Genomic DNA, 66,930 nt, shown 5'->3' with positions numbered 1-66,930 from the left:
TATTATCGTTATCTCTGTCGCCGTTATCGCCGTTTGTCATTCGTTATCTCCGATCCGAGCCCCGACTTCCGTTCCCCGACTTCCGACTCCCCCAAATTCAAGTTCTCGTTGCCGCCTTTGTGTTGTTGATGTGATAGAGTGTTGATGTGGACCCCACCATGCTCAGACGCGCTTCCCACCATGGAACGTCGACCTCCTATTTGGATTGAGCGACCCATGTTGGAGCTGCTTTTCAGGCAGCTGTTGCTCTTGATGCAGGTGGTTATGTTATTAGGAGGAAAATCACCAAAAACATCAGAAAACATGAAAACTCCAAACAAATCAGATGTGACTGTGACTGTGACCACTACCATTTTGGGTTTTGGTGTTGGTTTTGGTTTTTGGTTAGGTTTCACTTGGGTTAGTTGTTGGAGAGTGCAGGTCACACTGCAAGAGACATGTTCAAGATGTCACACCTGCTCTCATGTTCAGCTCAACCTCTACCTGGCCCTCTCACATCATCACCTTCTCTTTCTCTTTCTCCTTTGCCTTTCACCCTTCACTCTTGTCAGTACTTGCTTCTTATGGATTGCAGCATGCATATACTTTGCATGGAGCCCCGACCTCACCCGCCTTGATTTAGTTGTTGGTGGTGTTAGTGGAGTTTTCACTTGCACCATTGCACCTATTGCATGCGTTTCAGTGGTTAGCCGGGCGGCGTCCAAAGAAGTGTGGACCCCCAGCAAGTGGGAACCACACACATATAGAGCTCCGCGGCCGTCGCGGGCCCGGCTGGTGGTGTCCAACCCAGGCTCCGCCGGTTGACAGGCTCCAACTGAGCCGGCCGCCCTCGATAGCGATGTCCGCGCCACGTGTTATTGTCCAACGGCGGCTTCCCGCTGCACAGTGCCCTGGATTGTGGACACTGGATAGGCCGGGAGTCACAACCCGCGGGATTGGGGGGTAACTTGAACGCACATGCTGTCGAGTGCGTCGATCGGATTTGCCAGGCCCAGCAGCCAGGGGCCGCCTACCGGCGCCTACCTGCCGCCCACCGCCCCGTCGTCTACCCTTATCGCCGCCCATGGCGTGGGCAGTGTCCGAAAAGTAGCGTGGACCTGCACCAAGTGGGAAGCACACGCAGATAGAGCTCCACAGGCCCGGCCGGCGGTCCGCCGCGCGGCCCGCGCCGAGTCCAACTGGGCCACCCCCGATATTGCAGAATCCAGGGCATAACCCTGAACAAGGCCCGCGCGCGATTCACCTCAGCACGCCACGGCCCTGGTATTAGAAACCGCCACTCACACTGTGGCCGGCGCTCCGGAGGCGCCGCCCGGGGCATCGGACTCCGAGTGCACGAGTGCAAGTACCTTGTGACTCTCGCGCGCGCGCGCTGTGGCGCTGCTGTATGACACAAGGTGTCCCAGAATGGCTTCTGAGACGCTCTATGTCATCAGAGTGTGTACGGGGAAGCGTATGGTGGCCTCGCCGGTGGACGCCGGAGGGGCCGGAGTGTACCGGTGGACGACCCCGAAATTGTAGTAAGTCACTCTGTGGGGAGTGCTCACAGCCAGTGGATTGCACGGTGTAATCTACTCCATGTCGACCGACAATGGGGAGAATCCTCCGCCAGTGTCCCACGCCATCCCACGCCACGCCACGGCCATCAATGGCGTGCACGCCGGGCGTTTGGCAGGCGCACGCCATTCGGCCACGCCACTATGCGAGCTCTGGCAGAGAAACTGTCCAGTCATCCAAATCCAGCGCGACATTCTTCCACCGACCCGAGTGCTCCACCACGAGTTCTAGCATGCGAGAAATACTTCCATCTTTACTGTATGCCACTTGCAGCCCAAAGGCAAGCATATCCCTGAACTGCAGTACAAGCGGATACTGGCCACCTCTGGCCAAAGCTGTCTTGGTCAAATGGAAGACCTTTTGGGATACTGGGAACTGAGGCAAGAACGATCCTGTCAGTATAAGCTGGCTCCAAAGACTTTGCGTCGACAATGCTACCTCCCGCCAGTGCGCGCAAACCTCAAGGGCAGTCAACATTACTGTGAGTGCTGCTCGTGAACTTGAGCTCACCTGCATGAGAGAATGAAGGTTGGGATTGACCAGGTTCCTCAACACTGCATCAGAATTTCGAATTTCCTGCACAGTGCGGTACATATGGGCACGCGATGTCAGCACAGACAATTCGAAGATGGAGGCCAGAATCTCGGTTGGGAGCCGGCGGATGTGCGACGAGAGGAGACTCTTGCACTGAGATGCATAGAGGACAGCCCGCGCTCGTTCTTCGGTGACTGTGCGGACCAGTTCCTCCAACTGGGACAGATGGGCGTCATAAGCGGCAATAGTCGCAGACACGGCATCGAGTGTTTTGGCGGAAATTTCCATGGGAGTAGGAAGGTTTGAACGAGTGATATAGTGGAGGTGTTCGATTTGAGAGGCAGAAGGCAAGCTGAGAGCCTCCGGGCGGAACGAACAGAGGAAACAGTTTGTCATAAGTAATGGTTATTGGCGAAAGTGTGCCGATCACATGACACCACCCATTCTTCTTTGACACTTCCACCACACATGGCCATTTCGCTCTTCAAGAATCCGTCGCTCTCAACCATACCCATACCTACTCTAGGCCCACGAACAGCCATGTCTGTTTTACAGTTCGCTGCGCGAGGACCTACTAACTTCCCTAAGCTTCGCCTCATGATCAGCGGACACTGTTTCTGCCCAATGCTCCGTGGCACAACTGCTGCCACAACTGATATGTGCAAGCTCTTAGAGGGCAAGAGCTCAGTGGGATGTTACTGGGGAGCGAACTGCTGGTCTTCTTGGTGCGCAAAGCGCGGCCTCCCTCGCATTTTTGCTCACATTTTTTATCTCCACAGATGCTCTCTGAATCCCTGCTTGACAACGAAAAAAGGGAAAAGGCACCCACTTACGACCTTGCGCTGTTTGAAACGCTTGCGTGTCCCCCGAGAACGATCTGGAAACAAGCCACAAGCGGTTAGGGCGGAGAGAAACTCAGAATGAAGCGGTTCAAATATGCGCGTTGTATCGTTCTCTCGAAGCCAGTCATATACTTACTTTGCTTCTAGGCAGGCTGGAAAGGCCAAGGCCATAGCCGCCCGGTAGCATCATCGACGCAACGCGCAGGGAGCCAGATCAACATGTCCACCCACCCAGGCGTATACGGGGTTTTTTTTAAAAACATCTCTTGTAATTAGAATATTAACATTTTTAAAAAACATCAGTGATTTACAAGTCTTCCCCTCATTTTAATAAAATCCACGCTGTCAAACTCTGTATCTTTCTTGGCACCTTGGCATCAACAATTTTTCTCCTCTTTTTTAGCCTTTCCCCTACTCAGTATTTTCCCCATACTTAAGGAATTTTCCACACGTCAGGTCTGGGGCCTTATAGCTACCACACTGCCCACCCTGACAAGGCTTTTCAACCTTTTAAACCTTTTTTTGATCTCTCATTTCCCTATGTAAAACCCGCCTTTTGGCAGGGGCATAAATTAGAGGCATTTTTTAAAAACATTAACACTGGTAATGAGAAGGCTTTTTTAAAAAAAACCCCGTGTACAGGTGACCCACCCACATATCATCTTATGCCCTCCCCTACTCTGAAAAGCTTGCGTCTCTTCTCATCGACACACGGTGGGCCAGAAGCATTGTATTCCTCAGAAGTGAGACCTATTCTCGCCAATGACCACCCACCCTGCCAAATATGCATTCCCCTTCCACGACAGCCTCTCGCTCCTCTACACAAGCGCCACCTCTTTCTACTCCCGCCACTTGCGGAGTAGACACCCTCTTCTATGACAATCTTTTCGCTGCCTCCTTTGCAAGTCACATCCGTCACCGTCACGCTGCCTACATCCGACTTTGCGGCTGTCCTCTTGCTACCCACGCCTATCTCGAGTGTATCTCATGGTGCATCACACATTCGTCAAGTCACCCAATTCTTGCCAGGCGCCAAAAATGGTCCTTGTCGATGCCATTTTTGACAACAACCACATTTGCACTTAAATCAACTTTGCACTCGTACGACAAGCCACAGCGTCTTGGAAATGTGCATCTTTACGTGTCCTCGCATATGCCTTGAGGATCGTCAAGGTTTTTGGACGCGCTTTGGCACCGCCTTTGACCTCTGCGGGTGTTTTTGGCCCCTTGTCACTATTTCTCCACCCTTTACTCATTCCCCCCACTATATCTTCCATACGCTCTTGACGTACTTCTTGCTTTCAATCTCGATATCAATTGTGCTTGCTCTCGTTATGACGGTCGTTACTCTTACTCTGCATACATCACCGACTTAACTTTTGCCTCCAAGTGGCTGCCTCTACTGATTATGCTTCATCTGAGCCTTTCCCTTACGAGTCCGTCAACAAGTCCTTTCATGGAGATGACTTGATGAGGTGCTCGAGGCGACTTATTTACGACGAAGATGACGATGAAGGACTGGCGCCTGGATTTGTGCTTGCAAACATTCCGTGGTCGAGGCTTTAGCGCCGTCATACTTGAAGCACTGGTAAGCGCTTTCGCAAGCATTCCCTTACGGCCAGCCAAAGACTGTCACGAAGAATTCAAAGGCATATTGGGAGGACCAAACCAGCAACGTCAGCATGTATCGAAGGGCCAGGCAGAGGAACGGGAGCAGCAGGGAGCAGTTGCAGAAGTGCGGAGTCGTTGCAGGATGTATATGTAGCAAGAGATGAGGAATTTAATGAGAGAAAAGCGGAACACTTCCATAGATTGTCCAAGTGCTTCCCCGTACTCGTAGTCCTTTGCCAGCGGCCAGCTACACCTCCGCAACTCGAGCGCACCATTTGCCAGTTGTCCTCCATCCATTCACTTGCGACCCTTTTTGTGTCCCTTGTTGCCATCGAGCCAGAACCGTGATGGTGCTCTCCATCGATGTTCTTCCTCCTTTTCAGCCCTGGGCCAAACACTGGAGTGTGCGAAAGATCGTGGCCTGACCGGTCGCTGACCGGTCAGCCCGCGAAACTTTCAAACGTTAGCAAGAGACAGACTCTCTCCAGGGACGACACACCATCTGAATCCACCGGTACCATCGCCGCTAGCAAGTGGGCTACTTCAAGTTGACGCTCCCGCAGAGCAGCAACCACAGTGGAGGAGCCAAGACGTCGTTGGGTAGTAGCTCTGGACAAGATGAAGAAGTCATCTCGAGGAAGCAAGCGGGAGGAAACGTACCAGCGACCATAGGTCCATTGACAGAGCAGCCCGCATTTTCGAGTTCTCCTCCGCTATCACATCACGGCTTGGTCCCATTGTGCTACAGACAGATGTCCGCCACCTTTACACTTGAAGGCTGGAGGACCAATGTGCTGACTGCCGCGCCGAGCATCTTTGAGTGAAGGTAAGAGGAGAGTGCTGTCACCGCGTGACCGTCCATCGCTTTGACCACAATGAATGCAGCAACGTCAACCCAGTATCCTACTTGTATCTGCACCTTCAAGCCGCCTCCCGCCCCATCTGCCGCCGAAAGAGAGCGAATCGTGGCCCTTCTTCGCTCAAGCCAACCGGTTCCCCAATCCACTCATTTAGAAATCCTCGCTCAAATCGATGACGCTCAGAAGGAGGTTGCCAACTACGATACACACATTGCAAACCTGGAAGGCCTGGTGCGACAAGCAACTGCAGAGCGAGACAAGCTCTCCGCGCATATCGAGCTCTGTCGCGGGGTCGTTGACTCGCCGATCCGCCAATTGCCCGCTGAGATCTTGGGTCAAATTTTCGAGCTCTGCGTCCTGACGCAGGAGCATGGGAAGGATATGCTGTCAGGAATAAATTCTTTCACGATTGCGATGGAGCGCCTGGCAAAGCCAAGCCTTTTCTCCTTGTCGTTGGTGAGTTTGCCAACCATTCCACACTGGATCTACTTACAAGGGCATAGGTCTGTTTGCGATGGAGAGACGTGACGTGGAGCACAAGCAGCCTTTGGAATCAGCTCGTCGTTCACGCAGACATCTTATCCTGGAAATACGCCTCGCTTGCCTTGCTGGAGCGTGTATTAGCTCGAGGGTGTGGGCAGCCTCTGGACTTTCAAGCTTCCTGCCGTGGTCAAATAGAACCACAGGGACACATTATTCGAGCCCTCATGCGGCATTCACACCGCTGGCGACGTGTCGCGTTGCATGTCACTGAGCACACAGCTCTTCCGTTGCTGGAACGCACTCTGAATCGACTGGACGCGTTGGAGGTATTGGATCTGGACATAGGCTCACTTAATGCCTTGGAGAAGTTATCTGCCCCAATTCGTGCGTTTTCTGCGGCCTTTCATCTGAAAAAGCTCTCCTTTTCCGGTCACATTGGAAATCTGCCTATTCTGCCTCCGAGCCAATGGCGTCAACTTACTTTTCTTTCATGCCGAGTGAACCTGAATAGTGCAGACCTTGCAGACTACGCGACAGAATTGCTCGCCTCGCCGCTGGACCAACTTCCAGAAAACGCTAGCGTGGTGTTCAAGTTCTGCTACGATCCTCTGCGCGGCAACTGGGAACTGCCGATAGCACAGAACGTTCCCCCAAGTAACCCAACAACAATCCTTCGAGTCCACAGCTTTACACTTTGGATGTGGGCATCGGCCCGTGGCACGATCGATGATCATCTCCCCACCAGAAGCATACTGTCTTGTCTCTCCCTTCCGCAATTGACAAGTTTGACGGTGCGCATCCCACCCCACGACCACCGTAACCCGCCAACTGCAAACTGGAACCATGCAGCGTTCTGTGCCCTTGCGGAGCGTTCCGGCTGGGCCACCAGCCTTACCACTCTCAAAATAACAGCTGTCATGAGTGACAGAGAGCTCAATGAAGCCCTTGCCCACCTCCACAGTCTGGAGTATCTTCTTGTGGACACGTCAAACACTCACTTTCCCGCACTCTTTACAACGACTGTTCTGCAAAGGCTTACTGTGCCAGACCGCTCCGTGGACGCCGATTCTCAGATCTTGATTCCCCGCCTCACGCACTTAAGCATCGGAGGCGATCTCTGGATAATAGAGCGGGTTTTGAGTGACTTCGTGGAGAGCAGGATCCAGTACTTGATTGCGCAGGAGCCGCCGCTTGTATTCACTCTGGAGCTGTTCCCACCGAAAGACGCCCGCGAAAACTGAAGTAACGATGGACTGTAAACAATACAGAGACAATTCTGGGCCAAGAAGAAAGATACAAGATATGCGTAGCAGGGAGCTAATGAAGTGGATCGATAGAAGAGATAGGAAGAGAAAAAGAGAAGTAAACCTCACGAGTAGTCGTAGTACCAAGGCATCGGCATTGTTGTCCGTCGCGGTCTTCATCGTGCTTTCCCATCCAGACCCACCGCACCGAAGGGCTCCAAGTCTGACTCCACCCTCTTCCCTTCTATCCACAACAGCTCGAACGATTTCGACCCCAATTGTGCAAAATTCCAGGGATGCCGTCGACGATTCGGTTCTCGTCGTAGTCCATCCCAAAGCCGCAATGCCAGATGAGCATTGACCCAGGAAGAGCGAGGCGGGGCTCGTAGAATCACGAACGACAGGCACAATAAGCTGCAAAATCTCCTCCTCGACACGTAACAATGACGATGACGTCTCCAGCAGAACAGAGGGTGGGCTGGATGGAATGGATGCGAGTGTGGTGGATGATATGAGAGAGGTCGAAAACCCATAGATGTGGACGATATGATAACTGGTGCGTGTTTTCGATGAATTGTGGGGGGGTATTAGGTGGGTGGCAACTATCTGTCGATGCGTGGGTCGGTATCGCAGGTTGGGCCTCAGACGTAAAGCGGTGGAGTTGGTGTTAAAGAGAAGAATAAGAAGAGCTAAACGCGCTCGTTAGCAACAAACCCTAAAAAAGGACAGAGAATGACAAACCATTGATTCGCACACACCAGAGGCATCTCCCCAACAGGCTCTGCCATTCGTTTGGAAAGGTGCGCGCGTTTTTGACGGCGTTGTTCATGGCGGTACAGATAGCGTGTCTCAGAATGGGGATGCTACTTTCGGTAGGAGTGGGAGCAAGAATAAGACAGTGCCACAAGAGGGTTTGTGGGGCTCATAAGCATCTTCAGCGACTTTGGAAGCGAATGTGGTTGCAAAGACGCACCTATCGCGAAACTACTTGCTAACCCGTCTTCAAGCTCCATGAGTACATCGTTATTTTCTTCGACCAGCGTCCAGACTTATGACCACAAACACTGCGACGGAAGGCAGTAGCCTCCTTATGCGTTTCCGACTACTTCTGAGAGCATATTTTCGATGAGTTGTGGGAGGTATTAGAATTGGCGGGAACCATCTGCCAGCGTGTGGTCGGGTATTGACGGTTGGGCCTCTTAGACGTAAAGCGGTGGGGCTGGTACAACCGAGAAGAAGAAAAGCTGAAGGCTCGTCAGCAAGAGCGCCGAAAAATGACAGAGAACGACCCACCATCGATTCACACACACTCCTGAGGGATGTTCTCAACAGACTCTGTCGTTCGCTCGCAAAGCTGCGTCGACAGCAGTGTTTGGGGCGGTATAAGTAGTAGTGCGTCTTGGAATAGAGATGTTCGCGGGGGGAGTGGGGGCGAGAATATGACGGAACCACAAGAAGATGGGTGAGACTTATGAACATTTTCAGCTACTTTGGAAGCAAATGTAGGCGGAGACACGCACCTGTCGCGAACTACTTGCTGACTCGTCTTCAAGCTTCATATTGATAATTTGACATGGTGTTTTTCTTCGACCAGTGTCTAGACTTTTGACCATGAGCACGGCAATGGAGGGCAGCGCCTCCCCGTGCGCTTCCGACAACTGCGTCTGAGTGCCATTGAAAACGGTGGGCGGTGTCGTAGATGGAGCATAGAGTGGAGAGGAAAAGTGAAAGCAGTGCTGTCACTTTCCTGTCACACATCCTGTTTCTCGTCTTGGGCAGTCAACCCCGGCATAGCGGGACGCCGACAATACCGGTACTGCCTCAACATCTGCCATGACTTGGTTCGAAATGACTATCTGTGCTCTTTGGTGCCTCTCGTAACAGCCTAATGCCCAAGAACTGCAGCGCAATGGCCCATCTTAGCCATATTACCATCGTGGCGCCGCCCACATGCGGGTCAGCATCATCTGGAAGTCGACAGATAGCTCGGAACCTAGCTGCAACCGGTGGGCCGCTGCAATTATAGCTACAGGAAGTCATTAACTCGCACACTTCATACACATCTCATGCTTCTTCCCTTCATCTTCATCTGGGCGGCTGTAGTGGTAGGGGTGGTCGCGCAGTCTCCAGGCTCTTCATAGCGCGTTCGTAGCTCATTCTCCCGTCGAGATAGTCGTTGCTTACTCACAACACAGAAACCAAGCCTCACTACCTCTCGCGAGAACAGGATTGCTCTCGCTCAAGGAGCGTTGTCGACCTCGCAAAGCAAAATGGTGGGGACATCTATGGCGGAGACAGGCACGGGCCTGCAGGCGTCACGTTTGACATATCGTCCCAAATCAATGCAATCCAAGCTTTACTCAGCTCTGTTGCGCTCGATGAACCTGTTCCATCCTCGTCTCAAAGTAAGAGCAACTTCTCCTTCTCGTCTTCACCAACGGCCACCACCTCCGCCCCTCCCAGCCCATCTCCCAAGGCCAAGATGTCCCTTCGTGGTCTAGTCGGCGCAATTATTGCTGCAGTTGCTGTACTCGGATTGTTGGTCGTTCTGCTTCTCTGCTGGCGGCGGAAACGGCGACAAGATCAGTTCCAGACAGCCGCTCTCATCTCCCCACATCCTGCCCTCGGTATGGTAGACGTGTTTACAAGCTATCATCCTTCGAGCCACTCAGCCAGCCAACCAGTGTCTTCACGCTCTGCTTCCGAGCCCCGCAACCCTAAACGACCAGACAACCTCGGTACACCTATTCGCAGAGCTCCATTGCACTCTCTGAACTCTTCGGAGTCCTGGGCGGTACCACCACCGACCCTTATCGCCGAGACGACACGCTCAAGCTCAGGCTTGGCGCCGTTACCTCGCAAGCGACATGTACTGGATGACAGCGATGAGCAGCAAACGATGGAGGAAGTGCACGAGGAATTGCCAGAATATCGTGGAGCCTAGAAGGAATTTGTGCGTTGAGTTCTTGGTCTGCGCTTTCTCCCCTCAGGGCCATAGTCGTAGATGCTTGTCTGAGTGAATACTAATATGTACCATCAACACATTTGTTGAAATGTGGAGCGTATCGCGTTGTTCGCTGGTCACTGCCCAGCCATAGCCCCTATGTAGGGTATATATAACCTGTGTATAGCCTCCTATGAACCAGATTCTTCCCGTCATCTCCTGCCCCAACTTGGCTGTCCCGAGCGAGTCTCCCCGAGCTGTCCTGTTCCAACAGGTTATGGGCCCCGAAAGCCTCGACAGCCCTGCCTGCGCCGCTCCTGTAACCCCCGCCGCTAGTCACCGGCCATCGTACCCCGCCGCAAGTCCCCGTCTTGGAATTGTTTCCCCCTTAACCCATCGACCCGCCGAGGGATTGCGATGGGCCCCGTACCCGAACTGACCACTGCGGATGCGCCGAGCATGCCGTACGTCCCGACCGACTCGAAAGCGACTGGAGTTCGCATATGGCACCAGATATGATAAATCTCTCGATGGACTGGAATCGAACCCTCGCTTTGCTCCCGGCCCCGCCGTCAACTTGGTATACTGCAGTCCTGGGTGGTGGAGCTTTGCATCAGTGGGAGCTGAGTATGCATGTGGAATATGAGGAGCTCACAGCGCGTCGCGCTCAGTGGGAGTGTTGAAATGTGGACCGCGTCGCATTGTTCGCTGGTCACTGCCCAGCCATAGCCCCTATGTAGGGTATATATAACCTGTGTATAGCCTCCTATGAACCCAGATTCTTCCCGTCATCTCCTGCCCCAACTTGGCTGTCCCGAGCGAGTCTCCCCGAGCTGTCCTGTTCCAACAACGTTTACTTACATTCAAGTTACTCGGGGCTGTCTGCAAGGATACGGCAGATGTGTAGTGGCTCATCGTTCAAGTAGAATGCTGGTGTGAATAAAAGCAGGCCGGCGATTAGCACTTGAGGGTGGGCGGCAAGACGGATCGACATGTGATAAGAATCCACTCTTCTTCTTCCGCTCCTCCACCACCACAGATGTCCACTTCGCCCTCCCCGCCCCAAGCACCTGTCTCTCCCTTCTCCCTTACACCCATAGTTGTCATCCGTCTGGCCCACGAGCAGCCAGGTGTGTGTTACGGCCCACCACACAAAGTAGTTCTGACTTGGCTTCGCCTCAGCCTGAGCGGACTCTATTTCTGCACGATGTTACGTGGTACTACCGCCTCGATCCAACATCCCTCACCTTCCAAAGGAGAAAGACCTATGGCGACATGGTGGTGTAGCTCTCTTTGGTGCGCAAAGCACGATTTGTCTTGCTCTCTTTTTTTCTCTCCGCAGATGCTTGCCGACTCCCCATTTAATCGTGACGATGGGAGCAGGACATTTGTCTCATCAACTTGCGCAAGCCTTATCCTGCTCGGAAGCGCTTGCAGGTCCCACGAAAACGACTCGCAAACACGCGTCAGGCGGATGCGATAACCTTGCTTGCCAGGGTTGGGTTGCTGCTGCCACTGGGTGGCTATGGCGTTGGCGATTTCCAGACTGCGCGAAAGCAGAATGAGTCTGCTACCGGTTGCGATAACCAGACACACAAGTCCAAGCCGCTTCAGACGGAGTTCCTCCCCGCCCTGTCCGCCCGCGCGCCACCTTATACCCTTCTCCACCCTATCGACACTCTCGCGCCTATGTCCATTAGCAAGCGGTGTATTTCTGGGAAAGAGGCCTATTCCCGCCGATGACCACTCGCAACCCTCACAAATCCTATATATTCCTTCCACGACACTCTTTCGTCTCTCCACATTTTTGCAAGCGCTACTCCTTGCTACTTCGGCCATTGGCAGAGTCAGCCCTTGCTGGGTACGACACTTTTCCGTCGCCTCCTTTGAAGGTCACATACGTCACCGTCACGCTGCCCACATTCGAGCTTGCAGCTCTGCGCCTGCATTACCGACGCTCCTACCGACTGTATCCCGGGGTGCATTACACACCATTTGTTCCACCGAATTCTTCTTGGGCGCTGCGATGAACGAGAAGGCTCTCTTTGACGCTGTTTTCGACAACGCCGACATTTACATTCGAAGCGACTTTGCATCCCTACTACAAGTCACGACCAATCGAAACTCTGTGTTTCCGCATTCCTGTCCATATATTCTGGTGCTTTGGGACGTTTTCGCACACGCTTGGGCCCTGCGTTAGTCGTCCGCGGTCGTTTTAGGCACATTTTCGCTGCAAAAGTGATTCACAGACTCTATGGACAAGTTTGCTCGCGAAATTGAAGGCTCTTCAATCTGGGTACGCAAGTTCTCGACGGCGGAGAAGCATATCGACCACTGGTGCCTATGCCTGCGGACATCTTCATGTCCTCAATCGTGCCATACCTACGCGCAGACTTACACCTACTTACACCCATCTTCGATACCTATAATTCGCTTCTCCCCACACTTACTCCACTCTCAGACACTCTTCACAGCTATTTTTTTCTTGCATTTTCAGGCTCAGAATCTGTCTCTTACTCAGGTAGGCAGTACGACCTCGAGGCCGTGAATACTTTTATGTAGTATACCTCGTTTTGAGCTCGTTCACGTTCAACACACACCGCAAACACGCACATGAAGCAAATACAGACGTCTTAGGGAGGATAAGTATTGGTGCTCGAGTTCAAGCGCTCAATAATCTAAACTGGTGATCAGACATCTTTTCCTCCCAACACTCATCTGGCCTCAAATGTTCTCGGACAGGCTCTTCCCTCCCCATATCGCCGCTTCCATTGGTCGTCAACCATCCACTCAATAATAAGCCCCCTCGTCGCCACAGAGAAACGAGCCATGGTCGACTCTTTATCTCGTACCCAGCAACCACGCGCCGCTCAAAGTCATAGGCAGAAGCTGCTGGGCTCGAAGGTATGATAAATTTACCTCGCTATCGATACCGCTCTCTGACCTTATGAAGCTCTTCCCTCTCATCCTCGCCGCATCGGCAACGGCGCTCGGACCAAGCGCAACCAGTCTTGCTCCGACTCGGACTGGGTCGACAGGACCCATGGGTCACTCGCATCTCCATCAACCCCAACGGCGGCGGCACTTATCCTCGCCTCGCACAGCTGGCCGATGGTCGCGTTTTAGGCGCGCTCATGGCCTTCCGAAGAGCGGGTCTACTAGTACACATCCTTACGATTACCCCGCTCTCCCGACGGGGCAAGGACATTCGCGGCGTGGGGCACAGATGGGGGGACAACATGCATTTGAAGGAGCTGCTCAACGGCGATGTGCTTGCGACGTCCAGAAACCACAACAAGAACACGGAGGGGGCTTATACTTTCTATCGCGTGAGTTTTGCTTGTTTTTTCTCGAGGATTGGGCTTATTTAATATTTTTTGCTAGATAACCGCATGTGCCTCGCACGACAATGGCAAGATGTGGACACTTCGACCAGAGGACGCCGACAGTAGCTAATGGCCGGGCTTTGGGTGCGTGGCATTTGCTCCAGAAACCTACTCTAAACTGTTTTGTAGGAGCCTTTCATCCGCGTTGCAAAGAGTGGCGCTACTACGCTGCCGAAAACAGCACTTCCGACCAGGGTATTCTCATGTGGTCATCCACAAACAACGGGGCAACCTGGTCTGCTGCGACGACGGTTGCTGGTGGGGGAACTAAGTATACTGGGCGGGATGGAATGCCTGGCTGCACGGATTTCACCACCTCAGGCAGCTCGGCGCGGGTTTGATGCATATTCGAGACAACAAATGGGACAACACCGTTGTTTGCTGTCAAGTCGGTCGTCAGCAGCAACGACGTTTCGGGGAGAACACAGGTCTATGCGACAGCCTGAGCTGGCCATACCGGTGTGTTCTGAGTGGCTTTTGTGGATATTACCCAACGATTTCAGCTGGCCTGGCGCTCCCCAAATTGTTCCCACGTCTACGGGAATTCTGGTCGCATTGTTCATGACCGACGAGGAGCATTCGGGGAGGAAGCGTTTGGCCGCAAGGGCCTTCGCCTTCGGCTCCCAGGACTTCGTCTTCGTGAAGATTACCACCGCATCACGGATTATCAGACCCTGAAGTTCCTTGCGGCAGAGAGGGCTGCTGGTGAAACGGGAGCGGAGAAGACATCGATTATGACCACTTCCCCCGCTCAGCACGTTTCTCTCCGTATGTGCTCTTGTTTCGCCCCCGTCTTGGCGCTGACAGTAAAGCAGGACATTCTTCGTTACTACCCCTTCCTTCCGCTCGCCGGTCGTATCGCTGTCGAGGACTTTGTCCTCCCGCTGTCGAAGCTGGTCATCACGAAGTTTCAAACTTCGTGATGACCAGCTTGAATTGGGTGATGCTGGCGCCAAGTTGGCGCCAGCATCACCCAATTCAAGTTGTCGATTCAAAAAGGGCAGGATATCCATTTGGCTCTCGCATCGTACCCTCGGTGAGTATGTTATCCTCCTCCTGCCTTTCAAGTTCGTGAAACCGCATGCAGAAGGAATCCGATTTTGGGTAAGGATGCGGCCTAGGGAATGGCACGGGTATACCCACGGGTATCCGAGGGCCTACCCGCAGCCGTACCCGCACAGCCACAGTACTCATACCCGCGGGTACGGGTATGGGTTTACCCATGGTTTGGGCAGGCAGGGAGGAAGAGACAGCTTGGTTATTGTCCGGAAGGTGGGATAAAAATGCTGCGCAAGAACAGAGTCGAACGCAGAGCATCTTGGACACCACAAGGGAGCAAAGCCAGCTGAGTCATCAAGCTATGGGTAAGCTTGCCGCTGACCCGTACCCGTACCCGCGCGGGTAAAACCCGCGTACCCGCGCGGGTATGGCCTACCCGTGCCATTGCCTAAGGATGCCCACGAGTTCCGTCCATCGCGCTGGATGGAAGCGGAACCGCCAGGCAATGGTCTGAAACTTGTACCATTTGAGTCAATCAGTATAGGGTTAGCGATGATTGCGTGCCAATTGCAAACCCCATTCATCGCAATCGTGGTGCTTGAGACAGAGTTTTTCTCCCGCAGATTTGATTTGTACGTTGTTAGACACGTATACCTAGGTGACAATCCTTTCTTCAGCTCCCAGCGGGTTGAGATAGACCAGAATTGTTGCTGATGCCGAGCGAGTCGGATGCTGCTTATGAAGAGTACTTTTTACCGTTCCACTTGCCTGTGGAGAAAGCATAGTTACTATAAATTCCACCAGTACTCAGGTTCAAGTTGCCACTGGCAGTGAGTTGTTCGTCATTTCCAAACTGAAAGATTGTTATGGTACGAGTATAGATACAACAATTTGTGAATCGCTAGCCGCTAGGCTGCATCGAGAATTTGCTGTCTAATGAGCTGCGCTGTGGGATCTGTCGAATTCTCATCATGAAAATCGCCCGTGTAAATACGGTCCTCTGGAAAATGCGTCAGCAGCTTAATAAGTTAAGCTTCATGTCTGAGAGTAACCACTCACTGTCGATGCGGCCTTGCTTCCTGTAATCAAGAAAAATGTCGATTGCCGTCCAGAAGGAGGGCTCATAGCTGGAAATGACCTCTTCCCATTCGTCATAGACGGATACGACAATTCTTGGGTCACGGATCGGTAAGCTGTGGAGATATTCCAGGAGATCAGGGATGAGGTGGGGGTTCGAGGTCTGCGAGGGCTCCATGAAGGCAAGCACCTGGAGGAAGGCGCAACCGTCCAAGATTTGCTGGATGGAATGGGCAGGTGGCTGGCTCTGAAGTGCGAGGTGGGTCAGGCGGGGCAGTGCCGTTAAGAATGGAACAATGCGAATGAGGTCGCGGGAGTGGTTGTTGTGGCCTTCGCTGTCAAACACATCGAGGTGCGTGAGCGCCGGGAACGCTGGTGCATGTTCTTTCATCGAGATCGGGTGCGGTAGGAGATTTTCGAGAAAAGCCCCAAGGCGGTGAAGCGGCATGGTGGCCAAGATGGGGAATAATGTTGGCCCAATGTCCATGCTGTCAGCACCATTCACAGCGAATTCCTGGATCCCAGTGCAGGACCGCAGCGCATGGTAGGTGCACTCCAGAAGGTCTTGAGCTGGTGTTCCAGAATGGTCCAGCTCGAGCACCACCACACGCACACTTTTTGCGAGAAAGGATTGTGGGCGGGCAACAGCGACATGGAAGAAGGCGTCTTGCGCGGGCTTTCGTTCAAGGTCGGTGCTGATATAGACATGTTGGTACACATCAGGAAATTAACCAATCCTTTCGCAGGCCTTCCGAGACCTTCCAAAAGGTCTTTTGGCCTTTTGCATTCCAGCAAAGACTTCCACCAGCCTTTTCGGCCTTATGATCCTTTCAAAAGGTCTTCCGACATGCAGATTGCCGACATGATGAGTTGACCGGGAAGAAATGGCGTCATCTTCGGCGAAAGAAGCCCATTTCTTCCCACCCTTTTTCTTCCTCCCCCACCATCTCACTCCCTTTCCTGTCGTCGTCTGGCCCTATCCGCAAGCGTACCTCCCCTCAAAGCATCTCTTGGATCCTGCTCAACCTCATAGAACCTCAAGCTTCGGAATCTTGCGTCAATTCTACAAAATTCAAGACTACAAGCGAGCAAGTCACAATTTTGTCGTCGTCGCCGGCGGTCGGCGAGGCGGAGCAAGTGCCAAACGCAAAAGCCCGCAGCAAGCGCTAGTCTCTAGCCGACCCAACCTGCTGCTCCGCACCACATTGTTTCCGTCCACCACATGCACCAACAGCATTCCGTCCCCTTTCACTCCCTTGCCATTCCCGCTTCCACCCTGCTTCAGCGCCAAGCTCAGCGCCTTACGAAGTCCGACTCCGACCCCCCCATCGCACGACAACACGGGCGCAACCGGACGCGGGGAATGTCATGACATCGAACGAGGGCGAGCCGGCGCGGGGCTGCAAGAACGTGACTGGGATGACGATAGTGATTCGTGAACCGGGAGGAATATGGCGGCATGACAGGAAGTCGAGGTCGTGGTTACTTGTAGTATATGGCAGTAGTCTGTGAATACAAGTGTTGCTTTCAATGAACCTGAAGATACTGAGAAAGAAAGAGATCTTTTCAGTGCCTTTTAGCTGGCCTTTTTAATGCCTTTTGGGCCAAAAGGCCTTTTGAAAGGATGGGACCTAGCTTTTGGAAGGCCCGAAAGACCTTTTGCCTTTTTGGGACTTTTCCTGGCCTTTTGGTCCTTTTCGGCCTTTTGAAAGGCCTAAAAGTCCCCAGAAGGCTTTTTGTGAATTTCCTGATGGCAGAAGAGGTTCGAGCCTAGATAGGTCAGCGATGCTCAAGACGCTGAAACAAATTTCAGTTATACATACCATATATGTGCGCGCTGAGCGACGCGGAGAAGTGTGGGGATGAAACTCCATTCATCCTCGGCGCACATTTTGAGGATGACCTGCTCAAGCTCCGGGGGAAAGCGACCCATGTTGCAATCGATATCGCTGATGGAAGAGCGCAGCAGGAAGGTCAACAGCACACTCGACGTGGGCGTAGTGTGGCGATCACCAGCGCCACTTGCATGATTGCATTTCCGAGTCGATAAACTCCAGGCAAGTTGTTGAAGTTTCGAACTTCCACTGGTAAGTCGCCTGTTTCAAGGGAGAGACATAAGGACATGGAAGTCCACAACGAAGTCGGATGCCTTTGGAGGCAAATCAAGGAAACACCCGGGCCCTGAAATCCAAGGAAAGATACGAACTAAAAGCATGTCGCATTAGTAGTAACCGTGAGTGACGTCAATCAAAGTAAAATACACTCAGCTTCAAACGACGACTTGCAGGCGTACCTGGGGATTACATGAATCAAAAGACAGTTGTGAGAGAGATGCCATGATGAATCAAGGGCTCTAGCTCCGAGCTGCCTTGATGCATCATGACACTTCTCTAACGCTGTCTTGGCAGCCACCCACACTCATCCGCCCGCCGCCGTCCTCCCGCCCACCTGCCCACCCGCTCCCGCTTCCCGCCCTTGTGCTGGGCATGTGTCATGTATATGACGTGAGTTGCGCACGTGTTGATATTCATGGCCCGCGCGGCGCTGCTGACTGGATTTGCATGACACATCGGACCGGGCTTAGCATTGCCGCTTGCCCTCGCTTCCCGGTTCCCGGTTCCCGCCGCCCTCCCCCCCACACCGCGCCACCGCTCGCCGCCCGCCTGCCAATTTGCCACGTGCGTGACACTGTAACCCATGCAACGCTGATGGCGCTTGATTCTCTCACTTCTTACTGTGCTCTGTGGTGACTGCCAGTGGGAGTCTGGGCCACGAGGCCATCTAGGCTGTAGTGTTGCTGTAGGGCGCGGGGTGGGCGGGGCGCGGGGCAGCGGATGTCATTTTGAGTAGCCGCTTGTCAATGCCATCGGCTATTTTCCGCGCTTGGGGTTGATCGGCATCCATCTGACATCGTTGGAGCGTGAGACGGAATATCGGGGCACGACAAAACTACGATAATGACTTCAATTCACCAAAATATGTAAGGAGATTTATACTATTGATGTCTGGTAGTCAGCCCCCGCCTATGTACACGTTTCTGAACGAAAATCCAGCAGTTTTATCCGAACTCATATATTGTAGAAGTATTGGTGCATACCACCACTAAATTGCAACCACTGTTGGAGACCTTTATCTATTATTGCCAATTACCAGTAATACATTTGTCTACATATTCATGAGCAGGATAGTGCCTCAGGTTGGCAGTGCCCTGGCCCTAGTATTCCGAGTGGTTCTCATGGAGTTGAGGAGAACGGCGGGCCTGACCGAGCGTGGAGCGCCGGGAGCGGGACCATTGGGTCAGCACAAGCTCCCCAAGCGACAGGGGACAAGTATCCTACATGCTTCGATGGAGGATACACAGTGGGGGCTTGGCGGAGGCCGTGCGGGCAGTGGGCTATATGCAAATGGCCGGCGGGGGGCCCGGGGGGGGACCGATCCGTGTGTGCGCGGGAAGAGCGAGCCGCTACCAGTGGACAGCGCCAGTGAGCTCTAATCGATCTGGGGCATGGGAGCGCAAGATGGACATCAAATCCGAGTCCATATGGCCCACCAGTGCCTGCGCAGATGCTAGACGCGGCACCGGGCCGGCGCCGCGGCGAGTGTGTAGCAGGTAAATGAGTGGTGGTCAAGATCGGGAGGCTCGGAACGAGCGGGGCAACGGGGCCACAGGACGTCCACGGCGACCAGTCCACCACCGGCGGGTCTATATGAAAGCAAGACGCAAGGCGTAGAGCACGCCGGCGGCCTTCCGGAGCACGCCGGATGGTCCCGGAAGGCGCGCAGAAGCGCTGGGGTGGCACAAGATTGGCTGTGAGGAGAGGCAGGAATGCGGGCGAGGAGGATAGACTGGCCGTTGATCCGCTGGGCGACGGACGCTGAACAGCGGGCACGTGAGGCGGAGGGTGGATATACATAACGGCGGGTTATGGAAGGGAAATGGGGCCGCGGCATCTCTTCGAGCAGTCTCTGCACTCTTTGGGACGAGAAAACCAGCTGTGCACAGTCGCGTGTGGAGAGGTGCGCAAAGCGGCGCCGAGGAGAGGGCGAAGGAGAGGTGCTGAACCTTGAGAAACAAGCCAGCGAAGCGATCGGAGGCTGCCTGCGAACCGGGTCGGCGGGGCCCTGTGGCTCACTGTCGTGGCTAGGTGCCTGATTGTGGGCATTGCGCAGTGTGGGTCCAAACAGGCCCGTACTGGAGCAGCGTAATTTCGGGGATTGGCACCTGCCTATCACATGAATAAATCACTGCTCGTTGATGAGCGACTATATACCTACCCCGGGTAATTTTTTTCGAATTTTCTAGAATTATTTTACCAACATTCTGTGCTCATTGTCGACGGCGATGGCGACGGGTGCTGATCACTGTGATGGACGCCGACAGCGAAGATGTGATGTTGCGATCACATTGTTGATGCAGCGTCATTATGCAAGGGAACCAGAGGAGCCATGATGCATCATGGGCATGTCAGAGCTACAGGGCTTGATTCATCATTCCTGTTCTCTTGTCAGAGACAATGATGCATAAAAGCCCCAGGTTGGGTACCGACTTGCTATGGCCCCGGGCAACAGCCACGACTCACGGGTCACCACCTTTGACGATTATGAACTCGTTGGGCAGTGAGCGCCCGGCGGAGGATAGTGTAAGTATCAGTATCTTCAGGAAATCATTTTTATTTAGCCTGTGCGCAAGAGACAATATAGAGCACACAACCTCGTCTCGAGTGGGTTGACTGAATGGCTTGAGAGTAGAAGACAGAGACCGTGAAATGGAGGCGGAATCAGTGCTGCTGGCGAGGAACCATGGTCGAGCATGGCGGTCAGGGTGACATCTCTTCTTCTCTCTTACCGTCACCGCAATGTTCATCCACCTCCCTAAGCCGTTCTGTCTACAGCTCGCAAAAACCTTCTCTCATCCTTGCTCCAAATCGAAGACTAAGTGGCGACAGCCCAGCGGACGAACTTGAGGGGTTAACTAAGGAGACTTTCAGAGAGCTGCCAAGATAGCAGGCGCTGCTGGGAGCAGAGTAAACGAGGGGATGAGCGGGACGAGCTTAGTTGGCAATGGAGCAATGTGCGTTTTCAGGTGCTTTGACCTTGTATTTGCAGCTGACTTCTGGCGTAGCAATCATACTCGCAGCTTTGCGCTCGGGCAGCAGAGCACACACGAGGATGGAATCTTCGGTACTTCTAGCGTAGACCTAGGAAGGCAGCAAGCGCTGGAGGCGTTTGGATATAGGCGCGCGACAAATTACTCTCTTTCATCGTCGTCGATACGGCCTGTCGTGCCAGTTTTCCTCCACATGCCACACAAGATATTTCATCCGCTTCGTCGGCGAGAAGAATGGCATATTCTGCCCAAACCCTGATCCATCCTTGTGGCATCATCTGCGCAGCTTACCAAGGACTATGTATCTGCTTGTGGCGAATACCCGACCGATGCCGACTACAAACACGAAGGAAAATTTGGGTTACAGCTTGCGGACCATGGTAGCGACTCAACTGCGGCCTCACTATACCTCCCCGGTCTATTCTTATTCCTCCCCCGTCCTCCCCGCCCACGCCTGCACCCTCCAAATGCAATCGACGTCTCCGATTAATCGACTTCCATAAATGGCAAGTCACGTGCGCGCTTGGCTCACCGACAGACGGCCACATATCTCACACAACGCGGCGGCTGGCGCTCTATAGAGTGTATCCAATTGTGCCTCATATGCTCCCCCTCCTATCCAATTCTTTTTGTCCCGCGATTCAAGGGAGAAGGTCGCTGTTGAGCGCGTTTTCCCCTGCACCCATATGAGAGGCATGGCCGATATATCTTCGTCGAAGGCCGATATATGCGTTGGAGGAGTTGACATTGAGCGATTTTCAAGGGATGGAGGAGCTTAGGGGAGAGTTTTGAGCGGATTGGGGGCGGGGGAGGAAAGCTTCTGTGCGAACTGTGGGGAGTTGCCTGTTGGACGGGCTGATCGAGATACGGAGGCGGGGCTTCTTCTTGTCCTCGACAGCTGGTCCTTGGGTAGGCGGAGAAGGCCACATGTATGGTATTCAAGTCGAAGCAAGATGCCCAACCTCCGCAGCCTGATGCAGTGTCATTATAGCTGGCGTTCACCTGTTTCCCAGATCTGACTTCAACCTCTCCCCAGCAACACTGCTTTATGCTGAGACATCTCCAGCTCTCGAGCGAACAATTAGCCATTCACCGGAGGTATTGGAGGTCTCCACTAGCATGTATTTGAAGCCCTCCCTGAATCGCACCAATTCAAATGGTTCTCAATAGTATCTATTCATTGGCCACAATTTACATGTATGAATTGCCAAACGAAAGGAAGTTCATAGAATCTGAGCGCTTTGACTATTCGGATGTTGTGCGATGCACTTGTTTCTCGCGTGCTGATCTTGTCAGAATGGGAGTCGGCATCTTGAGCGCAGTGGTATGTTCGCTTACATAGAGGAACGAGTCAGCAGTCCGCCGAGAGTAATAGCCAGGACTCACGGAGTCACGATTCTGTCGACGAATAAAAAGTAAGCTCCCAGCAGATGACACGCATACCCTGCTCGTCTCCCATCCCCTGCTCCGCATGCTAAGTTGCTAACCCTCTGCTCAGTCTTCTTTCCTTCTTGTTACCACTGCCGTTCTGCCCGTTCCCGACTTTGTCGTTCTTGACACCGTTGCTGACTAGAGCCAGGCGTTGCTTTGCGGAATGGATTCGAAAAACACGGACGGCCGAGACATCAGTAGAGGCGGTTCGGCTTCGGTTCGTCGAGTGTTGGATGGCACACATATGGTCCTTCGTTGGCTTGAGACTTTTGCGCTCGCCGTTGTTTAATGTCCACCAGCCCAGCCAGCTCGACACGAGAAGCAGCGCGAGTGGTACTGGCCGCGCAAGTAGTAGCGCGTCCCGCAGCGAAGACTGGGCGATATGTCTGGCTTGGATCCAGAAAGCAGAGACAACAAGCCCAAAACAGCCGCGAAGAACGGAAACGGTGCCAAAACAAGGTCGCAAAGGTCGTAATGCGCGAGGGTACATGCACAGGCATGTGTGGATGCAGATTTCTGAGTGGTTCTGGCCTGCCATATGCATGCAAAGCCGATCCCTCGAATACACGTGGTCGTTGTCAAAAACGGAGTCAACGAGGACGTCCTCGCGCGTTTCAGCGCCCAAAAAGAATTGTGGGGCACGGATGACACGTGATGCACCATGAGATACAGGCGCTAGAGGCGTAGGAAGCGCAGGGCCAGACCCGCAAAATCGTCTGTAGGCTGCGTGATGGTGACATTTGAAGGCGGCAACGAGAATGCGGCTCCGCAAATGGCAGGAGTAGCAAAAGCTAACGCTTGAGCAGAGGAAAATATATCGTGGAGGGAGCATGGTATTTGGCAGGGTGGTGGTCATCGGCGAAAAGAGGTGCTCATTTTCGAGGAATGTGGGGCTTCTGGCCCATCGTGTGCCAAGACGGAGAGACGCAAGTGTGGGCAGGGGATAAGAGGATGTGGACACGTTGAGCTGGCTCCCTGTGTTGGGTTACCAGCGGCGATGCCCTTGGCGCTTTCCAGCCCGTCTGAGAGCAAAGTCAGTATATGACTGGTTTCGAACGATACACATGCAAACCCCTCCATATAAAGATGCTCTCCTCCCCAGCCGCCTGTCGCCTGTTTTCGAGTCGTTCTCGTGGGACGCGCGAGCGTTTCGAGCAGCGCAAACCTTGTGAATTAGTGCCCTGTCCCTGTTGTCGTCGTCATAGAGTTCGCAAAAGTACACCAAGCACTCGCACCATTTCGCCCTTTCAATTCGTCCCGCAGCTTCACCGGCGTTGACAACGCCGCGTTAACGTTGTCGTCGGCTGAAAGCTTTAGTGAGCCAAGCATGCTCCCCGGCGCGGACAATACACATACCTTGCCCGTCATCCTCCTGCTCCACATTTAAACCCCTCGTGCCTAGTCCTCCCTCCTATCTTGTTGCCGCTCTTGACGAGTGCGTGTCGTGCTCGTTGTTCCTGACATCGTCACGGTGGCTGACCACCAGATCTTGCTTAACAGCATCGATTTGCGCGGTACCGACGATAGAGACTACGGTGCTTCCACGCTGACACGTTGCAGCAGCATTGGCAAGCGCCGGATGGTGTACATGTGGCGCTTTCGCTGGCTTCCCGTTTTCACGCTCGAAGTTGGCCACCAGCCCAGCAGCTCGAAGCGAGGAGGAGCGCAAGCGCCACGCTAGCGACGCGTCTTTCGGCAGAGAATGGTCCTGTGTTCTGGGGCAGGCTGTGGGCGGGCTAGTCGGCGGAGCGAGCGGGAAGAGGCAGAGGCGAAGGTGGTTTGTCATCAACACGTGCTTCGGGCCACGGACCCGAGACGCCGGTTCTTCTCTCACGCTCCCACCTCTCTTGCTGTCGACCCCGCCGCCGCCGCGGTGGGATGGCGCCTCGTGCTGCAGCGGGGCCCCGTGGCGCGCGCTGGTGTTTCCATGGTCGTTATGTTGCACCTTTTAACCGTGGCCGTTGCGCGAGGCTACTACTAGTAGCCGGGCGACAATCATCGCGAAGCCGCCCAGCAGGGAGTCCTGCCATGATTGCTTTCGCGGTCATAAAAGCCCTTGTTTTCTTCCTACTACTTAACGCTGACCTGTTGTAGGTATCTCATCTTCGATCACTTCCCGGGCCTCCGTATTGACTCTTTACTCCGACAGTCCGACTAAGCGCTGCTCTTAGTATACGAGCAATCGCAAAACCGATCCTATGGCAGTTGTCCTGGCCGCGCCGCGAGAGTCATTCTGGAAATGTATCCTTGCGCCTCACCCAACAGCAGAATCATTCCCGCAGATGGTCGCGCCGCCTATAACGCAATAACATCAATTCATCCTCCATACACCGTCCGATATTCTGGTAAGGTCTCCTCGAAACCCCCAGCGCTGCCGCCACTCATCCTACTGCTCAGTATCCCCGTCAATTCCTCTCTCGTCCGCTCCTCCGAGGCAACGCCGCCCAACCCACCTTGGTTGGGGTAGAACGATAGCGCTGCTGCTTGCCGTCCCGCGCCGTTGACCTGTGCCAGGGTCGGTGGCGGAACTGCCCACGAGTTGCTGCTGGGGGCCCTCTTCACGGGGAAATTGCGGTCTTGTGCCATGCCGCCCCGTCGCTTGGAGTTGTGGGGGGTGGGGCCCTGCCCGGGGGGTCCTAAAGAATCGAAACGCTGGTGCCAATCTCTCATATCAAGAGCGGAACTCGGCGCCTCAACGAACGGTGTCATCAGCCGACTATATCTCCTTTTCCGACTCCAGCACAGTAGCAGCGCGCCAATCAAGGCCAGAACGACGAGCGCGCCGAGAACCATACCGACAATGCCGCCGATAGCCTGCTTTGCTTTCTCCGAGGATGGACGGGCCCGGGGGGAGACAGAGCTCGTTACTGTTGGTGCGGGTGCGAGCGAGAACAAGAACGAGGTCGAGCTCGAAGCAGTGTCGTTGAGAGCGAGCGAGCTGATCAACGCCTGGATGGCGTTAATTTGGGAACCCACGTCAAACGTGGTACCCGGAGGCCCAATCCACGAGGCTCCGTATATATCGCCGCCACTCTGCTTCGCCAGGTCGGCGACAGCGTTATACTACGCCTTGGTCAGAATTAACATCATTTGCAGGAAATCAATGCCAAACCTGAACAGCGAGATATGCGAGAACGGACGGCGTCAAGGACGGGCTCATCGCGTTACGCAGGTGCGCGGCCACCAGCCCACGAGGAACCGATCCGTCGCCGTTTTTGGTAGCTAACGACGATGAAAACCAAATGTGGAGAGCCAAACAACACAAACTCACGTCCCCACTGGATGATTCCCGTATCATTTTGCCAGGCGGTCGTCGCGAGCGAGGCAGTGATAAGTTCATCAAGCCTTGGAGGGTATTCGGTAAGCAATAGCTGGGAAACAGCGGGACATTACTCACATGTCGCGATAGGTGGTGTTGCGTGAAATCGAGTACAGCACGGCCAGTCCTTCGATAACGACGCCAGAATTATAGGGCAGGCGGCCCGCAGTGTTTAACGCACACTTGTCATTGACATTCGCCGATAGCCCGTCGAGCACGACGTCCCCATGGCTGTACAGGTGGGAACGAATGAAAGACACGGCCTGGACTGCCGCAAACAGATACTTCGGGTCCGCGGTCGCTTCTGCCAACAAAGCAGAAAGGCTGAATGTAAATGAGGAAGGGGGATGTTGGGCGTAAGGGAACAAACACGAAGAAACTGCTGAGGCGGGAGGTAAGTACCGACATAACAACTGGCTGATTATAGAGCGCACCCTGTTGCGAGAACAACCAGCTGAGGATCGGCAGGGTCCGTGCTCTATGTCGCGTCAGAACAGAGCAATGAGTCGTAATAAGAAGGCAATTGAACCCAGAATGTTCCGCCCGCCATGCTAACTGTGTGGATCTTGAGCGACGTCACTTATGTTGGTCGGGAGATGCACATACCCCCTTGACAGTCATGGCTCAAAGTGAAATTCTTGTTCGATGTCTTGCCTGCATCGAGCGCCGCCTGTGTGAGTGTGTAGGGCACTGCGGCCGACCATGCTTGAACAGCGAATTGGAGGAACAACGAGTTGTTATACGCCTTATATGCGACGACAGCTCCGTGTCCGAAGTTCCTGTAGCCAATTCAGCCTCTGCATATCACGAGACAGAACCGAAAGCTGCACACAGGCCATTATTGAGCTACAATCCTCAGTTGTCAATTCGAGTCTGCTACCAGCAGGGATAGAACGCTATAAAGTCGATGTCAATTATCCTCCGCGGCAACACAAGTTCTTCACATACCACATAAAGGCCCGAGAAGTTTGCCGCCGTCACCGCGCTCGCCGAGCCAAAGTACCCCACCAGATCGACAGCATACCGCGACCGGTTCGTGAGCTGGTCGAACTCGGCGAGCAGGGAGTAAAGAGCGCCAGAAAAACCATAGGTGTCCACTAAACTGCTAATGAGCCCCTCCGACAATGAAAGCGCTAGCACGCGCGGAAACACGAACCGGGATCGGGAAACATCGAGGTTGTGCTGTCCAGCTCTGAGATGGCCTGCGAGATGGCCCCTTGGGCGAGCAGAACGCGGTCCTCGAGCGAAGTGGTTATATTCGGCTTCTGGGCGAGCCATGATCAATAAAACCCGAAGGCCAATAAAGACACGAACCCGCCATGACGAGCCCTGCGGCTGCGAGGCCACCTGTGTGACCACAACCACGGCCACAAGAAGGGGAAGAGAGCGCATAAGATGCGGGCAGTGCCGTCGTCTCCTTTAATGACCTCTGACAACAGTAGCAGGTGGCAGCCAGATGTCATCCCGCACTTGAGATCGGGATGGGACTAATTTGCATGAGAAAGAGTATTGCACGCATGTGAGATCATTGCCCGAAAGACCGTTTGTACAACAAGTCTTGTATGTGTAAGAAGAGACGAATAACAAGGGAAACCACGCGTGTGGGATGAGCAGGAACATGAGAACGGATTTGAAGAAGGAAAGTAAGTGATATGTAGGGATGAGCGGTAAAGAGAAGCGGATGGATTGGGTTGGGCAACACCGCCATGTCAAAAGTGGGAAGGGGTATATGGGACAGAGATCGGACAGAGATAATAAGGATGCGTAAATGCAGCAAACGAGGAAGGGCTTTTGAAGTTATCTACAGAGGCGTCAATGGCAGATAAAAGACAGAGATAGCACGCGCACCATTTGCCTTGCCCAGCTATATGGTGCTTCCCTTTTGTCTTCTAGCCCCCACGCTTCGTTCCCGCGTTCTCCGCCGCCCAGCAATAAGTATGTAGTATCAGCTCTCGAGGACCAATAAAAGAAGGCGAAGGATACTGTGGGGTGTCGTGAGTCGACGCAGGCCTTCAGCAAGTCAGAAAGGCACACACATCATCTGGCCTTCTACCGCTGCAGAACCCGTATTCGAAACGATAAGTATGGCGGCGGGAGACCGGGGGCAATGACAGGGCTAAAAACGAGTGTCAGCGGAGAGATATGGGCGGTATGGCGAGGTACGCACTCGTTACATTGCCGCGCGTTGGAATAGCATCCAGCGCCCGTCGCGGACAGACACGGGGGAGTCGGGGAGCGCAATCTTGGGAGGCTGAGGTCCCTCGAGCAGTCCGGGGCAGGTGTCGATGGCGAATGCGGCCGCGCAAGCCGGAAGGATTAAGGTGGAATGTGTGTTCAAGGCGCGCAAGTGCGGAGCCCGGTTGGGCGGGCCATCTGCAAAGGCGGATGGACATAAAGCCAGACAGGGAAGGAACGAAGATTTGCGCACCAAAATCTGCCCACGGTATCTACCGTGACGTGTCCCACAAACAGCGGACAAACGCTGGGGCTCGAGCTTTAAGTGGTTTGAGGAAACGAGAGAGGTTGATGAGACGTCCCATGAGGGAGAAGAGGAAGGAAGGCGCGTGTGTGACCACTGTCCGAGTCAAACTCATTCAGTTTCGATGCAATAGCGAGGGGCCGGAAAGACTACTAGGTCCATAGAGGGTACTGTAAGACCGAGAATGCTTAGTCTTCATCTTATAATGATATACGGTCATCTTGTCGTTACTCTCTCCCCCCGTTCCGGGTTCTTTCTTTCTTATGAGTACGCTGCGCATCGATACAGAACAAGAAAGATCGTTTATTCACAATACAACGTACATTGTGAGGAATAGTCCGACAAGCGATAAGTATACCGTGGCTCCTGGGCGACATAAGTACATGTAAGCTTGTAGCGTGTATCCTAAAAGCGACCCATAATCGTCCGGAGAATAGACTGTAGATTCGTTGAGCCGCCAGAGAACATCGTCCTCCATCGCATAGCAGTGTGGGCAGGCTAGCCCGCTTGGTTGGACCCAGAGAACCGCGACAATGGGCACGAAACGACCGCGGAGGTCGAACGTGGTGCCAAAGCGCGTTCGAAAACCTTGACAATCCTAAGGGTACATGCACAGGCATGTGTAGATACGCATTTTCGAGTGGTCGTAGCTTGCAGCATAGATGCAAAGCCAATTCCGGTAGAAGTGTGGTCGCTGTCGAAAACGGCGTTGACGAAGACCTTCTGGACCATCGCGGCGCCCAGAAAGGATTGTGTGGCACCAACGGGGTGTAATACACCACGATATCCACTCGATAGAGGCGTAGGTAATGCAGGAGCAGAACCTCAAAGTCGGATGTGGGCAGCGTGACGGTGACGCATGTGACTTGCGAAGGCACCGGAAAAAGTGTCGTCGAAGCGGGTGTGTACTCTGCAAATGGCGGAGGTAGCTGGAGCTGGAGCTTGCGTAGATGTAGAGGAGCGAGAGGCTGTCGTGGAAGAAGGGATTATGACATTGGCAGCGTTGTGTGTGTGTGTGGGCATTTGGCGAAAGAGGGCGAAAATAGTCGAGAAATAGAAGTCTCCCCGCACACCCCCGTCCAAGAAAGACAGATTCACGAGTGTAGACGGGCAAAGGAGGTATTGGGATGATGTGCGGGCGGACACCATAACAGTTTGGTCGAGCCTGTTCCAGGCGGGCATGGTGCTAAGGCTTTCCAGCCCGACTGAGCACAAAATGAGCGTACTATTTATTGCCATAAGGACGATAAGACGCACCGATTCAAGTCGTTTCAGACAGAGCTCCTCTTCACCCTCCCCAGCTCAAGCGGCAACTCGTTTCAGAGTCGTTGTCGTGGGACTTGCGAGTGTTGCGAGCAGCCCAATGCTCGCGGAGTAATGTCCTTGCCGAGTTGTGGTTGTCCAACGGGAATTGGAGGGCATCTGCAGACAAGAAAACGTTAACAATGCAGAGGACGACAAGAGGATGCTTTAACGCACCAGAAAGACCAGCGACTGGCTGACTCGTCATGGCAAACGAGGTTGTTGGCCTTGAATAGCTTGCGCATTTGGTGATCGACACAGTCGTGCCATACAGCATCAGGTTCGCTGCCGCTCACTCAGAAACCGGACGACAAATGAGCATAATAGCGCACCACAAAGACCAATCTTTCCTTCTTCTTCCCGCCCGCTCTGCTGTTACTCTTTGCTCCCAGAGGTCGGGGCGGTACGCATCATCGCCTAGCGGAGGAAGGTCAGTCGGACTTCGCCCCAGTCGGCCGTTAAAACGCACTAAGAGACGCCCGCGCAGACGTCTAGTACGCCAAACACGAAGGCGGCAGGCGCCAAACAGGTCCGTCCCAACAGCAGTGCTTTCCCCGAGCATTGCAGACGACAGTGGCAAGGCGGGTGGAAGTCAAGACGAAGAAGGATTGACGGGTGACGCAACGTGACCGGCCCGTCTTTCCTTTCGCTCCATAACCATCATGACAACCTGCTTTCTTTGTTCGTTCCACCCGGAGGCTCTTGGCCTGCCTTCTACGTCTGAAATCGAACAGCTCGACTCTATCACTCGCTCAAACCATCCAACTCCTGTGGATATCCCCAGCAAACTGAGTGCTGCGTCTGCGACCATTGCCATCTACGACGCTCATCTTGCCCGACTGGAGGAACTGGTCTGGGCAGCTACCGAAGAACGAGCGCGGGTTGTCCACTATGCCTCCCGGTGCAAGAGCCTCCTCACAGCGCATATCCGCCGGCTCCCAACAGAGATTATTGCGTCCATCTTCGAATTGACTGTACTGATGTCGCGTGCCGATATGTACCACACTGTGGAGGAAATCAAGGACTCTGATGCAGCATTGCGGAACCTGATCAGTCCCAACCTCCGTTCTCTTATGCAGGTCAGCTCATGTTCGCGAGCAGCACTTGCCGAGCAGCCGAAGTTTTTAATCTCCTTGTGAAGGTTTGCTCGCACTGGCGGGAGGTGGCATTATCGACGCAAAGTCTTTGGAGCCAGCTTATACTCGACGGGCCGATCTTGACCAGCTCACCAGTACCCTCGCAAAAAGCCTTCCATTTGACCAAGACAGCTTTAGCCAGGGGTGGTCAATATCCGCTGGTACTGCAGCTCAGGGCTATGTCTGCCGGTTGGGCAGCATACAGTGAAGATCAAGAAGCTCCTCGTGCGCTAGAACTTGTTGCGAAGCATGCGGGACGATGGAAGGATGTCACACTGGACTTTGACAACGAGACAGTTTCGCTGCTTGCTCCAGTTCACCACCATCTGGACTGTTTGGAATCTCTGGATTTGCGTATCTTTCAGCCGTTGTCCCATTCCCATACCATCGACTGTTTCTCCGATGCTCCTCGATTGGGGAGTGTGGTATTCTGTGGACGTGCGATGGACTTGTCAATGGTCAGGCTGCCGTGGAACCAGTTCCGACAATTTTCTTTTGCCACCAACCTTCCCTTCCCTCCCTCCGACTTGCGCTTTCTCCCCTTACAGAGCCTTTCATCTCATTGTGCATTGTTCCTCAACTTGTTTCTCGAGCAAAATGACGATGCCAACCTGACAGCAGTGACGCCCCAACCAGTGCTGAGCTGGTCGCTCAAACTTCATTTCCGGGCAATGGTCGGCGATGCACAAGCCATTCATAGTCTGGGGCGCGTCCTAGCTTTGCTTGTGTTTCCCAAGGTTACGCAGTTGATACTGGGATCTAATAAGCCCGAAAATCCAAGCCATCTATGCTGGAACCAAATCGAATTCTGCACTCTCATCGGACGCTCGAATATGGGACAACGCCTGACTTGTCTCATCATCACCCTACCTTTGAGGGCGCCTGAGCTTTGTGATATTCTTGCTCGGCTTGACTCGTTAGAGGACCTGTGCCTCGTGGACACCTACACCACGGAGAGTCCGCCGCCCCTCGTAACCGACGAGCTGCTGAACCGGCTCACCGTCGATGTAGATCCAGACCGGATGCTGGTTCCCAAGCTTGGTTTATTCGAGATCTCCGGCCGCTTTGCGTTTACGGACCACGCTTTGAAGGAATTCACCCACAGCAGAATGTTGCATGTTAATGCAGTGCCCTTCTCGTATTTCTTCAATCTTGCTCTATTCCACTATCAAGGAATTCAATGTCCGCTGGGTGACGAGCTTCAAGCCCAACTGCGACAATGGGACGAAGAAGGTGAGTTAGCCCTTGTAATAGAAGGGTCCTTCTTTCTTGAATAGGTGATATACATACATCTCTTGTTTCGCTACAGTGGTGAAAAAGCATTGCGAATCAAATACGAGCTCGAGATACATGCAGGAGAAGTGGAATAAAAGAAGGCGGGAATGATGCTATTGAAGGAGAAAGGCGCGACGGGGTTGGTGCCAGATACGGTGCAGGAAGGAGTGAAGATGGAGAACACATCGTTGTTCCTCATGACCTTCGTTTTGCTCTCCCCGAACAACAGCAACCGGAGCGCTTGACTTCCGCATCGACCTTTTCCCTCTTCATCTCATTCATCGTCGAATCCCACTCCTCCACCCGTTAGGCTCCTAGCCCAAATATCGTCTGCAAGTTACTACCTGCCATGAAGGATCGCAGCAGCAGCAGTCCCACAGGAGAAGTCGCCAACCAAGGTGAGGGTGGCCACAAACTCCGCGCTCGGCGAGGCAGAGACCAAAAAGGAGGAGCTCCAATGGGTGTTGGCGCAGTAGAGGTTGCCGATGACGATAGTGGGCAGTATAAGGATTCGCAAGAGATCTAGCGAGGTCTTGTCTCAAACGGAAGAAGAAAAGAGCTGAAAATTCTGGTTAACACTTGACAAGGGATGAGCTCGAGAAGGCCACACACCTGTAGACTCCAATTCCAGATTCCGCCTCCCTTGTCCTCTACACGTGTCGCCACTCGAAGCGCTTGGGCTCGTTCTGAGAGTCATGCAAGTGCTAAGTACTTGCACCCGTGTTGTCGCACCATTCGTTGTAGGTGGTCCAGAGTGGCTTGAGCTGGAGTCTTTTCAGTGGCTTCAAACAGAGAAAGCAGGCAGAGACGTGCGCGCACCGATTGCGAAACTACTAGTACGCGGCGATACTCGATATCGACATCTTGCTCTTGTCTTCGTTGTTGACCCCGAAGACCACGGTTAGTGCCTCGCGTTAGGATGTCGTATATGACCGCAGAAGAGCGGGTGCCGTCGTCGAGACCGCCAACTGGCGGGACCATGGAGTCGGGAAGAGAGAAACGAGTGCATGTCACACGCCCACTTCTTGTTTCCCGACCTCGGTGATCCCGCCGGCCTCAAACTCGTCAAGCCCTCCAACGAACATGCCGGGTACCTGCCCTTCTCCACCAAGCATTCAAACTGCTCACCCGATGTCTGCAAACGGAGCAATGTGCGTCTTCGCGCGCATTGGCTTGTATTAATCGCTGACCTTTAGCATAGCTCTGCTCCTGCGCTACCTTGCAGCGACTCAAAGGCACTTATGCTGGCAACGACGACCGAAAGAGTCTTGGGTGGTTCTCGAAGGAGCAGCCACGCGAGGAACAAGTGTGGATACAGATGCGCATGCAGTCACTCTCCTCGCTTATTGTCGGTGCTAATGGTCTCCCCAGCAGGCTTGTTTGCCGCTCGCTTTCTCAGTCACCATACCGTGACATTCTCATCCTGCTGCCAGAGAAGGCTCGCATATCAGTTTTGGGGAAGAAAGGAGGGAGTTACCGCCAGTATGGGTGTGTGTTTGACCACCCACCTTCCTGCCGTTGACCAAATACTCTAGTCCTCCCCGCCATCGATGGTCTATCCACCCCTCGATTGTGCTTCGTCTCCGCAACAACATGCAGAACTTGCGTTGGCGGTTGTGATGCTGGCCCGATGGCGGTTTGGCTCACCGTCATCACTCGCCCTAGCCAGTGGTCAGTCGACAAACCTGTATCCGCGTAAGCATATCGCGATGGCAGAGTCCAATATGTTTATACCTCTCGTTTTCGTGCGACAAGCGTGTTTCAAGGGACAATCCACTTTTCACTCCAGCGATTCTGTCTGAAGCCTTGTCTAGCCACAAGGACACCAATATCTACTCAAAAGCAACATAACATTCACTCCATCCTTCACCGTCGGCTCCTCCGCCGCCCCTTTGACGCCTGCACTACCCGCACGACCAAACTCGAAATCTTGTCCGGCTTTGGCAAGTCACGTGCACCTCGCCGTCCGCAAAGAATACGACATATCTGCCCCGGCACCACAGCTATCGCTCCATTGAGCGTATATCCTTGTACCCCATACTGTTCAACTCCTATCCAATTCTTTCTGCCCCGCTTTTTGAGGGGCAAGGCCGACGTTGAGGGTGTTTTGCCTGCGGCGGTCGTGTGGCGGGATGGCCAATATTTCTCTATCGAATGCCGACGTACGCGTCAGGCGAGGTAATTCGGGGTGGCGGGGCACTTGGGAGATGGTATGTTTCAGGCGTTTTGAAGGATTAGCATATGTGTATGTGTGAGGAGTTACTTGCCCCGTCCGACTCTACTTACACTTAAGCAGGACGAAGAAATCCTTTGTTAGGCTGCCTCTTCTCCGGTCCCTTCCTTCCTTGCCCGTTGGCTTCGCTCGTCCGCGCAAGGAGAGCGGGATGGCCGACCCATATAAAGCAATCCCTCTCATCATCGCGCGACAAGTACATTCAAAGGTATGATCTTTTTACTTCAATTTTCCTGTCTGAAGCGTCTTCGAGAATAGTTACAAGGGCAACAACACCTTCTTCGAATCAATATCATACTTTCATGCTTATCCGTTATCTGTTTGCTCCTCCGCCTCCCCGTCAGGGCTTGCACTACCCAAGGACCACCCACAAGACCGACTCGAAATTTTGTCCGCATATGGCAAGTCACGTGCCCTCCGCCATTCGAAAAGACTGCGGATATCTTCCCTGACACCAAAGCTGTCGCTCTATAGAGCGCATCTTCTCGTGCCCATACCGCTCCCGTTCTACCCAATTCTTTATGCCCCGCAACTCAAGGCCTAAGACCGCCGTCGAGCACGTTTTCCCGTGCCGCTTTATATATGGGGCACGACGGCGTTTCTCCTTCGAGAGGGTGAAATCCGGGCAGTACCAGGCTCTTCTCGTGGATGGGCAGTCCTTGACAGAGGGCAATGACCTTAGAGAATATGTCGCCTTTACTACGATCATCTGCCCGCCCTTCGATATATAGGCCTTGGGCCTTCGTCCTCCACTCAAACCCGATTTCATTCGTAAGCCTTCCAGGTAATGTCGTAGTCGTTTTTGGCCTTTGGCTTGTACTTACCGACCGACAGCGCTCGAGCTGGACACGCGCCTTCCGCGCTCTTGCCCCAAAATCAGCTCCACATTCTAGATCTGGCTGTTGAATGCTGACCTTATCACAGCCCCGTTCTCGCGCTGTTTCTTCCCCATACGACCGTCATAGGCATCGTCCGTGGTCCCTTCGCCAAATCCAAGCTGGAGGAGGAGTTAGGTCCCATCAGTTCATTCGAGAATGTGTATACTTACTTGGCATAGGCCTCGTTTCCTGGATCGCCTCCGCTATCGTTCGCAGACCTTCAAGCTAAGTTAGTACGCGTTTTAGCCCTTGACTTGTACTCACCGGCCAACAGCGCTCGCTTCTCCGCGCCTTCTCGCAGACTCAAATCCACGACCCACTCATTCATGTCTGTTCCCTCCGCATACCTTTTCCCTCCTCCGAGTCGGCGTTGAGCTAGGCGTCAAAACGAGACCACTATCCAGCAAAAGGACACAGATGATGCATATAATCTCACCATTCGCGCCTGCTGACCGTTCGACAACGTCTACAAGAACCTGACAGTTAGCAACAGACGCGCTATGGGCGGACGACAAACGCACCGTCCTCAACCCTCTCCTCCCCGCCATCCGCATGCTAACCCGCGTCTCCAGCATCCAAGTTGCGGCCTTGTGCCCGCTGGCGATTCCAAAGATGGTGCGTGTTCTCCTCGTTCTCAGGCTCGAGATTGGCGCTGACGTCGTCGGTCTTTCTAGTATCGACTTTGCGGGCTTTAAAGGCGGCGAGGGCGGAAAACGAAGTTCGGCAGGCATTGGAGCGGTTCGGCAAACGGCAGGCGGGAGTCCATGACTTAGCTGTGTAGAGCAGACAGCTGACTCGGATTCGGCCGCTTGGCGTTGAGCGGTGGCCCGGCAAGCGAGCGCGGGGCCGTTCGCGGCCATGCAGGCGGCGCTCTTTGAAGCGGGAGGCGGCCATGTGGCCCGGGGCAGCGGGCGGGTCCGAGTCGGGGAAGTGAGAGGACCGGAGAGAGTTGATAAGCGACACGTGTCATCGGGTCACGGGCCCGACCGGCCGGTCGTCGTTTTACCCTTCTGACTTCACCACCACCACCGCCGTTGTCGTTGTCGTCGGCGCTGCCCGCGTGCATCAGCGTCTGCGCATGGTCTTTGAGACGACCGCTGCTGCCAGGCAATGTGCGCGCGCTGATGCCTTCAGATAGCTCGGGCCTGGACACTACAAGTGTCGAGTTATTCTTGAAACTTGATCGGGCTGAGTACTTACCCGTCTTAGCGCCCGTCGTCCACCGCCCTTCTCCCACCCACATCATGCTCTCCCCCCGGACCTCCACCCTTTCACTGTCCCCACGACTCTACCATCGTGAGCGCCACAACTTGAAGGCTACGAGTAGATTAACCACATTCTACTAGATGTCGCGCGCGCCCTGGCGGTGTGGTATATCCTATGCACCGTCTCGGGGCAGCTGCCCATCCTTTTCACAATTGCTCGCCATGGCAAAGCCGTCGACGACACATATGTGAACACGCATCTCGGTCCGTCCTCCGACATTCCCGAATCCCCCGCCCGCACTGGCAAACCCTGACACTGTCTCCCAGCCGTGCCATTGGTATTCACGATTCTCACCCCCATCTACGCATTATGCCTCGTCTATGCAATAACCCTGTGGTATGCCCACCGCATCTGCATCATGATCGCCCTTCTTTTACTACCCCGCTCACAGGATTCGCCCCGCCGAGCGCCCCGACCCGCTGCAGTTCGGCACCATCAACGTCCACGTGTGCCTCTGGCTCTGCTGCGGCGTCGTCCCCGGCCTGTGGCCCCTCTTCCGCGCGCCGTCAGAAGACATGCAGCAGTGCATCAAGCAGTGGCCGTGGTGTCTTGTCCTGCTGCAGCACAACCTCGCTCCGGCAGCCATCTGGATTGCCTGTGGGGCCTGTTTTTTCTACCGCGAACTGCTGCTGAGCCCCTCTCAGTGCTATGCGCGTCGATAGGCAGCTACCAGCCGGGAACGGAGTATTATTTGTTGCCTGCGTGGCGATATTACCCGGGGGGAAGGGAAACGGACGGCGACGCAGTGGACAAGACTAACGTCTTCAGAAAGCAGGTCGATTCATAGGCAGATGTAGAGGTAGGAATACATTGAGGCATTACAGTTTTGGTCGCGGGGGTAGCGTAAGGGGAAAGATTAGGCCACGGTCCGTACAATGCGTGTCGACTTTTGGCATTGTTTTGTGTCAAAGACTAAGTAGTCTGAATCCGACTCGTACTGTACTATTTCAATCAATTAGTCCTGTCACGGTCACATTGACTTTTTTGGCCGAAAATTTTCTGCCTGTCACAGGTCACAGCGAGTTTCTTTGGCCCTAAACCGTCCTAAAATGGTAATTCTTAAAAAATTTCCGCGCCTACGGCGCGCAGAACTTCCATATAAGGCAGGAGGTCACACCAAATTCACCCCTTGGCTGAATTGCACATTTCTGCCACATGTGTCACAGGTCACAGGCCCGCAGAATTGAATGAAATAGTACAGTAATCTTCAGCGTCAGCGCCATAATAACACTCTGCACAAGGCGGTCAGCTTAGAAACCCGCTGCAAGCACGCCACACACCTTTGCCATTCAACCTGGGCCGCGCGCGGTACCCGGGGAGGGGTAAAGGGACAAGGAAGCTCATCGCAGTTGGGGTGTTGACGGGACGGGGTCTACATACTGCGAGCGTGTCGCAGCGAGCGCACAGGCATGGTGATGTTCCCATAGCCGCCCCTTCTACTAGTAACGGGCTAGCGCAAATGAATGAGAGCGGAAGGAAGCACGGGTGGAGTGGAAAGGCACGATGGCCATCCGCCTCGCGCCAGCATGAGCCCGCAGAATCTCTTGCTCCACTCACTGTCTCCATAGATCTCGTCTTCCCTGTTCTCACTCTTCACATCCCCATCTTTGCGCTTACCGCGTGCTAGAACCACAGAGGCTAACGATTGCGCTGCGGAAACAGCCTGAGACCCGACAGGCCCGTTGTCGCTTACTCTATGAGCCTGAGCCGCCGTCGTTGGCGTTGCGCCTGATCGCGCGCTGTCTGGCCTGGGCACTGCCTATGGGCTTGGTGAGTCTGCTTTTGTTTGAACAGGCTCGTGCTTACCGCTTGTCAGCGTCGCCACCTGTACCCTGGTCGGATACATCGATGCCGGCTATAACTAGCTCAGAAAAGCTTGAGCTGAGTGATATAAGAGGCGAATAGGTCGTTAGGATGCTGCAATAAGGGTGCCGACGTGTCTGCAGGCTGGGAACGCTCCAGGTGGTTGTCGTGGTCGAGAAGAAAATTTGTCACCCATCACATGACACATCTGGGGTTTATCTCCAGTTCCCGAGTCAAAACAAGGCGTGTCGCCTGACGCTCCCAGATTACCACATCTAACCTCCTCTTTGTCATTTGCGGCCCTGCGGGCGTTCATACCCCTGCGTCTTTCGCGCCAGATATGTGCAAACCTTGAAAAATATCAACCCCTTTGATTCTATGTGGGTCATAATCCATGATTTTCAGCAAGCTCCATCACCATCGCACGCAGCCCCATCTCCTCCTCAAGCTGCGAAGAACCCATATCAGCATCTGTCAAGCCGCAGAACAACAACGTACCTCTCTCCGCCTGACGTGGTCCTCTCTTCCTGCGTCCCCGCCAAACACGCGGTCCATATCTTCGAGTGTCACGCCCGCTGTTTCCGGCACCGTATAGGTGGCCCACAGATAGGCCACGAAGCACGCTGTGGCGAATGTGAGGAACGTCCCGCTGGAGAAGTTGTCAGTAGACGGTGATGTCGGCAGAAGAAAGGGCAGACGCAGGTGAGTATTCCATCATGATTGGTGTTACGAGCCCGATGAAGACTGAAGCAGGTCATGAGACGCAACACGGTAGACATAATGACGGACAGTTGTTGCTCCAGTTGGAGGCAGTTGATAGAGCCACTCCACGGCCGCGCATCGACAGCGGGAAGACCTCGCTCGGGAGGACCCATCCAATGGGTCCAAACGAGACGCCATATGCAAACGTAAATGTATAGATTGCACTGGGAAAGTTTTCAGAGGGGCTGAGGCGGAAACAAAAGAAAGCCATACGCAACAGCGGTCCATGCGGCTATTGCATGCGAGCTCCAGTCTGATTGGAACTGCATTACCTGGTCGGCAGTCAGCATTATATAAGAGAAAGGAAGTTCAGCACTGACGAGGACGGCAATGATAAGATGAGAGGCCGCCATAAACGAGCTACCACCTTTTTCGCGTTAACTACATGGATAGGGGACGATGCAGAAGTAACCTCTTAACAAAGGCTTGCGTCCTGATTGCAGGGTCAACAGGATATATAAACAGAGCAAAAGAGACAATTACCAACTCGGTCGATATATATGACAGCGGGTCCAACAGCAATGAACTGGACAATTCCAATTCCCCCAGAAACAATCAGCGAGATAGTTTCGCCTTTGAGACCAATACTCTTCACAAGAGTGGGACCATATAATAGAGTAATGCATTGATTCCGCTCCATTCTAAGAGTCATATCAGTGGAGAGACGCAAAAGAAACTGTAGCTTGCGTTGGAAGAACATCATAAGAACCCCCACCAGCATGCGCGGGCGGTATTTCTTGGAGAACAACTGCCGCCACGCCGAAAACTCGTTCTGGGCACCAGGTTTGGGCGAATCCGAGTTGGATTGGGAAATCAAGGCTGCTTCGACACGCATTTCGAGAAGCTCGATCTAGAGCCAGGTCAGCGACAGACCTCAAGAAGCAAGATAAAACCTTTGTGAGCACGTCATCGCGACCACGCAGCTTGACCAAACTGGCTTCTGCTTCGTCATATTTGCCTTTCAGCACAAGCAATCTAGGCGAAGCGGGAAGAAGGAACAACGCCCCGAAAGCTAGAAGGACTCCGGGGCCGATTTGGACACCAAGCGGAATCCTCCATGACGCCGAACCTGGGACTGGCGGAGAAATTGAGTATGGAGTCAAATGAAACGACCACCACATACTATTTCGCGTGAAGAACCCAATCCAGAATCCGACAACGACTCCAAGGACGATCGATCGAGAATTGTTCGAGCGCAATGAGCGAGCCGCGTACTTCGGGTGTACTGATTTCCGATATATAAAGTGGTGAAAGCATGCTTAGAGCGCCGACACCAATGCCGCCAACAGCGCGACCAATGAAAAGGTCTGCAAGTGTTCGCGCGAATGTTTGGAAGAGCGCGCCAATGTTGAATATGACTAGCGACGATATGAAGTTAGACGGACGGAGGTTACCGTAAACATACCACAGGCAATGAAGATGGAATGTCGGCGGGAGTATCTATCGGCCAAAACTCCGAACGTGAGAGCGCCAATCAGGGCGCCCAGTTCAAGAACAGCAGCTGAAAACAGTAAGGGCCGGTTATGAGCGAAAGGTAGAGCACGCACTGAGAGCGCCTTTCTGCAGCGGTGTTATTGGCCATCGGCCTACAAAGTCCTCCATTACAAGTACATTGGCAATCTGGAGAGAAGAAGAGTTAATCAATGTATATGAAGCAGAAGGTTGGGACACACCACGCCCTGGTCATACCCAAAGCTCAGCCCGCCTATGGACGCGAAGACCGCACACAAGAAGGCGTAGTAGTTGTGCCACAGTCCAGACAGCCCGGGAGGGCCATAACTGTAAGTGTACAAGGAGTCTTCAGCGACTTTCAATCCAGAATCCGCGTTTGTTTGAAGGGAAGGGAGCAGGCAGCTATGTGCTGTGATTTCCTCGTCGGATTCGCGGGGGAGAAGAACGGGGTCGTCGTTGGGAAGGGGTGCATAGTTGCTTGGCTGGAAAGAGTCAATGTAGGTTGACACAACGGAGCTGTTGCTCACCATAGAGCTGGGATTATAAGATCGTAGCGGTGCTTAAGTTGTCAAGGAAACGGAACTGGTTGCTGGCGGCCGCGGTATTGAAGTATTACGGAGTACTGAGTACAATGTTAGGCGGGTCCGTTGCGAATGAAGGGAGAGAGGGAGACACACGATAGAGAAGAGAGATATGTATAAGATAGCGAGTCGTGAAAGCAGCAGGAAGACAGTGTGACCAATTGTGACCCGAAAATATCAGGGGTTCTTTCCTCCAGCCACGACGCATGTCCTTCTGGCATGAAGATGGCCCAAATGCTCATAAATCCCTCGTATCTCACTCACAACCACTGCTCTTGCCTTGCATGTCTGCTACCCGTCCGACTCCTTTCGCCTTGCTTTGCCCACTTGGCGTCGGTTGGCGCTGAAGCGCTGGTCCTTGCTCGGCGTAAGACGTGTATTGCGAGACCGGGAAGGGCTAGAACGAGGCTATAACCAGTGCAGGATATGGTTCGGTTGGCCAAAAGGTGTGTAACTTTTTGGTCTCTCCCGCACTCATTTGCTAACTTTCCTGTAGTAGCCTTCTCAGATACTAGTATGCTTCAGACTAGAAAGCGGACATAAGAAGGCTTCTTCCCACAACACACCATTGACGATGAACTACTACGAGATGGCCCTTCCCACCATTTCGCCACCTTGCTGGTTGCTGCGTTAGAGCTCCACCTGTATCGGGTCTTTGGTATGTTTTCCAGTCGCTGACCGTATACACAGACTAACCCATGCCTGCTAGCTGATTTTTTCGAGACGGTACTGTCGATGACGATAGTTCGCGAGCAAAGCTTCCCTCTTCACGCTCACCATGGAGTTTCGCTAGTGGGCCTACTGAGCCATAGCCGGGTAACGAAGTCGGTGAGTTGGGTCGTATCGTAACTGGCGAGTTCTTATAAGTCGTACGGTGTTTCCCGCAGGCTCTCGTTCGTTTTTCGACACATTTGCGCAGTTTTCCGTCGACGGCCCACGGCTGCCTCGCGTTAGGTGAGTGCTATCCACTCCTGCAGTATCTCGCGCTCACCTTCTCCTTCATAAGCTCCTTGTTGTCGACGATGAAGAGCATGCACTACTCTTCCCCGCTCGACAGAGTCCCCGACTCCAGCCCAACAATCAGCACTCCTTAATCTGAAGCTGCCCGCACTCACCTCAGTCAACACAGCGCTCGACGACGATGAGATCCCACTCGCAAATGCGACCGCTTTTGTTGGCCCGCCTCCGTTCGGGGGCTTGCTCGTGCCAGCGTTGTGAGGCCGTTGGCACTCGTGAAGGCGAAGAACGCACTGTTCTCGTGATATATCCAAGTTGTCAAGGTGGTTATAGTCGCGTCATGTTGTTTGACGACGCTGACTCGCATTCTACAGCTGCAGCCTGAGGCCTGGGAGCTGTCGTCCAAGACAGTCTCGAAGCCGTCTTCAAGACGCTGTCGTTGTTAAGCGAACAAACGGTAAGCAGGCACCGTTTAAGTTGAGAAGGCGCGCTCACTTTGTGCTTTAGCAGCTCGGGCGCAACTCGCAGGTACTAGACGTCCTCGTTTCACTTCACGCATGCTTACCATTCGATAGCATTCTGACAAACGGTTAGTGGTGGTAACTCCTCAGCAAGTCCAATATACTCCCCGTTACCGCCGATCGCAGTTTCATTTGGGTTTCCCGTCCAAGTCTGCGCTCTCCCGCTCGTTCTCCGTCCTTTCGCTGACTTCGATCTCCAGCCTGACCCCGCTCGAGCCTCGATGGAAAAGACGAGACGGCGCTGTTGTCGCCAACTCGTGCTCGTTGCTCGGCAAGGTAAGTGTCTCGTTGCGAAGCTTAACAAGACTGACTGTGCAGTCAGAGTGTGGACGGCGCTGTCGTCGCAGACAGTCGCGAAACGATAGAAGATCGTGGTGCTTCCCGTTTCTCACCCTCTTGGAGAAGGGCCACTAACAAGCGCACACCGATAGTGTTAGTGTTATGGGCGAACAATAATGGGTCGGGGAGAATGGCAAAAATAGTTCTTCCCTTCATATCCTTAGCTCACAGCTAATTATAATCCACGTGTCTATACCTCCATGCGTGAATTCTTGCCCCCGGGCCGGCCAGCAGCAACAAGACAGATCCAAGTTCACATACTCTTACGATAATAAACCCATCCTGACGACTAGTGCTGTCCAATTATGATTATGAATACGAAATTTTCATAATTTATTCATATTCATAATATATTCTCTCTGCTGGAGCATATTATAATTGTATTCATATTCATAATCATAATTGGGCTCAGAATATGAATATATTATGAATATATTCAATTATATTCAAGCTTCACAAGTCTGCACATAGTGCATATAATCCACCTTATCTCATGGTTTATTGAACCACTCCTTGGTTATGGTTATTTCTGTGGCCAATTTTGCAGTCATTGAGGCATGCATATCTGTCATCCTATGCTTGATGCTGGAGTCTGGAGACCAGGTGCCCTACAGAGATGCTCTTTGCAGCCATAACCAGGATTGGTAACATAGCCTGGATATTCTACAACAAGATATTAAGCTGAACAAAACTCTAGCCTAGGTCAAGTATGATACCTTCACCAGCGAAGAGTATCATCAAAGTCCAGGGTAGCAATATAAAGGTCAACTTCAGCCTTCTGTCAGGGCTGGATATGGATATTGTCCGGCCTGATTTACTGCCAAAAGCCATTGATATGGTAAAGACTGAGTTTGAAGATGTTGCTACTGCTGCTAGTAGCCTGCTACAGAGCTAGTACCTCTGGCTGAAGGGCTTGCTGGTGTATTTGAATATAATTAATTATGGCCAAGGTATAATATATTATATTCATAATATATTCATATTCATAATCACTCATATTCAATGGGTCTGAATATGCAAAGGGCATAATATAATCATATTTATTCGAATATATTCAAAATATATTCTAGCATAATATAATTGTGGACAGCACTACTGACGACACACATCCTACCCAAGTCTGAAACCAGCCCTTCTACACCGGAATAGTCCTGTTGAACCAATCCACCGCCTGCTGGAACGCCTTCTCGAACGCCTCCTTGACCTCGGGGTACTGCAGCGCGGGCCGCGCGCCAAATCCATGCGCTGGAAAGCGTCAGTGCGATCCAGCATGCGGCATCGTCTCGCCTTACCAGTCCCTAACGACACAGTCAACAGAGAGAACGAGGACGTAAAAACGCCACGCACCAGGGTACACCTTGATTTCATACTCCACATACGTGTCCTTCCCCTCCCGCGCCTTGTACAGCGCCTCGATCTGGTCCAGCCGCGCTTTCGAGATGGCGAAATCGTCTGGAGGCGTGTTAGCGTTAGTGTTTGGTCAGAAATTTGTTGCTCCATGGACCTTCCGCCGCGATCCAGGCAGTGGGCGCCGTTATACCGAGAATTTGCGCGTCTTTGGGCGGGGACGGGTGGGCGATGACGATGCTGCTGAAGAGCGCGGGGTGTTGCGAGCCGAGAATGAGGGACACGCCGCCACCGAAGCAGTAACTTGGGCCATGAGACAAGTGTCGGACTCCAGAAGTAGCAACGCACCCAATAGCCCCCAGTTTCTCGTACTTCTTCGATTCCTGCAGCTTGTTGATGAACTAGAAACGCATGAGCTTGGTAGCTAGAAGTGGGAAGGCGACGCACCGTAAGTGCCCGTGCAGCGCCCTGGGGTGGACGGTTGCGGATGAGCGCGAAAAGGCTCGGCAACACCTTGAAAAAGAGTTTGACGTAGCCCAAGAAGCCGATTTTGAGCCCCGCCCTCTGCGGGATGGCGGACATCTGCTCTGGCGTCACGGGCGGGCGGCCCGCAAAGAGGTCGGGCACGTAGACATCGCATTCGAGCGATTTGGCAAAGTTATCCGCGATGATGCGCGCGTTCTGCCACAGTCAGTCAGGCGCCATGCAACAACGAGAATGGACACGCACGTTCAGCGGGAGCCCAAATATGTCCGTCAGCAGGATGATTGCCAGTGCCCGTTTGGCGGAGGCACCTTGCGGGCCCGGGCCCGGGGAGAAGTACGCTGCGTTGTCAATGTCGGAGATCGTTCCGGTCGGCGTGCCCTCCAAGGCCTCGCCGGTGAAGCAATTGGGGCACGACATCGTCTGTCGTGGAGGCGGGAAGGAAAGGAGGACGACGCGATGATCATGCGAAAATGGAGCGAGGAAGGCGATTATGTCATCCCCGAAAAATCTCACTTTGGACCGACTTCAAAGATGGTTTCGGCGCTCGGGAGCGGGCAAAACAAGATTTGTGCTTGAGGGACATATTGCATTTAAAGAAACACCTAGGACTGCTTGTAGTTTATAAGCAAGTAGTGTTGAAATTCCGAGGTGATCCGATGGGATCAAAGTGAGCGAGGAATCTGTTTGCAATCACACTCCGGTTAGGAATCTGTGCGTTAGGGCAAACGATGCCCTACGCTAACTATCTATTCACTTTATATACTGTTTTTACATTGTTCCAGTATATTCTAAATGAGTCAGTAGAAAATCAGTCAGCGCAAGTAGAAACTGCCAGAACATTCCGGCGAGTCACACATGTGACCATCAAAACTTCAACACTCCCCCATGACGAGCCGCTCCCCCATTCCGTCTGTGCTCCCCCATCAACTGATTGCCGTCCATAGATACCTCTGGCATCATGTAGTACACCAAGTTACGCAGCCCTTTGGCAGTTCGTCGCCGGCTCGCGCGCCTCATCCGCAAGTGTCAGCACACTTGGATTGCCGAGGCCTACATGTCCAGATCGTCACGGTCAAAGTACTGTTTGGGTTTTGGACATGGGTGCCGTCGGGAGTAAATATCCAGGGTGGGAAGGTAGGAATTTGTTGATTAGAAATGGATATAGGGTAGGTAGGGATGCCGCCCGTTGCCGTAACGGCAACGGCCGTTGACTTTGACGGCTATCCCACGGCAACGGCCGTCAGATACACGGCCGTTGTGCTGGGCTACCCAAGGGTCAACGGGTACGGCACGGCTGACGGGACGGCCGTAACGGTATGGGAACGGGAAACGGCATTTTTTTTTAAGACTAGTGCATTATACTTCATATAAACTACCCCGCAATCTCCAAAATAGCTTCGCGTGCAAGACGAAGACGCTGCTTGACGATCATTAAGGTGCTGATTGTTTCAGGCTTAAGACGAGAGCGCCGGAGCGATATGGTATCGCGACCTCCGGAAAAGATGCGCTCGACAGCAACAGCGGAACCTGCCTCAAGTTAATGAGTTGACAGGAATAATGAGAAGGTACATACCAGGAATGGCCATCAAGTCGCGGGCTAGCCGAAAGAGGTTTGGAAACTGCGCTTGACGCGCAGCCCACCACTTCAGGGGATCACAGCTATTGAAATCTTCGCGCGGGAGACTAAAGTACTCCCTTAACTCGTCCAAGACACGCTCCCGCTGGACGCGATATCTTGCTGTAAAATCCTTTTGCGGAGAGCCTCCTGGGCGTGGGATGGCCGGCGGCGCAGGCGTGACAGAGACAAGATTGAACTTCAGGTAGTGTGTTTTGAAGTAGTCGTCCAGTGCCAGCTTGGACATCTCGAGATGGGAGAGTAGGTCTTCGTCATCACTAAAGTCCTGCTTCAAGCCCTCGTAGGAAATACGAGGGTCAAGCACTATAAGTATCAGAACATGAAGCGCTAACTGAGAGAGTTACTTTACAGGCAGCCCAAGTATAGAACGGTGAGGCGTCAATCTTGTAGTAGTAGTCGCTCAGTTTGTTGTAGGCGGCAAGAAGTCCGTTACGAAGAATAGATGGAGTCGACAGGGGCAGATCGCGAAGACAGGCCTTCAGATCTTCTTGCAAGCCACGGAATATCGCATGGGTGTATGATAGCATCGGTCGCTTGGTTGTTGACATAAGAGTCGTCGCAGATCGGAATGACTTAAGCCAGCCTGAAACAAGGGTGATTCCGTCCCAGTCATTGTCATCCAAATCAAGATGACGAAGCTCACGATGCTTCCCAACGAAGTCATCTGTGGGCTTGCGGTAATGGATACTACGACCTGGAACCCAAACTTCTTGAGTATTTACATTGAATTGATTAAGAAATACTCGTACGGGTCATCATATGAGTCGATGACCATCGGGTTTTGACATCGAGCGTAGGAAGTAGTGCATGTTTGCCTAAATTTCCTGTGCGGAAATCTTCCGAAGCCTCTACCTCGCGGATCCATTCCTGACGTCGCTGAGGGCTTGAACGAATAGCGCGGTTAATTCGGGCGGAGCTACAGTTTATGAGATATAACAGTCATAGTTTGCGACAGATACAATACCTTATGTACCGGCTCGTATTTGGACTGTCGGTGCGACTGGCTGTCCTCGTCATCGGTGTCGTCTTCCCCATCATTGTCGCTGTCTCCGTCCAGTGGTGCACTAACGGAATGTTGATAATCGCCGCTTTGACTCTGAGCCTTCCGACTATCTGACTTGGAAATCGCGCCAATAGTTTCGAGCAACTGCAACGAGAGATCAGTAGAGAAACATAGGTTTTATTGAATGGTCAAACCTTGACGGCCGCTAGGTGAATCGTGTGTGGCAAACAACGAATTCGCGCGGCGTTGGCATCGAACGGAATGTCGCGAGATGTGCATTTGACTTCGAGTGCATCGATCATCGTGTCATTGTTGGTAGCGTTATCCATGATAAATGCGGACATCTGAAGCGACAACATGAGGATAGATTCAATGGGAATAGCTAGGTATAAATGGTACCTTTTGCTCAAGTCCGTATTTCTCGATTGTCCCCCAAACCACTTCCGCCATGTTTTCCCCGGAATGCTCTCCAACGATCTCTTGGAAATCGATGAGAAGCTCTTCTGAAACGGGGATCAATATCGTGCAAGGCCAGCAGACGAGATATACCAAGGCGGCCATCGTTTGTCACATAGTGGGCAACAATAGCCAAAAAGGCGTATTGATTTGGTGAAGTCCACGCATCCAGAGAGATGCTGACCTTCGAGTCAAGTTCCTATATGAATATAAGCTTGACACTATCAAGTGGAAAGGTTATAACATACTGCGAACATTTTCCGTGTGCCTTCAATCGTGTCTTGACCCATTTTCATGATGCGCGACCGGATCGCAGTACGCCCCGGAATCTTGAAGTTTGCAGTAGCGCCATGGTGGGTGTACTTCATTAGTCGGACGAACTCGGGCCTTTCCACCTCCTCGAATGGCTGATCACACGCAACCATCCACTCAGCTAAAAGGCTTTGGAAGACCTCGTCCTCGAATTCTCCCTTCGGTATAATTAGTTATTAGTGAGCGAAGACCACTCAGTACTTGCCTGATCCTTCTGCGCTTGTTTCTGCAGCGCTTGCACGATACTCTCCGTCGCTGCTTCAAGCTGGGAAAGATAGGCCCGGGCCTCGTCGCTGTCGATCGAAACACTTCCTCGCGCGAGATCGAGCTCCTGTTGACTTGGTGGTGTATCGCGCCGAGCATAGAGACTACAGAATAGTCGGTAGTGCAACGGCGAGTACTTTTTGAGATGGGCTGAAAGCTCTTCGGAAGAGGATGAGCAACCGACAGGGGAAAGTTTCCATGACATACTGGCCGTATTGTATCGCATACTCTTGGTGATCGTGAGCACAGTGCGGTTAACCCCATGGCGGGCGACGTAGTGCTTGTCTCCACGTTGGCCGACAGTCCCCTCTTGGTTCTTCGAGACGGTGTCGAAGAAGTAATATATGGGGTTCTTCTTCTGCAAAAAAAGGTCAGGGAAGGACAGCTTGTATCGAGCACGAACTCACACGGGAGGCCGCTACTGCTTCTTCATCCTCTTCATCGTCGATGACAGTGCTGACACTACTGTTTGCGGAAATGCGGGCTGTTTTGCTGCTCTCGAGAGGTGCGGCCGTCGTTTTGCGTTTATTGCCATGCGATCGCGTCGTTTTAGCGATTGGGGCGCCCATGTGTGCTGGGGCCGTCTTCGCCGCAAGCAGATCGGCTATCTGTTGGACACAAGCATGAGATATGCGGACGAGAACAGCCAAAAGCCACACACCTCGTCGTTTGTGATTCCATTGCTGTCGGAAGCGTCGTCCTCTGATTCGGAGTCCGACATCGATTCCAGCGCTGGAAGATCGTAATCGTCGTCCTCTTCCTCGCTGACTGTCTCTGCAACAAGAGGCACACGAGTCTGTGCCTGTTTTCGGGTGCGGCGTTCGCGGGGGATAAGAGTGTTGCCATATTCGTCAGTCTTTTCGGCGGCAAGGTATAAGGCTAAGTTATCGGATTGACGAGGGCGGTCGCTGCGGCGCAGAGTGTGCTGAGCTAGAAGGACCATGAGAATGGATTAGAATCCGAGATATGTGGGAAATACGCACGGAGAGGCCGCTCGTCGCTTTCAGAGTCATAAAATGTGATGTCTTTTGCATCTTTGAGGTTGCCATTGGCATCGACTGCACATTGGTCAGACATCGTGTTGTTTTGAAGGAAAAATATGTACCGTCTTTTATAGCTGCAAGAGCAAAGAGAAATGTCAGCAACTCCAGTAATCGGGCCACTTCGTACACAGAAATGAGAGAGAGAAATGGCTACCTTTGCGGCAGAGACATGGTTTTGTTGCTAGGGATGGACAATGCGGGTTAGATGAGCAGCCAAGATGACAATTTGGTGAGCTCACTTTACCTTGTCATTGCCGCATCGTTCGTTTGGGGACAAACGCGCAGCATGCAGCGTTGTCAATGGGGCCGAAATGAATCGGTCTTCATGGCAGTCTTAGGGGCAATGTGGAATGCAGTCATGTCTAAGATGGTTGGACATCTGTGGATGTGGTTTCGAGAAATGGAGCGCTGGTGCCTGCTCATGAGCGTCGTGAGGAAGCCACGTCACGACTTAGTCATATGGGATGACCCGGCGGTTAACCGTTGACCCGGAATTACGGCCGTGACGGCCGTAATTCCACGGTATCGACGGGTCAACCCCGAACCGTAGCCGTCCCGCTAGCAAAAACCACGAAACTGCTGACGGTACGGTAACGCATAGCCGTAGACCGTTGCCGTCAAACCGTGGGGACGGCAACGGGCGGCATCCCTAAGGGTAGGTGGGGGGTATCGTCGATGAAGGAAGGGGTGCATCCAATTTCATCATTGAGCGTCGTCGTCGGTCCGCGGTGCAAGCAGCAATAGGTGCAGGGAGGACGGCTGAGGTGCTGACAGGCCGTGAATGCCAAGTGAATGGCGCATAAGCAGCAGGCAGCAATGGCGCTCGCTCCGATTGTGAGCGGGTAGCCAGTGGGACAGAGAGCAGGTCCCAGGGGTGTTGATCCGGCTGAGTTGAGGGCCGGGTCAGAGGCGCAATGAGCAGCGTGTCGGATAGCGCAGCCATGACGGGAGATCGGCGATGCTCCGGTGGCGAGCGGAAGGCCGAAGGTGGGACAGCGGTTGCCAAGTCCCGGAGTAAGGTGGTGCAGGGAGCGAGAAGAATCCAGCACGCCGGCGGCGTCAATGCCGACAGTTCGATCGCATCAGAGCGATGGGGGTGGAGTGGTTGCCAGCCTGGGAACACAAGGGTGGCGGCAGCCATTTGCGAGAGGAGGCAGAGGGCGGCGGCCTCAAGCGAAAGAACGGGCTCGGCCCGGCGTCGGTGAGTCCGAGACGTCGTGGGAGCGCGTGGGAACGCCAAGCGAAGAAGCGCGGAGGTGACGTAGGCTTCGGCGCGTGGGAGCCGATGGGCAGTGGCCAAGGGATGGCGGTCGACGGTGAGGTCGGACAGTGGCCAATCGCATGCGCGGGCGAGGCGCGATGCTGGGCGGGTTAACGGTGCCGTGTACCGTGATCGTTTGTGTTGAAATTCCGAGGTGATCCGATGGGATCAAAGTGAGCGAGGAATCTGTTTGCAATCACACTCCGGTTAGGAATCTGTGCGTTAGGGCAAACGATGCCCTACGCTAACTATCTATTCACTTTATATACTGTTTTTACATTGTTCCAGTATATTCTAAATGAGTCAGTAGAAAATCAGTCAGCGCAAGTAGAAACTGCCAGAACATTCCGGCGAGTCACACATGTGACCATCAAAACTTCAACAAGTAGCGATATTATCAAGTAAGCATTCAAATGGCTTGAGGTCAGTAGCAAGCAGCGTGCTGAAAACGACCGCGGAGGACGAACGCGGGGCGCAAGCATGTGCGCCAACGTCCAAAAGCACGAGATTATATACACAGACATATGGAGATATAGGGTTTCGAGTGGTCGGGGCTCTCAGTATGGATGTAAAGTCGATTCGGATGTAAATGTGGTCGTTGTCGAAAAGGGCGTCAACGAGAGCCTTCTCGCTCATTTCAGCGCACAGAAAGAATTCGGTGGAGTAAATGGTCTGTAATACACCATGGGATACAGTCGGTAGGGGCGTCGGTAATGCATGCGCAGAGCTGCAAACTCGTTTGTGGGCAGCGTGACAGTGACGGATGTGACCTTCAAAGGAGGCGACGAAGAAGTGTCGTACTCCGCAGGGGCTGACTCTACTCACGGCCGGAGTAGCAAGGGGTGATACTTGCACATGCGTGGAGAGATGGGAGGACGCCGTAAAAGGAGTAGTATTTGGGAGAGTTGCAAGTGGTCATCGGCGGCCCGGGGATAATATGGCTCCTCTTTTCGAAGGACACAGGGCACCATAGGCGCGAAGGATTCGATATGGTAGAGAAGGGTGTAAGGTGACGTGCGGGAGGACAGGGCGGGGCAGGAATATGTCTGAAGCGGCTTGAATTTGTGCGTCTGTTTCTCGCAACCGGTAGTGAGCAGTTTGAAAATCACCAGCGCCATAGCCGCCGAGTGGCAGCAGCGACCCAGCATGGGCCAGCAAGGTTATCACACCCGCCTGACGCGTGTTTGCGAGTCGTTGTCGTGGGACCTGCGAGCGCTTTGGACGGGAATTCGGAGAGCTTCTGTGGAGAGAGCAGGTTAACAACAAGAAAGCAAGACAAAATCGTGTTTTGGCGCACCAAGGAGAGATTCGCTACGCCGCTACGTCGCCACAGGTCCTTCTCCTTCGAAAGGTTGGGGATGGTAGATCGAGGCGGTAGTGCCATGCAGGTATTAGCGAGAAACAGAGTCTACTGGATCGAAGTCAAGTCAACAGAACCTCGTCTGGCGAGCCAGAAAACGCACCTGGCTACTCGTGCATACGACTACGGGTGTGTGTGCAGAGTGAAGCGAGAGGTTCTCGGGGCGTGGAGGGTGAAGTGGCCATCTGCGGTGGTGGAGAGCGGAAGAGAAATGGATGCTTATCTAATCATCACGTTCCGATCTTCGACTTCTTGGGTTGATACTCCCAATTCTTCGTCTTGTTGGGCACGCATAATTCAATAATACTTATGTACTTATTACATCGACGACTACCGAAAAACCTCCTCAAGGTGCGAGGTCTGACGCTCCTCCGAATCAGGAAAATAACAAATCCTTGTGGGAGCCTTGTACAAGGACCCATGAGCCTTGTAAGAACTTGTAGGCCTTGTAGATACTTGTAGATACTTGTAGCACCTTGTGAGTAGTACTTGTAGAAGCACCTTGTACAAGGTCATCTACAAGGACATCCTACAAGCACCCAAGCATCATAACTCCAAACAGGTACCTTAACAATACTGGTATAGCATTCATCATAATCAATAACCAGCTCAGTTTCTGGAGCTATAGGCTAAGTATACTGTACTTATATTTAATGACAAACTGTCACAAACATTATAGTACTGTAAGAAGTCAATTATAGGAAGTAGCCTGACCTATATTTTGAAGCCTTGATACCAATGATCATTACAGTAAGCTACACAATCTGTCAATGAGCTTCATTGGTCTGGAATAACAGTGAAACTTGGCTAAGTCTAGCCGAGGGCGATGACACAATTAGGCTGACGCGATGGTCCGGAAGATCACGGACAATGACTGCGGAGTGACGGGGACGTCACGACCATCTTTTTTTCTTCCTCTTCCCCCACTTTCGCCTCTCCGCACTCACAAACGCGGTGCATCTTTTACTCTTGCTCTCTGTCCCCCGCTTATTACTCGTTTTCAGCTTACTCCCGCGCTGATGAGCTGCCCGCAAACACGCCACGGGTACCCACCTGGTGTGGTCGTGTTTGCCACGAAGCGGACATCTGGAGACGTCGCGGGGCGGACTGGCCCATCCTCAAAGGCGGTGGGCTGCGCACGGGAGGGAGCGCGGCGACCTACGCCCCAAACTCGCTGCCCAAGTATAAGTCTTCACTCTCGCCAAACCGGTCGCCATTCGGTCTTGTGACCGCGCGCAGATGCTCGGGGCTTCGTCTTCGGCGGTGCGTTTTGTCCTGTCCTTCACCATGTGCAATGTGCTGACTGTGAAAATACAGCGGGATCCGCGGGACAGACCGCCGCGCCCCGCAGTTTGACGTATTCACTGGCGCTCGGGGCGTACACCATTATCCTACTCGGCCGTCCTCGTTGGGCTTCCGCGCGTGACAGCCGGGCGTCGCTCATCCATCCGCCGTGACGCTCCTCTGCGTGCTCCTGATGCTCTCCGCCATGGCGCTCGTTGCGTGCTTGTGGCGTAGCCGTGCATGTTCTCGCATATTACTGCGTAGCCGCACACGCGACTGACCAACGACTCCATTCGTGGCCGGCCGACGCATATTCGGCGCTGGTTGTGGCTGTAGAAGCGGGAGGGTGGGCAGTTGACGCATGTACACTGTACTGTAGTATATATTCCATCAATGAATGTTTTTTCCTGTTTATTTTGCCCATCCTGAGTGCCTGCAGTGTCCTTGTAGATGTCCTTGTGAAGAGGCCTTAACCCTAACCTTGTAAGCCTTGTAGACCTTGTACAAGGAGGGGACATAGCTTGTACAAGGCCTTCTACAAGGCTGACCTTGTGGGGCCTTGTAGGCCTTGTAGACCTTGTACAAGGCCTACAAGGCCTCTACAAGGATTTGTGATTTTCCTGATGACTCCTTGCTCACAATATTCAAAACACCCAACTTTGCCGTCTTTGGCAGCGCGTCGGCCAGCTTTGTCGCTAGCACGTCGACATACTGCATCGGGGGGTCCTGCCAGCCGACCAGTGAGCGTGAAGTAGGGTAAACGGAACTTGAAGAATGAGACCAGTTGAAGGCATACTTAGGGCTCCAACCTTTTTGTTTCCGTTTGTGGGTTGAGACAAATCAAACAGAAAGGGTTCAACAAACGTTTTAAAACATTTTAAATAGTTTTAATACAGTTTAAAAATCATTAATATATTTTTGTCTTCCTTATATGTAGAAAATGACGGAAATATGATATAATTATTATGTTGTTATGGCTGCAGGATGATAAATTATTCTAGGATAGTATTTCTGTGGTCTAGAGACATGAAATCACTGTGAAATTCCTTATAACAGACAATCATCAGTATTAAGTCAGACATGCTGACTAGTGCCATTGATATCTCTATTCCAGAAACCATATTCAGGTGAATCATTACTGAAACTAAGAATAGTTTCTTGAATTCAGAGAGCAGGTAAATTGCTAATGACTAAGTCATTAACTTTTGTTATAGTCTAATGTATGTACTTATTGCATACAACTAGCAAATGGGACAATTCAAGAGGAAACACAGGATATCTATACATATACATTGGATATTTTCTAATCATATTATTATGATTATTATTTAATATTGAGTAACCGTTTAAACCTTTTGTTTTCTTTTATTTACCATTTGCTCAACCCCACAAATAAAACGGAAATAAAAAGGGTTAAAACCGTTTATAAAGTTTGTCAAACGGAAAGTGTTGGAGCCTTAGGCATACTCGAAGTACTTCAAGGACGGGTGTCCAGCGATGGCATCGTCGAGCACTGTGAAGAAGACGGGGTCAAGGGTGTACAGGTCAACAGAGCTGGCCAGAGTCGGCCACGGATAATCGGTTAGGAGGAGCCAACCAATAGCGAAGGGTAGCGAGAAGCGTAAAGTGACGCCAGTAAGTAGTGGTGCAGCAAGGGGTTGGAGAATGTCGATGATCGGGATCGGTATGTGTTCTATATTGCCAGGTAGTAGCGGACCCGGATAGTCGCCGAAGCCGCGGGAAGTGCGTTGGGAGCACAAGCTGTGTTTCAGTACTCGCAAATGGATCTTCAAGTTTACAAGTGAGTTGGGAGCCTGAGGGAAGGCTGAGCGGAGGGACATACTGTAGAATATTAGCTTGAGGGTTTCCAGTGAGTCTGCAGCGCGGAAACACAATGTCAGGTCTTCTTGTTCGCTTACCCTGTGCAGGGTCAGGCTTGAAAGGGCGCTCAAGTGAGGAGCGAGGTTGGCATGATGAAGAAAGCTCGGGCGGGCAGATAGATTTCGCCGTCTACCGCCGCCCACCTGCCGCTACCCACCGCGACCCTTACCCCCATCGCCGATTTCCCCTGTCACGCTGCCGCCACCGTCACACGGTGGCGAAGCGGCTGGGTAGCGGCGAAGTGCATCTTTTGACACATCGCCGCTCACCCTCGGTTTGACCCCGGTGTGCAATCGAGCTACACACCACAACGAGCAGGCTTCAAGAGCCGCACCTTGGCCTGCGTGGCTCCAACTATGGGTCCGGCCTCCGCGGTGCCCATGGCGACGTCGTCTGCGTCACATCGAGCTCATCGTCGTCACACAGCGGGAAGCGGCGAAGTTACTGTTTTTTAGATATGCATTTTTTTGCGTAGAAGGACGCCTTCAAACCGGGCCACCAGAAATTGGCGCTTCGCCCCTGGAAGCGCCAATTTGTCACGCTGGAAGCGCCACACTGTGACATCTGAAGCGCCAAAGTCGTGACACATTTTTTCACACACACATCAATATGAACTGATAGAACAAAAACCAGTGAACAACTTGTGAGATTGGAGTTCTTTTGCCTTAGGGGAAGCCAAAGTGTGACTTACATGTCACCCTGCAGCGCCAGCGTCAAGTGTGTGACGTGCAGCGCCAATGTGGCGTCACAGCAGCGTCAGTACGACGGAACAGCAGCGCCAGCATGACATGACTGAAGCGCTAGTATCAGATGTTGCTGCGCCAATATTCCATGGCGCAGCGCCAACATTCCGGCAGTGCATCACTGTGCATGGCGCTAACTTCAAGTTGGCTCTACTGGAAAACCTGAATGCTGCAATTGATCAATGACAGTAAATACTATTGTGGAATTTTCGGTAGTTACATGGAGTTCTAACTCTGAATTTCATGCGGGGAGCCTGCGAACTTCGAAGCAACGTTGACAGGTTGGGTGCCTGCCCAATCCCACCAGCAGTATGATGCCTATAACCAGTCGATTGTTGCGGACGACGATGGCGCCACCGGAGGCCTGCTGGCCGCTAAACGCGGAACGCCGACAGCTCACACTATCGCGTCCTCGGATCTGGTGGACCCGAATGCTGCGCTGGCTCGGGTCCAGTCCCTGCAGAGTCCAGACTGCCCGGATCCCCATCCCACCTCCATGCCTGCCGACGTGCGTTATCGAGAGCACCGGCAGCCGGACGGCGGCGATGTAGAATGGCGCCGATGTTCACGCGACGCACATTTAGGAGGAATCCTGTGTCCCTTCCTGTGAGCCTGTTTCTTCGGATACCCGCCAGAGAGCGGAGGCGATCTGACGAAGGGATGCGCTGTCGCGCGCGTTTGGCGGGGGCTGCTGTGCAGGGATGTATGGAGGTCGGGCTGGAATGTGAGACAGAAAGCAAAGACGTCGGAGAGTGGCGAAGGTCATGGGCATGGGGAAGAAAGACAAGGCGCAGTCAAACGCGCTGCTTGAAAGATTAATGGTCCTGGTCCAAGCGCAGGTCAGCACCCGCTACTAGTAAGGCTCGCAAGAGGGAGATATACCGCAGTATGCGCGTCCGCATTGTCATCAGCGCCATCGGCGGCAAGAAGGGCCCCGCATCGCTGCCATCGTCCTCTGCATCAGCCAACCCCGGGCCGAACCCAGCGCCATAGCCCGCCCGCGGCAGCAGGCAGGCTCGCCGGCGAGCCGCACATGGAACTGTAGCTCGGCCAGCGCGCGTGCCGGCGTATTGACGACGAGCGGGACGAGTGCCCGCTGTGCCGGCCCGACGGCCACTGCGACAACAGCGAGATCGGGTGCATGTCCGGCTCTGATTCCGCCTCATGGTCGTCCTCCCAGCGCAGCGCGGGCCCGCGGGCCGTCTTCGCAGGCGTGATCGTCAGAACAGTGTACGTGTTTCTGCGATGCCGCGGGGCACATCGGCGGGCTCGGCGTGGCACGTGGAGTACTGTCGTTGGCGCGCAGCCTGTGGGATGTCGGGGCTGGACGGCCGACTGGGCAGTACTAGGGATGACACACCCGGTAAATAGATTCGTGCACGCGTCATTGACCTGCCGGTTGAGTTGCGGAAGTCGGACAGTGTGATCCCGTCTGCGCGGAGTCAGCAGTCAGCGCAAAATAGGCTATGGATGTGTTCGCACTGCTGAGAAGCCGCGGGCAGAAGTTTCCCGACTGGATGGTGTACCACCCCCGCCGGTCCACCAGCTGCACAAGCTTGCAACGCAGTACCGGGTCATGACTGTGCATAGCGCCCATTCAAGCCAACATTGCCTCAACGTTTAGATGCTGTATATATCCCCGAGCCGTAGCCGAACGGTGAACCACGGCGATTCGAACACAGAACAAGAGTGCTCCACGGGGCCCTGTACGTATCGCACTGGTGTTTGTTTGTAGACAGCCTGCGCAAAGTCCCCAGACACAACAGTCGTGGCGGTCAAGCTGCCGCAAGACCATGAGCCGTAATGAGGAAACTCTCGAAGCGGAGCCTGCGAGTAGAGCCGTCGGAGTCGGCGCCAGCGGAGGCGAGATGGTAGTTGTCCAGTCAAGAATGGTGATTGTCCAGAGACTAGAGTGTCGATGAAGTAGGGAACCAGTTGATGATGGTGGTCCAGAGTCAAAAAAAATCCGCGCGTGACATCAATCTGATGGGTGCGCCAAGATGTCGTAATGCAGCGCCAACCGCGGAGATAATGCGTCGATGCAGCGCCAAAAGAAGCGCTAGAAGCGGTGAATCGCCAATTTATGGTGGCCCCTTCAAACCTCCCATGTACTGTAGTGAAGACCCCGCAAAGAAATTTGCACTCCTTCCACCTCTATTTCCTTCTACTAGTAAGTAATGAGCACAGTGCAGTGCCAGTGCGCTGGCCAGTCACCAGCCTGAGCAGTGACAGCCAGACACCATCTATCAAAACTATGCACTCCAATACCTGCAGGGGTCCCTGCAGTTTCTCCCGACATCTCTTCGGCATCGAGCACCGCCTACTGCTGCTGCCGCCGTCGCCGCGGCGCCGCCATCGCGCCGCGCAAGGGGTAGCGGCGAAGTACCTAATTTTTATGATTTGGGTTTTTTGCATGAATCGGTAGCCCTGAATGTCCAGTACATGGTAGTGCAAACCCCACCATCAAATTTGAAGTTGTTGCTTCAAAATTTCCATTTTAAGTAATGTACCAAACACAAAATCATTGTTCAAATAACGAATACGGGAGTTCTACCTGGTAGGATGCGCTCTGGGAAGCATCCGTGCATCACTACACCTCCACCATACGGTTTGAGAATCAATGAGGCACTCACCATGCCAAGATCGAGGCTGTGGTGGAGCGCGGCGCAGATAAAGCGTAACGAGTTATGAGGACTTGGCGCCAGGACCAATGAAGCCGTTGTTGCACCGCAAGTGAGTGGCCAGGTCGAGGAACTGCCGAGACCGAAGAGCAGTGCGATGAAGGGCCTTGTACATGCCGCTCGCTGTCCAGTGCTGCCGAGTAGGTAGCATTTTCGAAACCGCAAGCTCTGGTGCTGCATCTTCGAAGCTTGTGCGGCGATCCACCGGCTGGATGCGGGCCAGAGCTAGGTGCGACTTTAGCCAAATCTTGGCCGATTCGCCGAACCGCCTCAGGAGAGCGTCGCCTACGTCCGCGAAACCTCGCGGAACGTATCTCCGCCGCGCGTTTGGGTATATACTGAGTATGCGCGGGTGATAGCGGGTCACGAGTTCGCAAGCCGGTTCACGGCGCAATGTCCTGGCATTGCTGCGATAGCTGTATGGCACTAGCTCAGTGGATGTATTGCGGGGAGGAAAGAGGGTGGCGCAAGCGCAAGTGGGGTTGGTATTGGAAGGGCCTGGCAACAGGTTTGTCGCAGTCAACTTTCAGTGAGCTTTCGCGACCCGGGATTCGTAGCGGCGCAGAGCTGTTTGCGCATTCAAGTTGATAGACACCGCAAGCAAGAACGATGTTCGTAGGACCTCGATGAATGTCTATGGCGTCGTCAGCGGGCTCGTCTCGCGACCTTTTCGTTCTAAATGTGCTCACGCTTCCCATCAAAATGAGTACCTGACGCCCGTCAGCCTTGCCATAGAGCTTCACATGCGACGATGCCGACCTCGCTTCCGCGCAAAATACTGAAGCTGTGGCCGACTTCATTCTGCGCCGCCCGGACCGCCTAGATCAGTGGAGGTCATGTCCGGAGATAGGAAGAATGCGCGACATGCTACAGAGTTGCGAATGATAGTGTCAACAGAGAAGGGAAAATGTCCGTTGAAATTGACTGGGGATACTGAATAGAGTCGTCAAACGCGTTAGACTCTTACACTACATGCGCACCTCACAGTAATCTGCGGGTTTCGGTTGGGCAGACGCGTGGTTCGCAGCGAAAGCAACTGCAGCGGGGATATCGTGGAGCAGCTGAGTGATTGCGGCCAAAAGTACTACAGGGAGTGCTGTCAGTCCGTAGAGAGCAAGGGAGTGAGGCGGGCATGCAGGAGATGAAGGAAGCAAGCAAGACCGCCAGTGGGTTGGCATCGAACGCGCAGAACGCGCAAAATTGAGTCCCACATAGCTAGCAGAGTTTGCTTGGGATCAGGGAGGAGAAGTGTGTGGCCGGCTGCGTATTTGTTGTCCCAGTGTACGACGAGCCGTAAAAGATCGCTGGTTGGTGGTGGTGGAGCGGAAGAGAGAGGGAAAGATGTGTATCATGTGTCATTGACTCATCGTCACAGTTGTCACTGTTGGGGGCAACGTTGGCCTCGATGATGAGCAGTCACTCCCGAAGTACCAGCACTGCCATTCGATGGCTGTTGAGGGTTGCGGCAGTATCTGATGTTGCTCCGCTGTTGCCGCGGGCGCTGCTATCGCGCCGCACAAGGGGTAGCGGCAAGGTAGCGGCGGGGTAGCGGCGAACTACTCAATTTTTGGCATTTGAGATTTTTGTGGGAATCGGTAGATCTTGACGTCTAGTGTACAATAGTGAAGACCCCACCTTCTAATTCAAAGTTGTTCCTTCAGAATTTCCATTTTAAGTAATGATTAATTTTTGAGGGATTAGCTTGACACTATGATGACAAGGTTGTATATGCACCCCATTCCCTAACAAACATATGAGCAATGCTCTCTGCCACATGTCTAGCACTCTGGAGCTGTCTGCTGCTGAACGCCAATCAGCCGTCGCAATGGTGCGCCTGGTGGTGCGTTCTGTGCGGAGGTTGGCTGTCAGGGGAACCTCCCTTTCGGCCCCTCGGAGACGCCTCCGATTCCGGTCCGACTCCGGTTCCGTCTCCGGTCCGGCCCTCCATCTCGCCCGCACAATCACCGATCCGTCAACGCCCTCCCGACGGTCGCCCTGGGACCTCGCCTGCGACGCCGCCCAAGCCTTCTGTGCCCGACAGCGGCAGCTACGGACAAGCAGTATATAGTCAGCTACCTAGCAGGCGGACCCTTAGAGTTTCTTCTCTTTGGATCCTCCCCTGCTAGGTCAGCTTCCTTTGTATTTGCTTACTGTTATTCACTCTTTGGATCCTCCCCTGCTAGGACCTTGATCTCAGGCCTCCGGGGTTGCCCTTACAGCAGAAGAAACTCTCTACGGGATCAACCGGACAAGATTGCCAGGTTCGGCGCTGACTCAGGCTCGAGTACGAGTCCGTTCCGCCCTCGTCACCGCCCCTGCCACTTGTCCCCTCCTCCTCTACTCCTGTGGTCCCCGCACCCGTCATGCCGTCCGGAGTCACTCCTACCGCAGACGCCCGGCTGGACTCACTCGAGGCGAAAATCGATAGCCTAACTGAGGCCCTTGCTTTACTCACCAACCAGGCTTCCGCTGCCGCTGCCGCCGCTAATAATGCTGGCGGACCCCAAACACCATTGCCGGAGACGTCGATTCCGACTCCGACTCCGGTCCAGGGCGACTCCGAAGCCCTTTTTGGCGACATCAACCTCGCCTCAAAATTGGTCTTGCGACCAAACCCCCCGTTCACCTTCAACGGCGACCGGAAACGCGGCCGCGCGTTCCTCTCTACGCGGTCCGCACCTACGCCCGCCTTGCCCCTGAGGCCTTCGTGGTCAACGGAGAGGCGAGTGAGGAAAAGGCCGTCCGCTATGCCATGTCGTTTATGGCAGAAGGACCCGCTCAGCAATGGGCGGAGCGCCACGGAAGCAAAGCCCCGTTTCCGTTTCCGTCCTGGGGCTCGTTCGTTTCCGAAGTTTCGACTCCGGTTCGTCGAGGAGAACGAGCAAGATCATGCTCTCTCCAAACTGGAGACTTCCGCCTATCACATGGGCACAAAGGATGTCTACCAGTACACCGACGACACCGAGGACCTGATGGACCTCGCCGGATTCGAAGACGCGTTGGTCAAGGTGACCAAGTTCCGCCACGGACTTGACCCCCTGATCAACAACGGAATCACGTCCTCGAACGACCCCCCGGACCTCCGGGATTACCTTAGCTGGCGCACCCGGGCCTTCCGTCAATACGAGGCCCTGGTCCGGGCCAAGCTGATCAAGTCAGCCGCCCCCAAGACGCCTGGCGGTTTGATTCGGACTCCGTTTCCGGTCAACCGCATCCCGGCTCCGGCCCCTTTCCGCCCGGTGGCTCCGGTCGTGCCACCCGCGGCCCGCGCCCCCCTCCGGCGCCTCCAGCTCCCGTCCCTATGGAGTTGGATCGCACCAGGGCTCGGGGTGCCCCTCGTCGCGCCTGCTTCAGGTGCGGCGACCCAAACCATCTCGCCCGGGATTGCCCCCTCCCCGCCGATGTCCGCTCAATGGACATCCTCGACGAGGTGATCCAACAACTCGGTGACGAGATGTTAGCGGAGTTGATCGCCCGCTACACGGACACAGCTGCCCTGCCGGAGACGGCAGCGGAGTCGATGGCCGGAGAGGATTTTGTCCCCCGCGACGAGTGACTGGTGTGCCCTCGTTCGCGTCTATAAATCGTTTTGCCTCCTTGTATGATGAATGCAGTTCCTTGCCCTACAATGAGCCCGAAACGAAAGACACACCCTCTCCTGCCCCCGCCTCGACTCCGTCTCCGACTCCGCCCGACTCCCGGTCATCGTCCTCCGCCGCCTCACTGCCTGGGAAAAGAAACTGCCCAAGCAGTACACCGTTGCCGCTGCCCCTGGGGCGAACTCCCTCCACCTCCCGTTAGAGCTCGAGTCCACTACCAGCGCGCTTAAGCTCTCGCTCTCTGGCCTGGTTGACTGTGGTGCCACCTCCGACTTTATCGACACAAACTATGTCGCTCGGAATGGCATTCCTGTCCGCACCCTGGCGCAACCGATTCCGGTCTTTAACGTTGATGGCACTCTGAACGACGCCGGCTCCATCAACCAGATCGCGGACTTGGTCTTACGCTACAAAGGCCATTCCGAGCGTGTTCAACTCGCCGTCACTCATCTTGGTAAACAAGACCTTATTCTGGGGTACTCCTGGCTGCGGAAGCATAACCCGGAAATCAATTGGGAAACCAAGGAGGTCAAGATGACACGGTGCCCCCGGCTGCTGCTCCACTTGCCGCGAGGAAGAACGCGTTGAACGGACTGAGCTACGGCGACTCCGGCTGCTCCAGAAGCGACTCCGCTCCGGCCCGTTCCCCTCGATCTGCGCCATGGACCTCTCTGGGCCTGACGACGGAGACGATTCCGTCTCCGGTGACGACTCCGTCCTGCCTGATCTGATGCCGGACTCCGACGACGACGAAGACGATGGTCAGCTTGAAGATGGTGGGCTTGTCGACTGTGGTGCCACCTCCGACTTCATTGACACGAACTATGTTGCTCAGAATGGCATTCCGGTCCGCACCCTCGATCAGCCGATTCCGGTTTTCAATGTCGATGGCACCCCCAATGACGCTGGCTCCATCAAACAGATCGCGGACTTGGTCCTGCGCTACAAAGGGCCATGCCGAACGAGTTCAGCTGGCCGTCACCCATCTTGGCAAGCAAGACCTCATCCTGGGGTATTCCTGGTTGCGGAAACATAACCCAGAGATCAATTGGGAAACCAAGGAGGTCAAGATGACACGGTGCCCCCGCAATTGCTCGACCTGCCGTGAGGAAGAGCGGGTCGAACGGACCGAGTTGCGGCGACTCCGGCTATGCCATGTCGTTTATGGCAGAAGGACCCGCTCAGCAATGGGCGGAGCGCCACGGAAGCAAAGCCCCGTTTCCGTTTCCGTCCCTGGGGCTCGTTCGTTTCCGAAGTTTCGACTCCGGTTCGTCGAGGAGAACGAGCAAGATCATGCTCTCTCCAAACTGGCGACTTCCGCCTATCACATGGGCACAAAGGATGTCTACCAGTACACCGACGACTTCGAGGACCTGATGGACCTCGCCGGATTCGAAGACGCGTTGGTCAAGGTGACCAAGTTCCGCCACGGACTTGACCCCCTGATCAACAACGGAATCACGTCCTCGAACGACCCCCGGACCTCCGGGACTACCTTAGCTGGCGCACCCGGGCCTTCCGTCAATACGAGGCCCTGGTCCGGGCCAAGCTGATCAAGTCAGCCGCCCCCCAAAACGCCTGGCGGTTTGATTCGGACTCCGTTTCCGGTCAACCGCATCCCGGCTCCGGCCCCTTTCCGCCCGGTGGCTCCGGTCGTGCCACCCGCGGCCCGCGCCCCCGCTCCGGTGCCTCCAGCTCCCGTCCCCATGGAGTTAGATCGCACTAGGGCTCGGGGTGCCCCTCGTCGCGCCTGCTTCAGGTGCGGCGACCCAAACCATCTCGCCCGGGATTGCCCCCCCCCAGGGACGTCCGCTCAATGGACATCCTCGACGAGGTGATCCAACAACTCGGTGACGAGATGTTAGCGGAGTTGATCGCCCGCTACTCGGACACAGCTGCGCTGCCGGAAACAGCCGCGGAGTCGATGGCCGGAGAGGATTTTGTCCCCCGCGACGAGTGACTGGTGTGCCCTCGTTCGCGTCCGTAAATCGTTTCGCTTGTTTGTATGACGAATCAATTCCTTTGCCCTACAACGAGCCTGAAACGAAAGACATACCCCCCCCCCCGTTTCGACTCCGTCTCCGACTCCGCCCGACTCCGGTCATCGTCCTTCGCCGCCTCACTGCCTGGGAAAAGAAATTGCCCAAGCAGTACACTGTCGCTGCTTCCCCTGGAGTGAACTCCCTCCACCTCCCGTTGGAGCTAGAGTCCACTACCAGCGCTTAAGCTCTCGCTCTCTGGCCTGGTTGACTGTGGTGCCACCTCCGACTTTATCGACACAAACTATGTCGCTCGGAATGGCATTCCTGTCCGCACCCTGGCGCAACCGATTCCGGTCTTTAACGTTGATGGCACTCTGAACGACGCCGGGCTCCATCAACCAGATCGCGGACTTGGTCTTACGCTACAAAGGCCATTCCGAGCGTGTTCAACTCGCCGTCACTCATCTTGGTAAACAAGACCTTATTCTGGGGTACTCCTGGCTGCGGAAGCATAACCCGGAAATCAATTGGGAAACCAAGGAGGTCAAGATGACACGGTGCCCCCCCGGCTGCTCCACTTGCCGCGAGGAAGAACGCGTTGAACGGACTGAGCTACGGCGACTCCGGCTGCTCCAGAAGCGACTCCGCTCCGGCCCGTTCCCCTCGATCTGCGCCATGGACCTCTCTGGGCCTGACGACGGAGACGATTCCGTCTCCGGTGACGACTCCGTCCTGCCTGATCTGATGCCGGACTCCGACGACGACGAAGACGATGGTCAGCTTGAAGATGGTGACCGCATCTTCTACACCTCGTTCCGCCCCTCGGAGGAGATACGCGCTGGCAGTACTGTCTCACAGCGCCTGGCCGAAGCCTTCGCCAGGAACTCCGCCCCTCCGCCCTCCGAGATCCCGGACTGGGCTAAGGAGTTTCAGGACGTCTTCAACAAGGAGTCCTTCGACACGCTACCGGAGCGGAGAGCCTGGGACCACGCCATTGAACTCGTCCCCGACGCTAAGCCCACCAACTGCAAGGTGTACCCCATCTCGCCCCTCGAGCAACGCGAGCTCGACGCGTTCATCGAGGAAGGGCTTTCGACGGGCCGGATTCGCCCCCCAAGTCTCCGATGGCGTCTCCGGTCTTCTTTGTCAAGAAGAAGGACGGCGGACTCCGCTTCGTCCAGGACTACCGTGCTTTCAATGCGATGACTGTCAAAAACCGGTACCCCCTTCCGCTGATCAACGACCTCATCAACCGGCTCAAAGGCGCTCGTTACTTCACCAAACTCGACGTCCGTTGGGGCTTCAACAACGTCCGGATCAAGGAAGGTGACGAGTGGAAAGCGGCTTTCCGGACTAACCGAGGCCTGTTCGAGCCCTTGGTGATGTATTTCGGCCTGACAAACTCTCCCGCGACGTTCCAAACGATGATGAATGACATTTTCCAGGACCTCATCCTCTCCGGAGACGTCATGATCTACCTTGACGACATCCTGATCGCCCATTCCGACCTCCGGAAACACCGGCAGATCGTTCAGGAGGTCTTGCGGCGACTCCGAGAGCACAAGTTGTACCTCCGAGCGGAGAAGTGCGACTTTGAAAAATCGTCAATCGAGTACCTCGGAGTCATCATCTCCCACAACCACGTCGAAATGGACCCCGTCAAGGTCGCAGGCGTCTCCGCTTGGCCGACTCCGGAAAACAAGAAGGACATTCAGCAGTTCCTTGGGTTCGCTAATTTCTACCGCAGGTTCATTCGGGACTTCTCGACCCTTGCGCGCCCTCTTTTCGTTGCTCACCAAGAAGGACCAGCAATGGACTTGGGGCGACGCGGAGGCCTCCGCGTTCCAAGCGATCAAGGACGCAGTCACCTCGGAACCGGTCCTGGCGATTCCGGACGACGCACGGCCCTTCCGACTTGAGGCGGACAGCTCTGATTATGCGACGGGGGGCGGTTCTTTCACAATCCGCCCCGGACGGGAAGTGGCACCCTGTAGCATTCTATTCCAAAAGCTTAAATGATGTCCAGCGCAACTACGAAATCCACGACAAGGAGATGCTGGCGATCATCCGCGCACTCGAGGAGTATAGACACTTCCTCGAGGGCGCCGCGCATCCCGTCGAGATTTGGACTGACCATAAGAATCTGGAGTACTTCAGGAAGACGCAGCACCTCAACCGGAGACAGGCCCGCTGGTCCCTCTACCTCTCCCGGTTCGACTTCACGCTGCACCACAAGCCCGGCTGCGACATGGGCCGACCTGACGCCCTCTCTCGGAGACCCGACCACGGAATCGATTCCGACAACTCCGACGTCATCCTTCTGCGGCCCGAACTCTTCCATGTCCGCGCTCTCGAAGGTGTTTCCGTTTCCGGCCCTGGTTCTGAACTCCTTCGCGACATCCGCGATGCCCTCTCCGGTGAGCCTGACTTAGAGGAGCCCGTCGCACTAGCGGCCCGGCAACTCCTAAAGGTCCAAGGTCAAGCTCGAGGCCCCCGCTCCTCGCGCTCCGACGAGTGGGCTGTCTCCGGTGGTCTTCTTCACTTTCGTGGGAAGATTGTCATACCTAAGGATAAGGACCTCTGGAGACGCATCATCGAGCTCTGCCACGACACTCGAGTTGCCGGACACGCTGGTCGCTTCAAGACCTTGGAGTTGGTCTCCCGGGACTACTGGTGGCCTCAGATGTCTCGCCATATTGGCCGGTACGTCGCGACCTGTGACTTGTGCTGTCGCACCAAAGCACTCCGGAGACTGCCCCACGGAGAGCTGCACCCGACGGAAACGCCCCCAGAGCGTTGGCATACCATCTCCGTCGACTTCATCGTCGAAGCTTCCGGAGGCCCATGGGTACGACGCGATCATGGTCGTCGTCGACACCCTTGGGAAGCGTGCCCACTTCTCGGAGTGTCACACCACGGTCGACGCAGTAGGGGCGGCTCGCCTCTACTACCGGAATGTCTGGCGCCATCACGGGACTCCGGAGAAGTACGTCTCCGACCGCGGCTCGCAGTTCATCGCGGACTTCACCCGAGAACTCTGGCGTCTAATCGGCATCAAGCCTGCCACGTCCACCGCGTACCACCCGCAGACAGACGGTCAAACAGAGCGCGTCAACCAGGAGCTGGAGCAGTACCTGCGGATCTTTACCAACTATCAGCAGGACGACTGGGATGAGCTGATTCCGGCCGCGGAGTTCGCCTACAACAACCACGT

At 54.1% G+C, this 66,930-nt stretch overlaps 6 protein-coding genes across 6 annotated transcripts; 2 read left to right on the top strand and 4 right to left on the bottom strand.

The window, feature by feature from the left end:
• Positions 1 to 6,984: 6,984 nt before the first annotated feature.
• On the bottom strand, positions 6,985 to 8,144 carry MIND_01423200 (uncharacterized protein; the record flags this gene model as incomplete). Its single annotated transcript, XM_037370617.1, has 3 exons — positions 6,985 to 7,820; positions 7,873 to 8,052; positions 8,105 to 8,144. The coding sequence occupies 3 exons, from the start codon at positions 8,142 to 8,144 to the stop codon at positions 6,985 to 6,987; spliced, it is 1,056 nt and encodes a 351-aa protein (XP_037212998.1).
• Positions 8,145 to 24,391: 16,247 nt separating this feature from the next.
• On the bottom strand, positions 24,392 to 26,786 carry MIND_01423100 (Glycoside hydrolase family 76 protein; the record flags this gene model as incomplete). The annotated part of the gene is made up of 12 exons (XM_037370616.1): positions 24,392 to 25,138; positions 25,188 to 25,297; positions 25,347 to 25,420; positions 25,473 to 25,718; positions 25,765 to 25,776; positions 25,829 to 25,872; positions 25,924 to 25,949; positions 26,001 to 26,173; positions 26,227 to 26,240; positions 26,343 to 26,491; positions 26,551 to 26,659; positions 26,709 to 26,786. The coding sequence occupies 12 exons, from the start codon at positions 26,784 to 26,786 to the stop codon at positions 24,392 to 24,394; spliced, it is 1,782 nt and encodes a 593-aa protein (XP_037212997.1).
• A 5,807-nt stretch (positions 26,787 to 32,593) lies between these two features.
• On the top strand, positions 32,594 to 33,206 carry MIND_01423000 (uncharacterized protein; the record flags this gene model as incomplete). Its single annotated transcript, XM_037370615.1, has 3 exons — positions 32,594 to 32,737; positions 32,788 to 33,074; positions 33,122 to 33,206. The coding sequence occupies 3 exons, from the start codon at positions 32,594 to 32,596 to the stop codon at positions 33,204 to 33,206; spliced, it is 516 nt and encodes a 171-aa protein (XP_037212996.1).
• A 2,615-nt stretch (positions 33,207 to 35,821) lies between these two features.
• Positions 35,822 to 36,750, top strand: MIND_01422900 (uncharacterized protein; the record flags this gene model as incomplete). The annotated part of the gene is made up of 5 exons (XM_037370614.1): positions 35,822 to 35,993; positions 36,044 to 36,166; positions 36,230 to 36,299; positions 36,355 to 36,560; positions 36,608 to 36,750. The coding sequence occupies 5 exons, from the start codon at positions 35,822 to 35,824 to the stop codon at positions 36,748 to 36,750; spliced, it is 714 nt and encodes a 237-aa protein (XP_037212995.1).
• Positions 36,751 to 38,151: 1,401 nt separating this feature from the next.
• MIND_01422800 (MFS domain-containing protein) lies at positions 38,152 to 40,510 on the bottom strand (the record flags this gene model as incomplete). Its single annotated transcript, XM_037370613.1, has 15 exons — positions 38,152 to 38,214; positions 38,265 to 38,415; positions 38,465 to 38,510; positions 38,556 to 38,692; positions 38,742 to 38,800; positions 38,849 to 38,895; positions 38,941 to 38,961; positions 39,012 to 39,378; positions 39,422 to 39,603; positions 39,652 to 39,753; positions 39,803 to 39,886; positions 39,934 to 40,029; positions 40,076 to 40,148; positions 40,202 to 40,462; positions 40,508 to 40,510. 15 exons carry the CDS (start codon positions 40,508 to 40,510, stop codon positions 38,152 to 38,154), a joined length of 1,692 nt encoding a protein of 563 aa, XP_037212994.1.
• A 3,003-nt stretch (positions 40,511 to 43,513) lies between these two features.
• On the bottom strand, positions 43,514 to 44,655 carry MIND_01422700 (DLH domain-containing protein; the record flags this gene model as incomplete). Its single annotated transcript, XM_037370612.1, has 7 exons — positions 44,455 to 44,655; positions 44,173 to 44,406; positions 44,074 to 44,126; positions 43,883 to 44,028; positions 43,726 to 43,830; positions 43,671 to 43,676; positions 43,514 to 43,623 (listed from the first exon to the last, which is right to left on the bottom strand). The coding sequence occupies exons 1-7, from the start codon at positions 44,626 to 44,628 to the stop codon at positions 43,514 to 43,516; spliced, it is 828 nt and encodes a 275-aa protein (XP_037212993.1). The 5' UTR covers positions 44,629 to 44,655.
• Positions 44,656 to 66,930: the final 22,275 nt, after the last annotated feature.

This window comes from Mycena indigotica (genome assembly GCF_014461135.1).
Source record: "Mycena indigotica strain 171206Taipei chromosome Unknown Mind.scaff0019, whole genome shotgun sequence".
Lineage (NCBI taxonomy): Eukaryota > Fungi > Basidiomycota > Agaricomycetes > Agaricales > Mycenaceae > Mycena > Mycena indigotica.
This window is presented reverse-complemented; position numbering and strand designations above follow the sequence as displayed.